Consider the following 70,312-nt stretch of genomic DNA (forward strand, 5'->3'; position numbering starts at 1 on the left):
GTACTAGACATGACATCAGGCAGCTGACCCACCAGGGCCCCCAAAACACACAAAGCCCAGCTCTCCCGCCCTTCTATTCCCTTCATGTCCTCCAAGGCCTTGCAACAGGCACTGCCTGTGAACAGCCAGCCACAGCCCTGCGCCTGCTCCTTTCCCACCTCCAGGAAGCAGAGAGCAAGTGCTCTCCTGGGGGCTCACCACACCAGCTCTCGTCTCTCTCTTTTGCCCCACGTGCCCTCACAAGTGCACACTCCCAGCAGTTGCCTGCTGCTGGTCTCGGGGCTTCCGAGTCATCGGTTTCCTTAAGATAACTTCCCCAGCCATTTGCTACTGCTGGCCTGACAGGTCCTCTGACAGAAGAGACCTCCCAGTCAACATCCACGTCTGTCTGCCTGCTGCTGGCCTCTCAGGGACCCACAAGGAGATGACCTCACTGTCACCACCACAGCCATGTCTCTGTCACTGGTCAATAAGCCTCTCAGCTGAAGGTGCATCAGGCACCTCACGATAACTTTCCCAGCCATGAGACAAATGCTGACCTCTCAGCTGCTCACACACAAGTGGGCTCCAAAGCACATAGCCCAGCCATGGACCTGCTTATGCCACATCTGCTGCTCAGCTGCAAGTTACCTCACAGTCCCCTCTCCAGGCACAGCTCTGTGATCCAGTCAGTTCAGCAGTCACAAATGACCTCACCATCACCAGCCAAGCCATCTTCCTGCAGTTAGCCTATGCGGTACTCAGGCAGAAGTGACCTCATCATCAAGAGTGGAGCCATGTGTCCCCAGCTGGCCTGCCAGCTCCTGCCAAAGAACTGATTTGACCCTGGTCATTTTCTGGCATAACTCTCAGAGAGCCATGGCCTCCCTGGCCACATAGCTATTGCCACCTACAGCTCCTCCTGCCTCCGCTGTGGCTAAGCCAGATCCTAAACGGCCTCCTTGACTCACCTCATGTCCTCACAATGTTCATAGTGCAGCTAAGCACACTTTAGATACCAGTTATTATTGCAAAAAGAAAAAAAATACATAGTTTCTGCCTAGGCTCTTGAGAGCCCCATGGGAGCTGCAGGACAGCCCAGCTCCAGGACACAGGACCCCTTTCCTGCCAGAGCCAGATCCCAAAGGGGAACCTACTTTCAGGGAAACCTGGCCATAGATTGCCCCTACCCTCCACAAGGAGAAGGAGCTGGTCCCACAGGAGCCCTAGCACTCAGGGCAGCCCCAGCTACAGGACCTGGCTGCCACTTTGTCCCCTGAGCCAGGTGAGACTCTCAGGCAGGGCTCTTGTGGCAGCCCGCACCCTTTCCAGCAACCCTTACAGCCCAAGATCCAAAGCCATCTTTTGCAGTTAATAGTCTCTGTGTGATACCTCAGGAAGGAGCTCCCAGATCCCTTAACCTTGGCACAGAGCCCCAGGAGCACTGGGATCAAGGAACGGTCATCTGGACTGATGGTCTGGGTCCTCCATCTCATTTGCCCCTTTGTCTTTGGCTCACCTGTCCAGCTGGGAAGGAGGGACGCCCTTCCCGTCTCATACCCCAAACTCCTCTCCAATGTGTCCCTGCTCCTCTGCCTGTGAATAAGCAGCCCAATGTGCTCCTGCGACCTCCCGTCCCCACTCCTCACCCTGGACCAGCTTCGAAGGGCAGCAGTGAGGAGCACATGAGCAGTGCCCACCTGCTCCCAGTGTACTCTCAGCGAGGTGATGGCACTGCCGTGTCACTGGGGAGACCTCCCTGTGGTGCGGCACATCCAACTGTGACTTCAGCTTGCATCATCAGGGGGCTCCATAGGTCACTGCCATGGAAATGGCACAGCCAGGGAGAGAGCTGGGACATTTCCCCTCTCCTCATCCCAATTATGTTCCAAAAATTTCTGATAAATTCTTCAGAAATGTCTAAAGACAGTGGCAAAGGCTCTGAAATCTCTCCGAAGGGGCACTGGAGAGGTCACTTCTGTGGCCCTACACCGACAAGTGTCTGCACAGGGGAGGCCTGTGCAGTCATCTAGGGTTTTGGGGATTAGTTTGGGGTTTGGCATTTTCCAAGGACAGGATCAAAATCATGTGTTTCTGCTGTGGGTTGCTGTCCTCGTAGAAGCAGGAGGTAGGACAATATGGAGCAGGACGCAGCCTTCCTCCGCTGGCATCAAAGCAGGCTCGTTCATTTCAGAAGTCCTCAGCTGGGTCTGGGGTCCTTAAAATAGTGATCATAAGTCAGAAAACAGTAAATCTGTCCTTATCACACATCCATTGGAAGGCTTTCTTGAGGACCCTGGTGCGTGCTATGCTCCAAAGCCATGGATGAGGCCAAGTAGCAAACCTGGGGGAGATTTCCCAATTCCCATAAATTTTGTCCAGCTTTCCTTCTGGCTGGGCCTGCGGAAAGCTATTTTCACTCTTCAGTTGGGCTTTTCAGCATTGCCTCAGGGCAGTGCTTCTCCCCTGGGTACAGTCCATGGTACCCACAAGCATCCTGGTTCTCTCAAGGGACTGTACAGTCCTGGTTCCCTGCATCTCCCACATTTTTGACCCTGGGCTTCTCAGGACATGCCCACACGCTGCAGTGTTGCTGCCCAGGCTCCAGTGCAGAGCCTGTAAGGCAGTGCAGTGCCTCAGGACCTGCATTTTGGCTCATTCAGAAATCTGGGAGGTGACCAGCTCCCAGCTCTGCAGCTGCTGGAGCTTGGGAACATCCCTACCACCAACCTTCCTGCTCCTCCTTGTCTCGGCACAGGCTTTTGTAGAGCAGTGCAGCGCAGTCAGAGATCCCCAAGAGCAGCACGCCCCCCAGCATGGCCCAGGACCCCCAGGCGCTGCATGACTCTCTCTTCTATTTCCAAATGGCCTGATTAAATGGACAATTTCGAACATCACCTTTACAGCACTCTGGCTGGACATTGTAACTTCCCATTGCTTCCAGTTTTCCTCCTCCCCATACTCTTGGTTCATTCTGATACTGAGCTACTGATTTGCACTTCAGGGAGTTTCAAGCTTGCTCCATCTTTCACTAGTCTTTCCCTTTAGCTGCGTCCTTAATTGTGATCATATCTATCATTTCTTATCTCTCCAAACGGTTTCTAGTAAGGCTGTCCCTTGTGGAATGTGGACCTCATTGGAGGCAGCTCAGACTTAGCACAGTGTGGAGGAGTGTATTTTTTTTATGAAACTCTATCATGCTTTATTCTTTGTTTGTTTGCGATTAAACAAAATGTAAAACCTCTACATCTGTCTGCAACTAGTTGTTTAAGGAAAGCAAGTGGGAATTGGGGCATATGAGCTGTACAGCTGAGTTGGAAAACTTTGGTGGGAAAAATTTGGCTTTAGCAAGAGTGATGGAAGTCCCAGGTGGCTGATGAGAGCAACAGTAGGGTTGGGGAGATGGAGAAGAAGACTGTGTGAACGATGCCTGACCACTGGGACACTGCTTTTCCTACATGTCTGGACTTCATTAGGGGACACTCTGGATCAGTATCGACTGGAGAATGTTGCTATCACTTAGTCTTTAACTTGAAAAATAATAATGATAATGATAATAATAAAATTTTTAAAGCAGAAATACTTCCATGCTGTTAAAGTCTCCTTTCCTGAAACCTCTACAATTAACCATACAAGACTAGAAGAAAATTCCAGAGAGAGACGAGGTTCCCCAGGGCTTTTTTGCATTTTAATGAGCTGCATGGTGTATTTGGTGCTGAGTCCACCAACCTCAGCTACTGAGAGGAGACTGAACAAAACATTCAAGTCAAAGTCAGAAGCAGAGCCCAAAGTTATACACAGCATTAATGGGTCCCACTGAGGGCCGTTAGCAAGAAAGACTCCCCATGGGCTGATTAGAGCAGAAAGTTGGAAGCACTGATTACAGGTAGGCGAAGGCAACGTGCAGGTGACTCTGATGCCGAATCTCCCCTTGATGTGTTTTATCAAGCAAAATGGCCGATCACAGACACCCTGCTCCTGAGAAGGGAGATTCTTTCCCCTATAACTTGCCCAGGGGTGCTCCCGGGGCACTGTGCAGGTGGAGATGTGCAAGCTCAAGTGCAGGATCATGACACAACACCTCCTGGGGTCCTCTGGTGGGCAAGGGGACAGTGAGGTCATGAAGTCTCCTGGTACACCCCAGTGACAGAGACTACAGCCATATAACAAAGACCTCTGCTCTTTCAGGCTCTTCAGCATGCCAGTGCCCTCCACTGTCTCCACCACACTGTCCTACACTGTCCCACACCTCCTGCTGGGTGCCTGCAGACTGTAGATATCCAAGATGCTTCCCCACCTTGCTCCCACCTCAAGATCTCCCTCCCGTTACTTATGTCTCCCTGTCTTCACTGGCTGTTCCTTGAAACACAGAGCTGGGGCAGATCACAGACTCCCTCTGGGTGAGCTTTTCCACCACAGCACAACTCTTCGAGTGACTTTGGTTCCTGTTAATGTCTGGTTTGAACCTCCCAAGCTGCAGATTGTGACTTTTTCCCTTTCTTGTGCTGCTTCTCACTACCAAGAAAAAGTGCCTGGGAGACCCATTCAGGGACACACTACTCCAGGTGTCATCAACCCAGGGCTGAGCTGAGGGGGAATAATGGCTCCCCTTGTGTGGATGGCCACACTCCTCCTCATGCAGCTCACGGTCATTTGGCCTTATTCACAATGACTGTGACTCACTGGCTCATGTAGCATTTCTCATAACACCCAGGCCCTTCTCCTCAGGGGCAGTTCTCAGCTGATAAAGTCCCAACCTGCCCTGAAGCATGGAGTTACCCTGCCCCAGGTGCAGGACTTGACCCTTCTCCTTGTAAAACTTCATGAGGTTTGTGTTGACCGAGTACACAGGTTTCTCAAGGTCCTCCAGAATGTAGCTCTCGTGTGCCAGCTTGTAATGTGCATGTGCAGAGGGCTCAGGCTGACCTGCGGTGCCTCTAAGAAGGTAGCAACAAATAGAATTGCAGGGCAGCACAAGTAATAAAAGGAGGTTCTAGTTTAATGGAATTCCTGCCTCAAATAGGACTTACCAGGGCAATAATCTCAGAAATACCAAGCGAGGATGCAAAACAAGCAAAACCAGGGTCAATGGGGACGAATAAACATGGGTGGGATGTTTATATGGGAAGGTATTGCCTCTTGTCCTTGCAGCATGGACCATGATAAATAGCCTTGCTTCATCTTCTTCAGGGCCTCCTCTTAGGTACTGGAAGGCTTCTATTAGGTCCCTCCAGAGGCATCTCTTCTCCACGCTGAACAAGCCCTGCTCACTCACAGATCTAGTGCTCCAGCTCTGAGACCACCTTCGGGGTCTTCTGCTGATCTTGCACCCATTTATCACCATCTTTCTAGGTCCAGGGAGCCCCAAAGTGGATGCAGAAGTGTACATTTGCTCTAAAGGAGTGAGTAGTAGAGAGGGGTCACCGCTTCCACCAATCTCCTGTCTGTGCTCCTGTTCACACAGACCAGGACACCCTCGGCCTTCCTTGCTACCTGGGCACATGAATGTCTCATATTTTGCCTTCTGCCCACCAGGATCCCCAGGTCCTTTTCAGCAGAGCTGCTCCATGACAGCCTAGTCTCCAGCCTGTGCCTTTGCAATGTCTTGGTCTGTCCCAGGTGCAAGAACCTGGTATTTATACTTGCTGAATTTCATGAGATTCCTGGCAACTCCTTCCTCCTGCCTGTCCAGGGCCCTCTGTCCCATGCAGACAGGCATTTTAGTGCACACTACAACTTGCGCAAGGGGAATCCCATGTCCCGTGAGTCTGTGGACTGCATGGGAGCGACCTGAATGACACTCTATCCTTGGGACTTCTCAATGGGCATTAGATTAGAATATTGATTAACTCCTGTAAATCAGTCCCTGAAGCACAAGGAAATGAACTCCCTTCTTGTCCCTGAGTAAATGTCCTATCTTCTTATGAGATGGGAGCAGGGCCTCATAGAAAGAGGGACATTTCCACCTCTCTTGGAAAACTGTTCTGTATGAGACAAACTGCAGTGTTCAACTTAGTTTCTCCCCATGGTTTAGAGAGGGACCATTGGTGATTACTTTAGTCTACTTCAGTGGACATTTCTCAGGGGTGACCTCTTGACCTTTCAGGAACTGCCAGCCCTGGAGCCCAAGGAACATCTTGAGGGTGAACAGCAGACAGGGAAAGTCACGTTTTCAGCTGATCTTCTGCTCCTAAGCTGGGTCTGGCTCCTGGGACCACGGGACCCATGGCAACCTGGCGGGTGTTGCAGAGAGACAGCTGTGTCCAGGAGCAGCTCCTCTTAAAGGAGCAGCAAGACTGAGGGCACTGCTTGCAGCATGAGATGAGCGACTCAGAAACTAAAGAGAATTGGGAAAGGGAGGACAGCTGAGAGCTCCCTGCAGGGAGGAATCTTCACAGTCATTGACACAGTAAGTCTCTGACTGCAGGGCCACATTGCTGCTGTGGTTCCTACTGAGTTCTTCTGGAGCTGACACCTTCCACAGCTGAAAGGGTCTCTCAGGGCAGCTCTCCCAGCTTCTGCTGTTTGGAGCAGGTGGTGCTTTAGAGCAGGCATTCATTGCTAAGTGATCAGAGGGACAGGACATCACAGCTACTTCCTTCCAGGGCTGCTGCAGGGATGTGAAGCTAGAGAGTGCGTCCAGCTCTACCCAGGGACGTAATTCAGAGCAATATCCCTGCGCCTCAGTCTGCTGTGTGTCCGGTACAGTGACTCTGCTGCCCTTGAGGGTCAGCGCTCAGCCTGTCCAGGAGAATCCCAACAGCAGTGCAGGGAGAAGCTCTGCATGGGAGGAGTGACCCCTGGCAGGTTTGTTCTCCTGCTGCGAGGGTGCTGCGTGGGTCAGGGCTGCTCTCAGCTCCAGCTGACCTCCAGGGTATTTCTGAAAGGCCTTTTCTAGAGAACAATCAAGACAGGGACAGGGGTTACCTTAAAAATAAGTGCTTTCCTGGTCTTGCATTTTCCTACTGTTTGCTAAGTGCTGGCTGGGAAAAGACCTAGGAGAGAAAAAAACAGCTCCCAGGAGGAAAAGCTCCAAGCAGTTAAGAGATGATCAGTGAATAAGAGGAAACAAGAAGCAGAAATGTGTGTGTTGGGGGTGGGGGGAGAGGAATTTGGAGACCTCCCTGTCATCCCCTGCACAGCAGACATCTTCCTCTAATAAGCTCCCTGTATCTTCTCTCCCACCAGCAGAGCCTCTGCCCTCAGGGCCAGGGGTGCAGGGAATGAGCACCCTCCTCAGCAGCCTGAGCTCCAGCAGAGGAGAGGTGCACTTCTCCTGTGATGTGCCTATTTCCCACTATGCAACAGAGGAGTGGGAGCAACTGTCCTGTGATGTTGCCATCTGGGAGGTCATGTGCTCAGCTGGGTGAGGGGAAGGCTTTCCAGACTGCTTGTCTGTCTCTCACTGCTTTCCCTTTGGTAGGAGGGTAACAGTATTCCTTGCTTCTCTACCTCTCTGTGCTGCTCTGGTTCTTGCTCTCATGCTCTATGGGCTGCAGGAGGGAGTTCAGCTGTATTTAGGGCATTGACCCTATGGGTCCTGTGTGGAGCTGTCTTCACAGCAGCTTCATAGCAGGGACATGTGTCCAAGCCCTCTTCCACCTTTCTAGGAAGCAAGCCATCTCGTCTGGTGGGGGAATGATCTGACTCTCCTGTAAGGAGAAGCCCCATCGTTAGCACTCTTGACTGTCTCTCCTGGGTGTCCTGCCAGGCTGCAAACTGCCCTCCAGAAGACCACAGCTCTCCTGTATCATACGAGCGAGAGCTGAGAGTCCTTGTGCCCTTCATGTGAGTCAGAAACCTCATCAAATGCTCTGAAGAGCACTCTCTCCATATGTGGGCAGAGAGGGAGGACTTGGAAATCTTCACTTTGAAACTGAACTCCTCCAGTCTCAACTCAATTTCATTTCTTTCTTAGAGTAATTTGGGTGTGACTGTCCTTTAGCTGAGAGAGGTGCAAACACTGAGCAGTGAGGGGCAAGACTCATGCACAGACGAGACATACAAAGTCCTCATGAGCCCTTTTTTTCCCCTTGGGATACACGAGAGATCATGCTGAGAGTACCTGTAATGCCAAAGACTTCTACTGCATCAAAAAATGTTCCCATGGTTTGATGGAGGCATCTGAAAACTCTGCACTCCACTGCAGCCCATTTTCTGGAGAAAATCAGTGTTTAAATGCTCACAGTCTTTCTACAGAACAAGTGGAGGTAATTGCTGCAGGATGTGTACCCCAGAGTGACTCACTTCCACTGCTGCTCCAGGGCCTGGAGAAAGAGTGAAGGAGGTAAACTGACATGAGAGCAGGGACCATCTCACTGGGACAAAGACATCTGGAAAGTGTTTGGTCAGCCTCTGCCTTTGCTGCACTGTTTCTCTCCCTTGGCAGAGTGAGATGAAGGGACAGAATGCCTCCTCAGCAAGTTTACTGATGATACCAAGTGGGAGGAGTGGCTGACACACCCAAGGGCTGTGCTAGCCTTCAGAGAGACCTGGACAGGCTGGAGAGCTGGGCAGAGGGGAACTTCCTGAGGTTCAACAAGCGCAAGTGCAGGGTTCCGCACCTAGGGAAAAGTAACCCTAGGCACGAGTACAGGCTGGGGGCTGACCTTCTGGAGAGCAGCTCTGCAGAGAAGGACCTGAGAGTGCTGGTGGATGACAAGTTAACTATGAGCCAGCAATGTGCCCTTGTGGCCAGGAAGGCCAATGGTATCCTGGGGTGCACTAGGAAGAGTGTTGTCAGCAGTTCAAAGGAGGTGATCCTGTCCCTCTATTCAGCCCTGCTGAGGCCTCATCTTGAGTCCTGGGTACAGTTCCAGGCTCCACAGTACAAGGCAGACATGGAGCTTCTGGAGAGAGTCCAGCGTAGGGCTAAAAAGATGACCAGAGGGCTGGAGCATCTGCCCTATGAGGAAAGGCTGCGAGAGCTGGGCCTCTCTAGCCTGGGGAAGAGAAGACTGAGGGACTGCTTATCAATGTGTATAAGCATCTGAAGGGACGGTGTGAAGGGGATGGGGATAAACTCTTTTCAGTTGTCCCATGTGACAGGACAGGAGGCAATGGGCAGAAATTGAACCACAGGAAGTTCTGCCTGAACGTGAGGGGAAATTTCTTTACTGTGAGAGTGACAGAGCACTGGAACAGGTTGCCTGGAGACGTTGTGCAGTCTCTTTCTCTGGAGATCTTCAAGGCCAACCTGGATGCAACCCTGTCTAACATGCTGTAGGTGACCCTGCTTGAGCAGGGGTGTTGGACTAGATGATCTCCAGAGTTCCCTTCCAACCTTACCTGTTCTGTGATTCTATGATTCTATGAGAGTTGTTGTGATTGACAGCTACAGAAACCCCTGTTCCAGAGGCCACGTCTAGAGAGACGAATCCCTCACAGGGATCTCTTATTTCAAAATCAACTACCATGTATTTGTCTCTCACAGAGAAAAAAAGACAACATTCCCACTGAGTCATTGGACATAATCCTCTTCACTCAGCTCATGGTGCCCATTCCCAGGTATCCCCAGCAAATACACAAAGCAGTCTGACATCTTCTTTTGCACCTCTTAAGAGAGCAGAGCTGACTACTAAGGAGCGTATGGACAGAGGCCCTGGCACTGCATGCTCAGCATGAAACAGTGAGCAGGAAAGGGCAGTGAAGGAAGGCAGAGGGGAGAGAAAGTTTGAGGGGGGGGTACTCTGAGAAGTGACATGGATTTTGCTCAGAGAAGCCTGTTCTAACTTATCAACATCTTTTCCTCCTTGGACAGTGTCCTGAACCAAGGCCGAGCAAATGTCCAACAGCAGCTCCCTCAACAAGTTCCTCCTCCTGGCATTTGCAGACACACGGGAGCTGCAGCTCTTGCACTTCTCCCTCTTCCTGGGCATCTACCTGGCTGCCCTCCTGGGCAACGGCCTCGTCATCACAGCCGTAGCCTGTGACCACTGCCTCCACACCCCCATGTACTTCTTCCTCCTCAATCTCTCTGTTCTGGACCTTGGCTCCATCTCCACCACTGTCCCCAAATCTATGGTCAATTCCCTGTGGAACACCAGGGCCATTTCCTACTCAGGATGTGCTGCCCAGGTCTTCCTGTTTTTCTTTTCAGTTGGAGTGGAGTGTTCTCTCCTTACTGTTATGGCCTATGACCGCTATGTTGCCATCTGCAAACCCCTGCAATACCGGACCATCATGGACAGCAGAATTTGTGTCAAAATGGCAGCAGCTGCCTGGGCCAGTGGGTTTCTGAATGCTCTCCTGCACACTGGAAATACATTTTCAATACCACTCTGCCAAGGCAACACAGTGGACCAGTTCTTCTGTGAAATCCCCCAGATCCTAAAGCTCTCCTGCTCAGAATTCTACTTAAGGGAATTTGCGCTTATTGTGGCTAGTGCCTGTTCATTCTTTGGGTGCTTTGTTTTCATTGTGCTGTCCTATGTGCAGATCTTCAGGGTTGTGCTGAGGATCCCTTCTGAGCAGGGCCGGCACAAAGCCTTTTCCATGTGCCTCCCGCACCTGGCTGTGGTCTCCCTGTACATCAGCACTGGCATCTTTGCCTATCTGAAGCCCCCCTCTATCTCCTCCTCAACTCTGGATCTGGTGGTGGCTGTTCTGTACTCGGTGGTGCCTCCAGCACTGAACCCCCTCATCTACAGCATGAGGAACAAGGAGCTCAAAGATGCACTGAAGAAACTGATTCAGCTGGTCCTAGTTCAGAAGAAGTAAGCTGCCATCCCCCTTCACAGTTGGCTTCTAATTTTTCTGAAACAGCTCCTGTGCTTTGGGCATTCTCTCTGTGAAAAATCATCTTTATGCAGAAGTGTTTGAATTCATCCCTTCTCCAGTGGCACGAACTCAATCTGTCTGACTGAAATGCCTGCTGTAAATGTGCCTGTCACTGTGTCAGACTTGGCTTCACTCAAATAAAAGAGAATTTCCTCATTTCAGTGCTTGAAGATTGGGTTCCCCTTCCAAAGCTGCAGTCTAAAATGTGCTCAAGGACATTCACCTTGAAGAGACTTGTTGCTGTTTCGGGGCTCCCCAGGGTGATGAGCTTATCTCAAGGTGATGAGCTTATCGGTGATGTGTTAGGCATGAGGACTGGATTCAGCTCTCATTTGTGGTTGCCAGGTGCTCCTGGAGGTGATGAATGGTCAGGCCGTATCTCCAATATGACAGGGCTGGAGACAGAGGCCTATCCTTCCTGAAGAGAGCATGCAGCCCCCAGGAAAGCACAGGGCATCTCCAGGAGCACCATGTGCCTTGGGGTGAGCAGTGAATGGAGCTTCACAAAATCAAGGGCAGTCATCCAAAGGTGAAGGGTAAAACCAAGGCTAGTGAGAGCTCTGCAATCTGATGGGGGGCAGTGTGGACCCTGCAGGAACAGGGAAGAGAGCCTGGACAGTGGTTCTTGTCACCTTCAATGAAATTTGTGTGTTACATTAAACCACACACCTGAACACAGCCTGAGCCATTTGAAATGGCCAGTGATTACTCAGAGCATCATCCACAGCCTCAGACTCCTTGGTAGGGGCTGTATGGTGCAATGATGCCTATCCGGCTGGGTCTGCTTCCCATTATGACCACCATGGCCAGTGTGGAGGCAACCTGTGGCCCTGTTGCCCCGCAGTCACTTGTTCTACAGAGCAGCACTGGCAGAGCAGCTCAGAGCCTCATGGGGAGGATGGGGGAGGGTCTAGGAATGACCAGGCAGGCCAGTACCAATGCACCCCCCTGGGAAAGGGCTCTTTGGGGAGCAGGGATGTCTCCGGAGAAGAGGAAAGGAGCTGTTGTGTGCCCGGAGGCTGATGGGGCAGCTGACAAACATCCCTCACCCACCGGAGCTGCTGCACCCACCTCCTGCTCTGCAGCCCCCTGCTGGGACCATTGCTGTGGGTCCACCCTCAGCCTGGGCTTCTCTGCTGGGTGGGCTGATGAGAGGGCGGAGGAAGTGAGGAGAGGCGGGGAGAGGCTGGGCTGGGCTGGAGAGGGCCTGGGAGAGGAAAGCACCAACGTCAGCTCAGCTGTGTGAGTGGGAAAGATGAGGACACAGGTCGGGGGGGGGGGGTTGTGGTACAGAGCCAGATCTCGTGGAGGGGAACCAAGACATGCTGGGCGCAGAAGAGAGGAACAAGCAGCCCTGGCTGGCCTTCCTCCCAGCCAGACCCCGGAGGATGACGGTGTGCTATCCCCAACGTGGGACACGGCCGGGGCTGGGCAGGGGCCAGGTGCTGGGGGAGGCACCAGGGAAATGGCCTGGTCCTGCCTGGGCTCAGTGCAGGACTTTGGCATGTTGGATGGATGTGACAGCCACCGCGCTGCAGAAACACCAGCCCCGACCCCTCGCCGCAGTCCCCACTGTCCCCTGCCCCGCTGCCACCCCCATGCTGCCCCATCTCCCATCTCTTCTCCCCACACTGCAAGGACCAGCAGTGCAGTAAGAGCTGGCACAGCCCTGCAGCCACTGCCTGGTCCCCGGCCCTTCGCACTCCTCCACCAAACATTGCATCCGTCTTCAGGAAGGACAAGAAGGAGGATCTGGGGAAGGTTGTGGTGGATATGAAGGTGACCAGCAGTCAGCAGGGTGCTCCTGTAGCAAAGACAACCACTGTTACACCGGGTTGTGCTAGCAAGAGTGCAGGCAGCAGGGCAAGTGCAGTGGGACACAAAAAAATCCTGGCAGCTCTGTCAGAAAAAGAGGAGCAAAAAAAAAAGGAAGAGCAGAACTGTCAGACTGCCCATGCTGGAGAGAGTGGTGTGGCCAACAGAGCGCCCAGGTGCTGCAAACACCACGAGGAAAACGGCATTTCTGCCCGTTGCCAAGTGGCTGGAGCCAGGTGGGTCCAGGCTTGCTCATGGGAGGTGACTATGAGCTACTTGATGCTTTCTGCGCTCTTCAGTGATACTTCCTGTGGTCCCACCTCAGTCTACCCTGAACTCCATGTTTTCCCTTTGTGTAACACATAGATCGAGACTGTGGAGAAAGCGCTGAGTGCAGGGAAATGCCACGGTGATAATCTGGGCAGCCGGGGGAGAGCACTGAGAAAGCAAACGTGTGCACGAGGCCTCACAGCAAAGGCCTGGAGAAACCAAGGGACAGGGACCCTCCTGAGCTGCCAAGGATCCCAGCCCTGAGCCGTGGGGATGGATGTGGCTCCCTCTGCTCATGACATGGACTCATGGCACATCCCACACAGTAAGATAAATCTCTGCGGGAGAGGTGAAGGAAGAAAGTAGAAATGAATCAAAAGAGGGGGGATTCAGGCCAAGAGTCCCTCCACTAAACATCTGCAAATAGGGGTGGATTTGCTCCCTCTCTGGTAAAGCCATTTCTTCCATGACCGGCAGAACCTGGGGGAAGGAGAGTCTTCTCCTGACACTCCTTCAGAGATGGAAGGTAGCAGGATTTGAGGGATCCCTTGCAGACAAGGGGGAGTTTCTGGGTGTTGAAAGAAAGATTTCCATCTGAGACCTTAAAATCCTGGGTGGCTGAAGCCTACAAGATGCCTCCAACGTGTGGCTCACAAGGGATCTGAGTGACACCACAGCCACCCCTGAAACACCCTCAGAAGCAGATCCCGTAACATCTGGCCTCAGTGAGACCTGCAGTATTTCCCTACTTTTCTCTGTGCACCAGATTTTCCTTTTTAGCTCCTCAGCACTGGGGAGCAGTCTCGACTCCAGAAGTCATGGGGAAGGCACCAGCGAATGCCAGCCCAACTGCTGCACCCAGAATGTCCTTGTGTTGAAGGAAACCAAGTCCCCAAGGTGCTCCCTCAGCCATCTGGATGGGCACACGTGGGACGTGGCCCTTCCTGGTCCTCCCAAGCCTGTTGTCTGAGGCACACGTGGGACGTGGCCCTTCCTGGTCCTCCCAAGCCTGTTGTCTGAGGAAGTGCTGGAAGAACAGGCTGGGCAGGATCCTCATGGCACTGCAACGGCTGTGGCTGTGACAGTGCCCCTGCACACACTTCCTGGGCCAGGTGCTTGGGGGCCAGCAGTGCTTTGGGGAGTCCCTGAGGAGCATGTCCTCAGGATGGTCAAGGAGACCTCAGGCTCTTGTCACCCTCTTCAAGACCAGTTGACTGGTCAAAGGTCTGGCAGGAGGAAGGACCGGCCCCACAGCTCACGAGGGGAAGGTGCTGACACGTGGCTGGGGCCAAGGCCCTGCTACCTCCTGGGGCCTCTCCCAGCTCTGAGAAGCCACTGCAGAAGCAAGGAAATCCCAGGAAAAAACCTTCCCCACGTCCCTGGGGGTCAATGACATGGTCACTTCTGTGTGAGGAGAAGCCAGACCAGGCCAGGGATGTGACTGGAGTTTGTGCTTGCAGCATCACTGCTGCCTGCGCACCTGATAGGCCAATATGTATCGGGGTCTGGTTCTCATTGGAGGTCACATGTTTCTCTGGAGCTGATAGGCCAGAAGGAGGATCCTGTTTCAGGGAGGTCCTTGTGATGTCACCTCAGTCTCTGCTGCTGATTGGACAGGAACAGGCCTAATGCTTGGATGCAGATTGTGAGGTCACGGCTGCCTGAGTGCCTGATAGGCCAAAAGAGGGGACACGGCCATGCTGCCGATTGTGAGGTCACTTCCTGCTCTGGAGGTTCTGTGCCACCAGCAGCCTCCTGGTTCATGGATGTTCTTGTTGTGTCTCTGCTGCTGCTGGGCCAGGAGCAGGTTCATGGCCTCGGTGTAGGCTGCGAGGTCACTTCTGCCCGAGCACCGGAGAGGCCAGCAGCAGGAACAGCATCAGCAGAGCAGCTGTGAGGCCACTTCAGCCCGAGCAGCTGAGCAGCAGCCACGGGGCTGTGAAATGGCTTGGGAGGACACTCCTGTCCCTGAAGACGACAGGCCAGAAATGCGGTGGCCTTGCAGGGCTGCTCCCTGCTGGGCTGGGGCTCTCCAGGGAGGCCTGAGCCACCCCCAGGCTGTGCTGGACAGAGGGGCTTGTTCTGGGCTCCTGCTGCTGTGGATCTAGGAGGTGCCAGGAGTCCACTGCACAGACTCATCACTGAGTTCATGCAGGTAGGGATTTGGTTGGCTTCTCTGGGACTTTCTGGATCCTGAAAGAAAGAGGCTGCTGTTGCACATAGAAACACTGATCAGCTGGCAGGAATGAACCACACACAGCACAGAGCTACCAAAACCCAGTTCCTGCACTTGTGTGGGGACTCTGTTACTCTACACAAGTGCCCTGTCAGGAAATACACATATACACACACATATGTGTGTGTGTGTGTATGTATACACATGCACACACACATATTTGTATACACATATATACAATATATGTATTGTTCAGCTATCTCTGCACTGCAGAAGGCATTCCTGATCATCATCTGTATTTATTCTTAGAATAATAGGCATTTTCACCACAGGAGAGATACACTCAGCCAAATCAGGATATTCAGGAGAGCTTTGTAGACACTCGTTCACTCTGCTGTGCTGTGTGGTGAGGTCAAGACAAGAATATAGTGTGTTCCCATTAAATCACAAAATGCAAGGGAATGTTTTTCAGCTCAGATTTGGAGGCTGTGCTAGTGCAAGTACCTTCAACATGGACTATGCAGGGAAGTTAGCAAACAACTCTTGTCTTTCAGATGGCATTAACCACATTTTAAATGAGGGTGCAATATATAAAGATGAGTAATTACGTTCAGGGTTCTGAGGATGAACTGCCTCATCAAATGCCTACTAGACAAGAAGAAACTTTTCTTAACTGCAACAGGTAAATGTCTGTGTCCTTTGGATTCAAGTTGCTGAGTCCTTGTAAACAGCCTTGACTGTTTTAAGAATGAGGGCTGGGATAGAAGACGGTAGAGAAACATTTCTTCATGGAGGGAAGGTTATATCAGTACATGGAAGAAGTAACTACAAAGCTGAAACTCAGTACTAGAGTTCCAGTAAAGTGCATTGTTATTACTGGTCAAATGGAAGGACTGAGCCTCCACCAGAAAGATCCAACAAGACTCTTAGTCATGTTGATTTAAAAGTATTCCTTAAGGGACTCAAAATCAAGGAAATGTGTTGTCCATCCTTTTAGGTAAAACAAACAAAAAACACTCTTATGGGTTTGTCTAGCCTGCAGCTGGAGAGCCAGGGTACGGGCAAAGGTCTCTCCTGGACCTTGCAGGAACACATGCTCTGGAGAAGTTGGCAGCTCCTTCCCTGGGCCTGTCGGCTCTGTCTGGTAGCACCACGTCCCCTGGAGAAGGATGCACACAGGCACCTTTTCACTTCTTTAATCGTCCAGGCTTCATTGACTCACGTGTGCGTGTTGGGGGTGGGGGGAGGACCAGAACTACCTGAGTGTTGATCATCTGATCAGACACACAGAGAAATGCATCCTGGGAAAGGATTCTTGGACCTGGTTTCAACATGCATCCATGTCTCTTTTAGAATGAATGACATCAAATGATGATGTTGTGCATGGCCATAGCTTCCATTCCACAGTCAACACAACGTTCCTGGCAGCCCGTTCCTCTCCCCTGCTGAGGTCCATCTGGATGGCAGCCCTCAGCCTTATGACCGTTTTCCTGATTAGGTGCCATCTGCAAACGTGATGAGAGTTGTGTCCTCGAGGTCACTGATGAAGTTGTTAAACAGGACAAGTCCCAGTATGGACACTTGCATACTTCACTCGTCACTGGCCTCCAGGTAAAGCCAAACCCATTCACAAAAGCCCTCTGAGCTTGATCATCCAACCAGCTTTTTACCCATCCGGCTGTCTACCCAGTGGAGTGTAATGCCTTACTTGTATGCAAGAAAATAGTGTGAGATACCATCAGACACCTAGTTAAATCACAGCAAATAACATCCACTCCTCTCCTCTCCTCCACAAGTACAGAGCTTTTCTCATGAAAGCAACCAGGCTGCTCAGGAATGATTTATCTTCAGTAAATCCATTACCTCCTCCTCCTCCTCCTCCTCCTTCACATGCCCAGGAATGTGATGCAAGAGGACTCACTCCATGAAACACTCTTCACCAAAATGAGACTGAAGGGCCTGCAGCTCCCCAAGCGGTCCTCGTGGCCTTTTTGGAAGATGGGCACAGCATATTCCTTCTTCTAGTCGTTGGGACCTCCCTTGATCTCCACAGCCTTCCAAAGAGGATAACAACTGGCCTTGTTGTGATATTGGCCAGCCCTCTCAGTGTCCTCTGATGCAGCCCATCCAGCTCATGAGACTTGCAGGGGTTGAGATCTTGCCAATAATACCTCACTGAACCCTCTTCCACCTGTGGCTCTTTTTTCCCTCTGAAGTCCTGACTCCAGGCAAAACAGCCCAGGAGACCTTGTTGGTGGAGAGTGGGGCCAAGAAGGCACAAAGCTCCTCAGACCTACCTGCATCTTCTGTTACTAGATTCCCTGCCCGAACCAGCAGTGAGCCCACATTTTCCTTTTCCCTCTTTTGCTGTAACTGAAGAGGTAGCAGCTCTTCTTCATGCCATTGATGTACCCTGCAAGTCCAATCCTAGCAGAGCTTTGGCTTCCCTAAGACCATCCCTGCTTTGCTAGACAATTTTTCTGATTTCTTCTTTTTTTTTAGCTTCTCCCTCCTTCCAATTCTTACGTGTGGCCTTTTTGCCTGGAGCTCAATCCTTATTTCCCAGCGTAGCCAAGCCAATCTCCCAAGATTTCTAGTAGTTTTACTGAGTATTGCTATGGCCCATTCTTGTGCTTGGCAGGTGCTGTCCTTACAGACCTGCTGGCTTTCCTGAGCTCCTGGCCCCCCACCAGTCCCCTGAGCAGGCCCAAGTCTACTTCTCTGAAGTCCGGGGTCTGAGCTCCACAACTATCCTTCCTCATTCTGCTCAGGACATAGAACTCTGCTTTTTCATGGTCACTCTAGGAAAGTATGGCACTGACTGTCCCATCCTTGATCAGTTCCTCCCTGTTGGAATTGCAGACAGAGGGAAGTACGAGTACCGGCCCACTGTGCAACTATGCAAAGAAGCTGTCCCTGGTGCCCTCCAGAACCCTCCCAGCCTGCCTCCATTCTGCTGTTCAACTTTCCAGGGAATGTCTGTGAGACTGAAGTCCATCCCCCTCCCTGCCCCACAAGATCACTTGGGCCTGTGATCCACAGATTTGCTCACATTACATTGACTTCGTCACCCTGACTAGGTGGTCCAGCTCCCGTCACAATGTCACCCTGACTCTGGTGCTTACCGAAACACTTGCCTCTCCCATGGAAGAGCTCCACACATGTGAACTGCCCCTTCGCACAAAGGACATCCCCCTTCCTCATCTTCTCCCTTGTTCTCTCCTGAAGAGCTTCTACCCTACGATTGCTTCCTTTCAGTCATGTGGGTGATCTCACCACACCTTAGTCATTCTAGCAATGTTTCAGTCAGACTTGTGATGGTGAAACCTGTTATCAAGGGCCAAGGACACAGTGTACGTGATGGTCTCACTTCAGAGCAGGGACATGCTGGCATACAAAGCAGGTGGCAATGTTATGGTGAAAGGATGTTCCCACTAAGAGAGCAAACCCTGCAGTGCCAGGGAGAAACACAGCTGGGCTGTGCAGGAATGGGTTTGCTGCCTGAGCTGACTCTGCAGCATCTTGGGGCCTGTGTCAGAGGTGAACTGATCTCCAGGAAGGACAAGGTGCTACTGAGCAATTCCCAGGCCCTGGAAAGCCCGTGATCCAGCCACTTTGTGGAGATCATTAGCCCAGTCCCTGTTCATATCATCTGGGCAGGTGAGAAGAGGCTCAGGGACAGGAGAGCTAGAAGGGTGTGAGAGTGCCGAGAATGGAGTGGAGACCCCGGTGTGATGTGCCTCCCATTTACACAGCACGCTTGGACGTGGACGATACTGACTGTGCCTGAAGGCAGAGGTAGGATTCATTTATTTGGGCACAATTTGGAAACCCAAGATGCCCTGGGGCACTTGCCCAGCACGCGTGCCCAAGGGGCATGATTTTCCTGTAGGTGCCACGCTGTATCTGCGAGAAATACACAGTGGTGCTGGACAACCCAGGCATCCGGTATGGACCTGCCAGCCTATTTTACGTCATTAAATCAAGAGTCTGCACTGAATCACATCAGGATTTTGCACTGTAGGGATCGGCTTGTGTCTCAGCTTCGTAGTGAGTGGGGCTCCAGCAGTGTTAGACATCTAGTGTCATGGCCAAGGAAATTCCCCACCCGGCCCCCACCTCATGCTCCAGAAGGATGTGATTCTCATAGTTCCTCCATCACAGCAAACATCAACTGTCTCCTTAACTCTTAGCTGTCTCTTTAACTCTGTCTCTTTAATTAACACCAGAGGTTTGTGGGTGAGGGACTGACTCCCACCCGCCATCTCCAGTGATTGTAACGGCAGTTCAGACAAGGAGTTCACAGGCAAACATCTCTGTTGTGCACACTTCTGCTCGGGCAAGGGGAATCCCACCTTCTCTGTGCCTGTGGAGGTCATGGGAGGGATCTGAGTCCCACTGCAGCTCAGGGGCTTCTAAACAGACATGCGATGCCCTGAAAGACTCATCAGAACCAATACCTGAACCATGGCTAAACGAGCTCCCTTCCTGCCCCTTTCTAGGTGTCCTGCCTAGTTAAGAGATGGAACAGGGGCTTCCCGAGTGGGGGATTTCCATCTCCTGCAGATAACCATTCTCTGATGAAATAAATTGTTATGCTGGAATCATTCTTCCTTTAGGGCTTAGAGAGGGACCATCGGTGATTACTTCAGTCTACTTCAGGGACGATTTCCCAAGAGAATGGAGCACAAGGCACAGAGAAATTCATGTCTTCAGCTGCCCCCTGCTCCTGAGCGGGGCCGGGCTCCTGGGACAGAGGGAGCCCATGGCAACCTGGAAGCATTACTGAGAGACAGCGGTGTCCAGGAGCAGCTCCTCTGCCAAGAGCAGCAGGGCTCCAGGCTCTAGGCACTGACTGTGGACATGAGATGAGAAGTGAAAGGCGGTGTGGAGTGGGAGGCCAGAGGAGAGCTCACTGTGGGAAAATCTTCACAGCCTTTGCCACGGTAAGTCTCTGGCTGCAGGACAACACCACTGAGATTCCTGGAGGGGTCTTCTGAACCCAGCCCATCCCGGGCCTGGAAGGCTTTTTACGGATCACTCTCCTGGTTTATAGCATGCATGGCAGGCTTGCCTGAAAGGGAAGGCACTCTCCTGAGGCTCTGATTTTGTTTTATATCTTTGGCAGGGTGCAAACTGAAAGGGACGGTTTAGGCTTAGGTGACTGGAGGAGAGTTCTGCAGTGTTCCTGTAAGGGACCAATAGGTCTGCAAGGACCCCAGAAAGCTCCTTCAGCCACCTTTTCACCTGTCAGCAGCAGCAATATCTCCTTTGCAGCCCTCACCAGTCTCATCATGCTTCGTCTCACCTGCTCCTTAGGTCTTGCACACACAGATGCCCCTGGGCTGGGCCCTTTGGCCAGAAGGAGTCTGTAGGGCAGAGCCAAATGCCCCGTGGGTGGCATGGGGTCAGGGAGCACTGACAGGGGACAGACGTGGGGACAGAGAAAGAGCACCCAGTGGAGACAGCTCCAGGCGGCTGAGAGATGCTCAGGGAATGTGAGGAAAGTGCCCACAGAAACACTGTGGCAGGCTGGACTCAGGCAACTCTCCCGTGGTCCTCCCTCTCCCTTTCTGCTCTTGTACTTGCTGTCAGCTGGAGGTTCAGCTACAAATTCAGACACCCACCCTGAGGTCCTCCCATGGAGGTGTCTGCAGAGGGCTGAGGTGCCCACGGCCTGTTCTCATCCCAGGGTGCTGGGAAATGTGATTTGAGGGTCTGGGGAATGAATGGAGTCTCCCTTTTGGAGATCTCCTTTTCAGGACATGTGAGCGAGTCCTTATGGTGTGCTGCTGGGTTTGGAAGCTGCCCTCCAGAAGGACACAGCTCTCCCACTGGATCTTAGCAATACTGGAGATCCCTTTCAAGTAGTTCAGGAGGTACTAACACCAAAAAATGCTCCTGAGCACCTTCGTATGTGTGCAGCTGAAGTGAACCCAGCGTTTCCTCGGCTAGAATGGAAGTGTTGAGAGTTTCCTCCACTCTCGGCAGTCAGCTCACAGAGTCCTTGGTCGAATCATGTATGTCAGGAGCAACGTTCTGTTCTCTCCATCACATCTCCACCTCGGGCTGCGAAAGAGAGCAGAGTTAGATCTGTGCTTTGAAACCAGCCTCCCTTGATCTCATCGGAGTTCAATGTCTTTTTATAGAGTAACTTGTGGGTGAAATAATCCTTTGGGTAGTGCAAGTGCGAGCACAGGGCAGCTGGGAGCAAGGCAGGAGGACTCAACAGCACTCCTGACCCAGCATTTACTACAATCCACTTTCCCGTCTCTCTCTTTTTTTTTCCATCCTTGCAGAAATGAAATCATCTATCCTTAAAAAGACCACTCACCAGATGTGACGGAAGAATCTAAAAATCTACAAACAAATAACTGTTAAAAAATGCCACTCTATATGCAGCACAAATTCTGTAGAACTGTGTGTAAAGATATTAACAGATCTTTTCCTTTAAAGGGGGGCACATCAATTGTGAAAATCAGAGGTATCACAAACCGGCCCCACATACCACCTGCTGTAAAGTAGGACAGGCCTCTGCTCCTTCCAAAACACTTAGATGGAGCTGAAGCTGAGGAGCTGAACGAAGGTCTTCCTGAGAAGGAGAAAAGAAATTTGTCTATACTGTGGGGTAGGTGTCTATGGGGGTAGTATTTCTAAGAAAAATTGAAAGTTTTTCTCAGAGAAAATAAGTGGTCACTGTCTTTTCCCCCTTGGACAGCTGCCCTGTGCCCCAAAACAGCAAATGTCCAACAGCAGCTCCCTCAATGAGTTCCTCCTCCTGGCATTTGCAGACACACGAGAGCTGCAGTTCTTGCACTTCTCCCTCTTCCTGGGCATCTACTTGGCTGCTTTCCTGGGCAACGGCCTCGTCATCACAGCTGCAGCATGTGACCACCGTCTCCACACTCCCATGTACTTCTTCCTGCTCAACCTCTCATTCCTCGACCTTGGCTCCATCTCCACCATTGTCCCCAAATTCATGGCTAATTCCCTGAGGAACACCAGGGCCATTTCCTACTCAGGATGTGCTGCCCAGGTCTTCCTGCTTGTCTTCTTTTTTTCAGCAGAGCATTCTCTCCTCACTGTCATGGCCTATGACCGCTACGTTGCCATCTGCAAACCCCTGCACTATGGCACAGTCATGGACAGCAGAGCTTGTGTCAGAATGGCAGCAGCTGCCTGGGCCAGTGGTTTTATCTATGCTGTGCTGCATACTGGGAACACATTTTCAATACCACTCTGCCAAGGCAATGCTGTGGACCAGTTCTGTGAAATCCCCCAGATCTTCAAGCTCTCCTGCACAGACTCCTACCTCAGGAAATTGGGCTTATTGCAGTTAGTGTTTTTTTAGTCTTTGGGTGTTTTGTTTTCATTGTGCTGTCCTATGTGCAGATCTTCAGGGCTGTGCTGAGGATCCCCTCCGAGCAGGGCCGGCACAAAGCCTTTTCCATGTGCCTCCCTCACCTGGCCGTGGTCTCCCTGTTTGTTGTGACTCTCACGTTTGCCTACCTGAAGCCCCCCCATTTTTCCTCCCCAACTCTGGATCTGGTGCTGGCTGTTCTGTACTCCATGGTCCCTCCAACACTGAACCCCCTCATCTACAGCGTGAGGAACAAGGAGCTCCAGGAGACAGTGAGGAAACTGTTCCAGCTGGTACAAGTACAGCAGCCATAGGCTGCTGTACGTGTCTCCTCACAAGCGATTCCCAGTTTATCTCACAGAACAGTTGTGCTGCGGGAATTCTCTCTGTAATAGTCCTATTTGTGCACAAATGTTTGAATTCATTCTGCTCCTGTAGGAACACAAATCCCATCTCTGTGATCCAGAGGCCTCCTTAAAATTGACTTGCTGCTGTGTCAGAGCTGGCCTCCCAAGTAGCCTCTCTGTAATAAAAGGGGATCTCCCTAGTACTGTGCCTGAAGGCTGGGCTCTTCTTCCCGAGCAGGAGCAAAGAATGTGCTCAGGGAATTGCACCCATAAAGGCCCTGTTGTTGTGCCTGGGATTCCCATGGACAAAGGGGCATCAACTCTTTCGAGTGATACATGAGGGAATGGGGACTGGATTTAGCCGTCACTTGTGGGTGCCCAGTGTCCCTGGAGTGGATGAGTGCTCAAAGAAGTCTCTATTGGGGACTGTCTCGCATATTAGAGGGCTGGCGACAGATGGCCATTCTTCTGGAAGGGAATATGGAGTCACCTGGCAAACAGAGGGGAACTCCAGGGGCAGCGTGTGCCTGGGCTGGCACTCTCCGGAGTGGAGACCCTCAAAACCAAAAGGAAAGGGACAAACCAAGGAATGCACCAAATCAGGGCTCTTCATTCTCAGGAGGGGGAGTGGGCTGGGTCTCATGACACCTCTGAACACATCCTGAGCAATGTGAAATTCTCCACCTGAACATAAGGAAGATCTTCTTTGCTGTGAGAGTGGTAGAGCACCAGAAGAGGTTTTCCAGAGAGGCTGTGGAGTCTCCCTCTCTGGAGATATTCAAGACCTGCCTGAATGCAATCCTGTATAACGTGCTCTAGATGACCCTGCTTGAGCAGGGTGGGGGTGGACTAGATGATCTCCAGAGGTCCCTTCCAACCTCAGCCACTCTGTGTGATTCTGAGAAATGCCCTGTCATTGCTCCGTCCATCCTCCACTGTCACAAATCCTGGGCAGGGGAGAGGTTGTCAGGTGCAATGATGCTGGTCCAGCTGGCTCTGCCTTGACCAGCATGGCCAGTGCTGAGTCACCCAATGGCCCCATAGCCCACTCACCCTGCAGAGCAGCACTGCGATCCTGCAGCTCTGTGGGGAGCCTAGAGGAGCGGTGCAGGAACGGCCAGCCAGGCCAGCACAGACACACTGACCTTGGGAAAGGCTCTCTGGGGAGCAAGGATGTCTGCAGAGAAGAGCAAAGGAGCAATTTTGTGCTTGTAGTGGGGAATAAATGAAAACCTATTGCTATGTTTGTCAGTTCAGGGCAAGCTGCTCTGTCACTGGAGCTGCCTGAGGAGCTCCAGGGCCAGGACTCTTGTGCTGTCCTGGGGAGAGGGGCTGCCCAAAGGAGCTGCAGGCAGCCAGAGTTAAGGACCTCTGCTCATAGGAGCAGTGGAGACATGAAGCCATCAGCCTCCATTTGTTGTGCCACTGCCCAGGTGCTGATGGAGAGGCTCTCACCCCTCTCCACCCCACAGGAGCTGCTGTGTCCTTCAGAGGGGCTGGAGCTGTGGTGTGAGTGTCCAGAGCTCTGCAGCCTCCTACAGTGGGTGCTGCTGTAAGGCATCCTATCTGGGGCTGCTCTGCTGGGTGGGCAGTGGAGAGAGCAGCAGAAACGAGGCGAGCCAGGGAGGGGCTGGAAAGGGTCTGGGAGAGGAAAAATGCCATGTGCTTGCAGGACAAATGGAGGTCTCCTGAGAAAGGCAGCAGGACATGGAGGGCACAGGAAGGAAGAGCTAAGGTTGTTCCCTGTGTTGCAGGGACACACTGGGGAAGCTGCCCCAGGGCCTTTGTCCCACACTGGCACCTCACATCGCTCCTTCACAGCACTGCCTGCTCACCCCAGCTGTGGGGTGGTCCATGGCCAGCTCTGTTCTCCTGCAGGTCTCTGAATCCCAAGAGAGAGGAAAAGGGCAGCCTTGCAGGGCCTCTGCTCTGCACTAGAGCCCAGCAGATCATGGAGCATGGCTGCCTGCTATCACTAACATGGGGCACAGCATGGGCTGGGCAGTGGGTGGGGGATCAGTTAATTTAATAATACCATTTAATAATACCATTTAATAATACCACAGCCCTTTCCATTTCTAAGATCTCTGGTTGCAGCTCCAGCTGAGCTCTGACTTTCCTCACTCCATCCCTGAATGCGTGGACAAGGTCTTGATGCTCCTCCTGGGCAGCTCCTCCTCCTTTTCCTACCTGTGCATATCCTGCCTGGTACCCTGAGCACTGGTGCTGCTGCCAGGCAGAGGTGGAGGATCTCCTTGAGCAACTTCTCTGGGAGGTCCCCAGGGGAACTCTGTGCTGAGACTCCGACCCTGCCCCAGCATGGCAGAGGGGAGCTGCCCCCTCTTTTGACCCACCCTGGCAGTGCCAGCACCACTTCAGCTCACTCCTGAAAGGCTCCAGTGCAGCCCTGGAGGGAGCTGGAGCCATCTTGGGCCCCAGGGCAGCCTGGTGCCGGGAGGTTTTAACATGGGCACAGCAGCACCAGTGCCAGGAGCAGGGTGAGAAGAAGGGAAATTGGGGTGAAGAGCCCTGCCCTCGGCTGCATGGCCAAGGCACTGGCCAGGCTTCAGGTCTGGAGTGGATGCCAGTGTGAGGGCAGGAGCACATGGACTTGGCTTCCCATGCACAGTGAGCTTGCAGTGCTTCTGAAGCAGAGGCTGAAGAGCAAGAGTTCATGGAGTCACAGAGGAGTTTCAGTGGGAAGGGGCCTCTGGAGGTCTCCTGTCCAGCCTCCCACACAAAGTAGGGCCGACTGGAGTCCTCCAGTCCTGTCTTGCTGTTATTGGACTGTGCCTGGCCGCAGTTATCATCTCCCAGCCTGCTCTGCTCCTCTTGTCCAGGCACTGCGGGATGGCACCTCCCATGGGTGGGTCCCTGCCCTGCCTGCCTTGCTGGTGCCCTCTGCTCCTGGCTCTGCTTCCCTTCCTATACGGAGCAGCCCCATTCTTGCTGCTCCCGACCACATCCTCTTTGTAGCAGGAACCCTATCACAAATGATGCTTAAGTAGTAGAGCTGTGGCACAGAAGAACCTGCCTGCCCAACTATGTGTCATAAAATCAGCCCAAGCAGCTGCCCTTGCTTTGTCATGCAGCTAAACTTCTGCATGCAGTGTGACCTGTGTAGGAGTCCCAGATCTGAAGCTCTCCTTACACCTTGAAATTGGCTGTCAAGCAAGAGTGGCTGTTATGGATATCGGGTGGACTGTTATGGATATATGGACCTTTTGCAGTTACAACCTTCTCTGGGATCTGCTCATGTCCCAGCTTCCCTTGCCAAGCCTTTCCTGACTGTAGTGAGGAGACAAATGCATGGTAGAGATGGGGAGTCAGGTGAGCAGGAGGAGGATAGGATCAGGTCAGCATTCGAGAGGTGCAAGGCTGGGCACAGCCATGTTGACAGCATTCATGTCCACACAAGGTTCATGGCCCAAGGACAAGGACAGCAGCTTCCCGGTAAGGGGGACGAGGCCCCACAGTCAGGCCAGTCACTCTCTGCCTCTCCTGCTCTTGTACCCAGGAGACCCCCTTCCCTATCTGCCTGCAGCCCCTCCATGCCCACCCCACTGCTCAGCACAGCACAGGAGCCCTGGCCCTGCGGCTCCTGCTACCCCAGGGGCAGAGCCATCTGTCCCGAGCTGGAGTACAGAGAAACCTGGTTCTTCTCCTTTTCTATCTCTGTGTATCGCCTGGCTTTTCTCCTGGGAGGTCCCTGCTCTCCAGAAAGCCCTTCCCCAGGTCAGTGTGTCCATGCTGGCCAGGCTGACTGTTCCTGAACCCCTGCCCTGTGCTCCCCGCAGGACCCCGGGCTGGCAGGGCTTCTCTGCAGAGTGAGCGGCTGTGGAGCCAAGGGGTCACATGGTGACTCCTGACTCTGTCCTGGCCATGCTGGCCAGGGTGAGAAGCAGACCTCATCAGACAGGAATGACCACTGCTGATACTGCTGGCGCGTGTCTGTGCTCAGGGACCATGTTCAGAGTGACCCCAGGCCATCTGCAATGGCAGGAGATGTGTTAGGTGGGCACTAACTCCAGCCGGTGGTGTTTCACTGAGGGTGCAGGAATCACTCTCCAGTGCCCTTTCCCTGGGCCTCCTGGGTCCCCACTGCCTCTCCAGGCATTGCAGAGCCCTTGTTTTCCCAGGAATATCTGGATGAAGTGCTTTACTTTCTGGTTACTCCACTGTGGACCATCCCTCACTTTGTGAGGCTCCATTCCCTGCCCACCCGAGGCACACACTCTGCCTGGAGCTCCCCTGAGCTCTCCTCATGGCTCTGATTCCCCTCCAGGAGGATGGGCATCTGTCATCAGCACTGTCACCTGCGGGACAGCTGAGGGCAGGTAATTCAGAGACCATCTACACTGGTCACTGACAGATGTGCCGTGAATCCAGACCTCAGTCCCTAGCAGATCAGCCAGAGACTCTGAGCTCATCCCCTGGATCCCATGGAGCTCACAAGAAAAAGAGCATTCCCTTTTGTGGTGCAATCCCTTGAGGTTAATTTTGACTCCACCTTCTGCAGAAAGGCCAGATCTCAGGCACATCACAGAGGAGATCCGCTTTCATTATGGAAATGTTACTCTGGAGGCCAGGTCTGGCATAAAGGTGCCCAGTGCCTGGTCCTGCCTGAGCTCACAGAAATCCGCAAGGAAGCACCACATTACCAGGGCACTTAGGCCATACACACACATGAGAACACAGCAGGACAGTGTGGAACTTAGGAGAACAGCTCTGAAAAGGGAAAGTCTTGCTGCTCTTGGTGAATGATTCTCCAGGAAATCTGCAGCCCCCTAATCGAAGGCTGCGGCAAGGAAATGCCTGCTGTGGCTGTGTGGGGATGGTGCTGAGGAGCAGAGGACCTGTTCCACAGGCTGCCTCCAGACTCTCCTCCTCCCCACTCCTGCTCTGCTGTGAGCGTTGGAGCACTGCAGTGGGAAGGGACCAGCCACAGTGACAGCTGGCTGCCACCTTCCCCAAAGAGGGATGGCAGATCACACCCTGACTGTGGCCAGGGGTGCTGAGCTCTCCTAGTGGACACAGGACCATGGTATCACCCGGTCTGTACTCGTCTGAGTCCAACTCTGTCCCCCTGAGCTTCCTTGGTATCAGTGCTGGAAAAGACATTGCAAAGGGAAGCTACCCGTGTTGCCCAGAGGGCATCTGAGGGGGTTCAGACTAGTGGGCTCTGAGGTTCCCCCATGTCTGCTGATGAAGCGGGAAGCCTGGGTCAGATTGAAATGAGAGATTCCTGAGAAGCGATACAAACCAAAACAACGCATTTTTTTTTCATTTTAGAAGAATATATTGGAGAAAAAAAATAAGAAAGAAATGCATAACATGGAGCCTTGATGCCAAATGCCCTGTGAATGAGGCGTGGGCCCACATGGGATAGTTACTGGTGCTGACATTGTACCTATATAAGCAGTTTCCTCAGGGCATCCTTGAGCTCCTTGTTCCTCATGCTGTAGATGAGGGGGTTCACTGCTGGAGGCACCACTGCATACAGAACACCCACCACTAGATCCAGAAATGGGGAGGAGATGGAGGAGGGCTTCAAGTAGGCAAAAAATGAGGTGCAGATAAAGAGAGAGACCACGGCCAGGTGCGGGAGGCACATGGAGAAGGCTTTGTGCCGGCCCTGCTCAGAGGGGATCCTCAGCACAGCAGTGAAGATCTGCACGTAAGTCAGCACAATGAAAACGAAACACCCAAAGAATAAACAGGCACCAACTACAAGAGCCCCAACTTCCCTGAAGTAGGAGTCTGTGCAGGAGAGCTTGAGGATCTGGGGGATTTCACAGAAGAACTGGTCAAGGACATTGCCTTGGCAGAGGGGTATTGAGAATGTATTTCCAGTGTGCAGCACCGCATAGAGAAAGCCACTGGCCCAGGCAGCTGCTGCGTTTTTGACACAAGCTCTGCTGTCCATGAGGGTCCTGTAGTGCAGGGGTCTGCAGATGGCAAGGTAGCGATCATAGGCCATGACAGTGAGGAGAGAATACTCAGCTGAAATGAAGATGATAAGGAAGAAGATCTGGGCAGCACATCCTGAATAGGAAATGGCCCTCGTGTTCCAGAGGGAATTGGCCATGGATTTGGGGACAGTGGTGGAGATGGAGCCAAGGTCGAGGAGGGAGAGGTTGAGGAGCAAGAAGTACATGGGGGTGTGGAGATGGTGGTCACAGGCTATGGCTGTGATGATGAGGCCATTGCCCAGGAGAGCAGCCAGGTAGATGCCCAGGAACAGCACAAAGTGCCAGAGTTGCAACTGCCGTGTATCCGCAAATGCCAGGAGGAGGAACTCGTTGAGGGAGCTACTGTTGGACATTTTGCTCCCTCTGGACGTGGCAGACTGCAAAAGCAAGAAAAGACAGTAGAAGTCAGGAAATCTTTCTGATCAAAACTCTTTGCCTTTCTCACAGCCACCCACATCAACACACACATACACACACACAGACACACAGACACAGACACACACACAGACACACACACACACAGTGCTTTACTCCTTCGCAGCAGGACCTTCATTCAGCTCCCTGTCTGGAGCTCCAGTTTGTGCTAGCTGAGTGTGCCAGGAGGAGCAGGGACCTCTGCCCATGGGCTCCCGAAGGATCAGTCCTGCTATAGTGTAGAGGGGCAGTTTAACATCTTCACATCCAATTCTGAGGCATTTTGACCACAAAAGCAACAGCTTCATGTTGGGGGTCCTGTTTGTTTGTTTGTCTGATCTGCAGGGCAGGAATATGCAACCTTTCCACTGCTCTCAGTGTGAAGACTGGTGAGTCCTGGGAGGCAAAAGCTCTCCCTGTGCCCTAGGACAGAGCTAGCACAGCTGCTCTCCAGCTCAGTCTCCACATCAGTCCCTTTCCCAGCTGCCTTGGGCATGCAGCTCTCTCAGCTAGGGGACAGTCTTGACTGCAAGTTACCCTGTAGGAAACTGGCCTGTGCTGACAGTGGTGTCCACTTGCGAAGCGGAAATCTCCAAACTCCCCTCCCTTTCTCAGCTCTGCTGATCTGAGAGGGATGGAGAGAGTGTGCCATAGCACATGGCTCTGATGCTCAGAATAAGGACTCTGTGATGTGGCTCTGGTACAGAGAGAGAACTCAACACCCCATTTCTAGCCAAAGACGCACAGTGCTTATTTCAGCTGCCCACATGCAGCCACTGCCAGCAGCATTTCCATTTCCTGAGCCCCTCTGTGGCTTCTGCACAGTACATTCAGTTGTCATGAGTGTCCTACAGAAGAGCTATGCCCTTCTGGAGGGCAGAACACAGCCCGGTAGCACACCCCAGGGAGCGGAACATGTCTTAAAGGCATGGTCTCCTGCAGGACTGTCATCTCATTCTCCATTCCTCTGCTGGGAGGGAGAGGAAAGATGAAGGAGGTTTACTCAGGGGAAAGCATCTGCACTGCAGGGGCTGGCAGAGAATTTTCTGCATCCCAACCACAGTTTTCTCTTGCTCTCTGAGCATATCTGTGCTGCTTGGAGATGTCATTGCTGGGAGCTGTTCATTTGCCCACACCAGACGCCATCCCCCCCCACTGTGATCTCAGCTCTGCCCTACAGAAACCTCCAAGCAACAGGAAACTGCCCAGGGGCATCTCTCTGTTTGTAGAGGCTAAAGAGCAGACGAGAAAATCTCCAACGAGACTGACAAGTTGATGTTAGTGCTGCCTGTAGGCTGAGGAGTGGTGAAGGCGTGTGCAAGCCTATTCATCGTTCAGTGGCAGTGAAGGGGCTTAGTCCCTTGTTTAAACCTGACTGCTGCATTACCATTCCCACCATGCAGAGACAAGTCCTCTTGAAAACTCCACTCTCAGAATGTCCTCATGGTGAGCTAGAGCTGTGAGCAGTCTTGACCCATGCAGCACCCTCTCAGCAGGAGAATGAGCCTGCTCTGCCAGAGGTCATGCCTCTCACCCATAGCTTTTCCCCACAGCACTGCAGGGAGCTCCCCAGGCAGGCTGAGTGCTGATACTTGCAGGCGGCAGAGCCGCTACCCCAGGCATGCAGGACCCTAAGATGCAGGGACACTGCTCTGAATTACAGTCCATGGAGACATGTGTGCACACACTGCCTTCACACCCCTGCAGCCATCCGTGGGAGAAGGTAGCAGGGCACCCTGTCCCTCTGAGGCTGTGGCAGGGAGTCCCTGCCCTGAAGCATCTTCCCCTCCACCTACGCGCTGGAAGAACCAGGAGAGAGATTCAAGGGCTGGGCTGGGTTCAGAAGACGCTCCCAGGAACCTCAGTAGCATTGCCCTGCAGCCAGGGACTTACCATGTCAAAGGCTGTGAAGGTTTCTCCCACAGTGAGCTCTCCTCTGGCCTCCCACTCCACACTGCCTTTCACTTCGCTCTGCCTTCTCTCATCTCGTGTCAGCCACAGCAAGCGGTGCCCAGAGCTCTGCTACTCTTTGCAGAGCTGCTCCTGCACACAGCTGTCTCTCAGCAGTGCCTCCAGGTTGCCATGAGCTCCCTCTGTCCCAGAAGCTGGAGCTGAGCCCTTGCTCAGAACTAGGGGCCCAGCTGAAGGCATGACTTTCTCTGTCCCTTGTGCTCCCTCCTCCTGGGAAATGTTCCCCAAAGTAGTCTAAAATAATCACCTACTGTCCTTTTCTAAAAAGCAGAGAGAAACTGATTACAACATTGCAGTTTAGTTTCTCAGAGCATGACTATCTATGATAAGTGGAAATGTTCTGCTGTGGAAGCCCCTACTCTTATCCCTTAACTTGGCAGGACACCTAGATGGGAACAAGAAGGGAGCCCGTTTAGCCATGGTTCAGGTATTGATTCTGATGAGTCAATGTGGGCATCACATGCCTGTTGAGAAGCCCCTGGGCTGCAGTGGGATTCAACAAACTCCCATGAACTCCACAAATACATATGAGGGGTGATTCCCCTTCCCCATACTGAAGTGAGCACCACAGAGGTATCTCCATGAGAGCTCCTTGTCTACGCTCCCTTTGCAATCAGTGGAGATGGAGGGGGGGGATCAGCTGCTCATACACAAACACTTGGTGACAGTTGAAGACAAAAAATTGGTGCAAGGCATGTACCAATGACGACTTGCTTTGGTGAAGCAACTGAGAGACCCACATTCTCCTGGAGCATCGGATGGGGACAGGTGAGGAATTTCTTTGGCCATCTGAAATGACACTAGATGCCTGCTACAACTAGAGCTCCACTCACTGTGAAGCTGAGACACACGCAGAGTCCAATGTTACGAACAGCTGTCTGCCAGTTCAGGGCAGATACTTCATTTAATGACACAGAAATGGGCTGGCAGGGTCCCGTCAGATGCCTGGGGTGTCCAGCACAGCCACCTGTCTCTAGCACATATAGCATGGCACTTAAAGGGAAACCATGTCTCAAACACTTCTTGCTCTCCTCCCACTGAACCTCTTCTAACCCACTAGATGGTACAAACAGGGACTGGACTAATGAAGATCTCCAGATAGCTGGATTGCAGGCTGCCCAGGCCCAGGGATTTCTTCAGTGGCACCTTGTCCTTCCTGGAGACTGGTTCAAGAAATCTGTCAAATGCCCAACAGTGTCACAGAGCCAGCTCACGCAGTCAGTCCCTTTCCTGGCATTCCTGCACAGCCCAGCTTTTTCTCTGTTGCCTTGGGCACTGCAGGGTTTGCTGTCTCAGTGGGAACCTCCTTTCACAATTCCATTACCACCTGCTGTCCATGCCAGCATGTCAGCACTTGAAACCAAACCCTTTGCGTAAATGAGGTCCTTGGTAAAATGTTTCCTCGTGACAAATCTTTGGTTAGTGACACAGCTGAGGTGCTGAAGCAGACAAACATGCAAATTGCAGACTGGATGAGTGGACTGTGAGTTGGATTGAGAACTGGCTGAAAGGCAGAGCTCAGAGGGTTATCACCAGTGGGACAGAGTCTAGTTGGAGGCCTGTGGCTAGTGGAGTTCCCCAGGGCTCAGTACTGGGTCCCATCCTGTTCGACTTCTTCATCAATGACCTGGATGAGGGGACGGAGTGCCTCCTGAGCAAGTTTGCTGATGATACCAAGCTGGGAGGAGTGGCTGATACAGCTGAGGGCTGTGCTGCCATTCAGAGAGACCTGGACAGGCTGGAGAGCTGGGCAGAGAGGAACTTCATAAAGGTCAATGAGGGCGAGGGCAAGTGCAAGGTCCTGCACCTAGGGAGAAATAACTTCATGCACCAGTACAAGCTGGGGGCTGAGCTGCTGGAGAGCAGCTCTGCAGAGAAGGACCTGGGCGTTCTGGCAGACAACAAGCTGACCACGAGCCAGCGATGTGCCCTTGTGGCCAGGATGGCCATTGGTCTCCTGAGGGGCATTAGGAAGAATGTTGCCAGCAGGTCGAGGGAGGTAATTCTGCCACTCTGCTCAGCCCTACTGAGGCCACACCTGGAGTACTGTGTCCAGTTCTGGGCTCCCCAGTACGAGAGAGATGTGGAACATGTGGAGAAAGGCCAGGGTAGGGCTATGAGGATGATCAGAGGGCTGGAGCATCTGCCCTACGAGGGACGGCTGCGAGAGCTGGGCCTGGTTAGCCTGGAGAAGACTGAGGGGGGATCTGATCAATGTGTCTAAGTATCCGAAGGGAGGGTGTCAAGGGGATGAGGCCAAACTCTTTTCAGTTGCCCCATGCAAAAGGACAAGAGGCAACAGGCAGAAATTGAAGCATAGGAAGTCCTGCCTGATTATGAGCAGGCATTTCTTTCCTGTGAGAGTGACAGAGCACTGGAGGAGATTGCCCGGAGAGGCTGTGGAGTCTCCTTCTCTGGAGATACTCAAAGCCCACCTAGATGCAATCCTGTCTAACATGCTCTAGGTGACCCTTCTTGAGCAGGGGCTTGGACTAGATCATCTCCAGAGGTCCCTTCCAACCTTACCCATTCTGTGATTCTGTGTCTTCAACAAGGCTTTTTACACTGTCTCCTGTCGGAGGCGGGCTTGCGGAATCATACGACGACCCAATATGAGCTAGCAATATGATCCGTTTATTTCAGCAACTTAACCTGCTTATATACCATCGTATGCTGTTCACACGCTCAAGCATCCAGCTGGCTATATCTAATTGGCTTACTACTATAGTTCACGCCGCAAAGCTCTGTGCTATTGGCTATCCACATATTCACTGTCCCGTCTCGCCAACCCCTTCATCCTGTTTTTACACAGCATTCATTCTTACTCCCTCATTACTTGTCCTTCAAGGTGTCTCCAAGGTTACTCCATATCAGCAAGTCAGGGTTGCTCATTTGCACGGCCTGATATCCATGCTCAGGCAGCCAATTCTCTACAATTCCCCTGTTTTTCTTTTGAGCAACCCAGGCTGGTTGAAGAGCCTGGGAGAGCATCTGCTTAACACAACTAAAAGTAATACAGAGGAATACACCCACTAAACACAGCACAACTGCTATCTGCAATAGTTCTTTGATCAAACTTAACAACCATTGAGGCAAAGGGCCAAACAAACCCTGTAGCCACTCGTCCAAAAGTCCATGCTCTTGTTGTATTTTCTTCGTATGATCTTGTAGCCACCGAATCTTCTTGTGGATAGAGTCACTGTGATCTGACAGGTTCAAGCAACACATTCCCTCAAAGTCCTCACATCCATGTCCTTGCGCCAATAGTAAAAAATCAATTGCTGCACAATGGCTTACGTTTAGGGATTGACTACAATTGTGAACGCTAAATGGCTTAAAATACTAGATCCTAAAAGTGGGAACTCCTACCAGACATGTTCTAAAGGGATCTGTAGCAGACGCCATGGAAAGGCAAAAGGTGGACTGTCCAGTACGATTAGCCCAAGTAACGCACAGATTCTGTCTCACATCAACGTTTGTTAGTGCCTCAACAAGCAGCGTCTGGGCCTCCAAGCAGATGAGCCAGAGTATCAACGGATTGACCCAGCCCATCGTGGTCGGAGATGTCCGCTTGATGCCTTTCAGTGGTGGAGGCCTTAGTCCATTTGCTGGGCACCCATAGTGGGCCTGAGGGGGTAGAAACACACACGTAACCTCTTCCAACATACACAACCTCTGCAGGTCCTTCCCAAATTCCAGTTCGTGGATTCCGATACAATACCTTGGCCACCCGTGGTGTCACCGCTTGTTGTACATGCTGATTGTGAACCATCACAGGAGGAACCTCGGAATCCCCGAAAACGCACAAGTGATTCAACACAAACAAGGTCTTATCCAACCGCTCTTTAGCGTCTGTTATGTCAGAATACTTTTGCAGATAGGTTTTCAGGGTTCTATTAGCCCGTTCAACGATAGCTTGGCCTGTTGGTGAATTTGGTAGCCCTGTCGTATGCCTAATTCCCCAGTGCATCATAAATTGACGCGTGCTATTACTAGTGTAGGCAGGGCCATTATCAGTCTTTATATGTTGTGGGACCCCCATGATCGCCATGCACTGTGTCAGGTGTTTACGGACATGTAAGGTTTTTTCTCCCGGCTGTGCTGTGGCCCAAATGAATCTCGAAAATGTATCTACCGTAACACACGCATATTTCAATCTCCCAAAGCTAACAATATGGGTAATATCCATTTGCCAAAGCTCCAGGGCTTTCAAACCTCTCGGATTGATGCCTACCCCTAACCCTGGTCCATGATGGCTGCATTGTGGACAGGTACGCACAATGCCCTGTGCCTCGGTAATCGTGAGAGAAAATTGTCTACTAAGGCCTTTGGCATTCTGATGAAACTGATTGTGTGAGGCCCGCGCCGCCTCAAACTGATTTAGGGGTTGAATAGCCATGCTAACCAATTGATCTGCCAGGTGATTACCTAACCCTAAACCTTCCATCGTTTGATGACTCCGTACACGAATAATACAATACGGTTACGATCTTTGCCGTAAGGCTTGTTGCAACTGCATAAATAGGGCAAGCAACCTAGCATTATGTACCTGCCTGAGCACAGCATCTTCAATCCACTGAACAACACCAGCTACGTGCAATGAATCCGTAACCACGTTCAGTGGTACATGCATCCAGTGAGTCACTGCCCAACAAACTGCTGCTAACTCCAATGTCTGCAGACTGTCTCCCGCCACTGCTGGGAGGACCTGATGCTGCCAACGCCCCTTGTCCTGCCACACAACGGCAGCCTTTCTGCTGGCTTTTCCTGTGTCTGTGAAGGCGGTAACGGCATTTTGAAGTGGCCGCTCTGGAAAGAGCGGCTTGCCCGCCCATGTTTGTGACTGTAAAAATCCGCTATCCTTCCCATTAGGCACATGGGTAGACAGTAATCCTGGCCAGCCTAGGAGTGACAGTTGCAGCACCGTGGAGTGGCGTAGCGCCCATTCCAAATCTCCTTGTGCCATTGGTATGTGAATTGTATCGGGCTCCTGTCCAGTGATGGCCACCAGCCTATCCCGTCCTTTTCTAATCACTTCCCCTACTTGCTCCAGGCGCGTAACAATATTATGCTTTGGTTGGAGAGGGAGAAATACCCATTCCAAAACCACTATCACATCTCCCCCCCCCCTTTTTTTCTTTTTCTTTTTTTTTTTTTTTGGGGGGGGGCCACTGCATGATGACTGCACACACTGAGGTCGCAGATAACAATACGGCTATATGGCTCATCTTCAAACCGACGAGATGCCCATCGTGATGTGACTAAATCCATTAAGTGCTGTAAACAAACCTGTTGTGCCATAGACAAACGGACAGGGGTAGCTGGATCCGAGCCCTTTAATAAGGGGCGAAGAGGCTCCAGCTCCTTGTTTCGAATGCCTGCTATGGCCCTGACCCATTGTAAATCTCCCATAAGTTTCTGTGCATCCCGTAGGGTGTGGACGGCAGTCGTCAGTGTAACCTTTTGTGGTCTGACCATAGTATCACTAATGTGCCATCCCAAATATTTCCATGGGCTGGTAACCTGTATCTTTTCTGGAGCAACCTGTAATCCTCTGGCCAGTAACGTATCATGCAAATATTTGCTTTGATGGTGTGAAAAGGGAGCAGCCTGGGCTACTAAAATGTCATCCATATGCAATTGCATCCGGAGACAGACAAAATGGCCAGAGTCTGGGCCAAACCGTGGCCGACATGATCGTAACATCAGCTCCTGTGTCCAACAGCAGGCAAAAGTACCACTGCTCACCGGCATAATTTACCTGCACCGAGACCGTCGGTCTACGGTTCATGTTTAGAGTTAGACAAGCTAGTGCGTCAGTACTTCCAAACCCAGCATTTCCCCGCTGGGGCAACTCTCGAAGTTGAGCAGGATTGGTCAATTCTGCTAATAACTGCGGAAATGGGACTATTTGGGCAATTTTACTTCCCCTTGGTATAAAAATGGGAGGAGTTAGAGTGTATGCTACTATCCAAACCTGACCCATATAATCAGCATCAAGAACCCCAGGGCATACAGTGATGCCCTTCAAGCAGGCCGAGGAGCGGCCTAACAAAAGGCCCCCCACTCGATCGGGCGGCTTGTGCCACCCTGCTGGAATTTTCTGTGGCCTGGTGTCAATCAGGGTGATTTCTACTGCTGTTGCCAGGTCGCACCCCAAGCTCCCGGCAGTGGCTGGAGTCCCCCAACCACTGGAGCCAGAGGAGGGGTTATTGTTGTCTGCGCGCGACCCCCCTTCATGCTCCGCAAGCCGTTTCCCAGCCGCCGACACGCAGCAGAGGCGTGAGTGTCGCTGTGACAGTCCTCACACCACACTGTGCCTCCCTGCACTGTTTCCGGGTGTGGCCCGGTTTCCCACAGCAGAAGCAAGCCCCTAAGTTCGGAGGCCTCTGCTGCTGGGTCGGGCCCTGTAAGGCAGCAGCAAGCGCCCATGTCTGCTGTGCCACTGCTTCCACAAGCCATTTGCTCTGCTGTTTAACAGCAGCGGCGACCGCCTCAGACACAAACGCAGCTTGCTGCTGGAGGCCAGAATCAGCTACTCTCTCCAGCATCTCAGAGAGCGTGGCACTCCTAGGCAAGGTGCTTAGCAACATTTTCGTTTTCGCATTCGCATTCTCAAACGCAAAAGCACGCAACAACTGTTCCTTGACCCCCTCCCCGATCTCGTGAGATGCCTCAATAGATGCCACGAGCTTGTTGATAAAGGAGTCAAAGGGCTCCTGGACTCCTTGACGCAATGTAGCCCAACTGGGTGGCTTCTTTTCCATCGTCACTCTCCACAGCGTGTTTTTAGCTGCTTCGGCAGAGGCGTTGTGGAAAACCGCCGGAAACTGCAGTTGTTGAGCAGCGGCAGCATAAATTCCTCTGCCCATCAGCATATCCAAGGTGACATCTTGCAGGGGATCAGTTTGTGGCCTCGGCGTGTTGACCACCTTGCGACAGCCCTCCTCCCAATATCGTTCCCACAGGAGAAACTGCGCCGGGGTCAACACCAGTTTTGCCACCGAAACACAGTCATCCGGTGTCATGACATTTGATGCAAACAAATACGTAATCATTTGTCGTGATGGCTCTCCGTGTAATCCATAGGTAGCGACTGTATTGCGAATTTGCTGCATCAACTTCCACTCGAAGGGGTGATATCTAGCAGTGGCTTGACCACCTGCATTCGTAACAGTCACAGGGAAGGCGGAGGGAGGACAGGCAGTGGCGGCCTGCCACTCACCCTCCAAAAGGGCATCGCAGATCACCCCTGACCACCGATGTTGTGTATTCAAGGGCTTTAATTGCACTCCGCCAGAAGAGATAACAAGCACATCACCCACTTCTCCGGCTCGCAAATTGCTCATGCGCCGAGTAACTTCCTCCAACAGATGGTCTGAAGGCCGAGGCCCTGAGCGGCGCGACTGCGGCGAAGGAGGGGGGTCAAGGAAGCGGTCCTCCTCCTCAGTTTCCGCATGCGCACTCCTTGCCCCAGCTTTTTTCCCTTCATTATCACTATTCTCGTTCTCTAGCAGAGGCGGTGCAGAGGGACGGCAACAAGGGCCCCCTTGGCCTTCATCCAAATGAGAAGTCTGCCCCTCCTGCTCTGCCTGGCTCTGAGCCGCTTTTGCCCTTATCTCCGCTGCGCTCTCAGCCACAGGAACCTCCATTCCTCCTGCGGAGGACGGGCTCGCAAAAAGCCGTGAGGGAGTAACTGCGGGAGAGGTTTCCGAGAGGCAATCCCCCAGCATTGCCGATGCGGCACATGCGACCCTTTTTTCTGCCTGATATTTCTGCAGGGCATTGATCACCTCCCGCCATTCACCAACACTAAATACCAAGGTGGGGTCACTTAAATGTCCATGCCCCCTAGCCCACTCACAGAGGGCAAGTAACTTCTTAGTAGAGATGGGCGCCTCTCGCTTAGCGAGGAATTCCGTCAATAACTGTATTGCTGCTTCTCGTTCCATCTCTATGGCAAGGATCAGCGGTCTTACCGGCACTCGGAGGGCAGCTGCATGAATTCCCCTTTAGTGCGCACACGGCCTTTCCTCCAGCTCTCATAGAAAGCAGGTTCACTTATATCTTCGGGGTCCCTGTTCGGGCGCCACTTGTCGGAGGCGGGCTTGCGGAATCATACGACGACCCAATATGAGCTAGCAATATGATCCGTTTATTTCAGCAACTTAACCTGCTTATATACCATCGTATGCTGTTCACACGCTCAAGCATCCAGCTGGCTGTATCTAATTGGCTTACTACTATAGTTCACGCCGCAAAGCTCTGTGCTATTGGCTATCCACATATTCACTGTCCCGTCTCGCCAACCCCTTCATCCTGTTTTTACACAGCATTCATTCTTACTCCCTCATTACTTGTCCTTCAAGGTGTCTCCAAGGTTACTCCGTATCAGCAAGTCAGGGTTGCTCATTTGCACGGCCTGATATCCATGCTCAGGCAGCCAATTCTCTACAGTCTCCCTCAATGTATTTACATAGAAGCTCGGACATTAAGGACTACATGGGTAGGCAACTAGAAGGCTGAAAACTGGTTGGATGATTGGGCTCAGAGGGCTGTTTTGAATAGAGTAATTCTTTGCCTGCAGGCCAGAGAGAAAGGGAGCAGCACAGGGTCTCTCCTGGGACCTGTCCTGTTTAACACTTTGAGGAGTAGCCTGGAGGAGGTAACAGTCATCACATTTGTAGATGACTCCAAAGTGGGTGAGAGGCCCCATCCTTGTGGCTGAGGGCTGCCACTGAGAGGGCCCTGGACAGGTTGGAGGAATGGGCTGCCAGGAATCTCCTGAAAGTCAGCGTGGACAAATGCCATATTCTTGCACCTGGGACACAGACCAATACCCTGCAAAGACACAGGCCATGGACTCAGTTGTCATGGAGCAGCTCTGGTGAGAAGGACCTGTGTGTCTTCGTGGGCAGAAGGCAAAATACGAGACAGCCATGTGCTGAAGCAGCATGGAAGGCTAACCGCATCCTGGGCTCTGTGAACAGTAGTACAGACGGGAGATTGATGGAAGTGATGTCCCCCCCTCTACTACCCACTCTTTAGACCCAATGTATGCTACTGCATCCTGATTTGGGCTCTCCAATATGAGAAAGATGTTGACAGCCAGGAGTAAGTTCAGCAGACAGCCCCTAACATGGTCGTAGAGCTGGAGCACTAACTTTGTGAGTGATCGGGGCTTGTTCAGCCTGGAGAAGAGATGGCTTTGGAGGGACCTAATAGCAGCTTTCCAACACCTCTCAGGAGGCCCTCATGAATATGACGAAAGGCTCTTTATGCCGAGAAGACAAGAGGCAATACCTTCTCATACAAACATCCCATCTCTGTGCATTCTTTCCCCGTTGGCCCTGTTTTTGCTTGCTTTGTACCCCCACCTGGTATTTCTGAGATTATTGTCCTGTAAGTCCTATTTCAGACAGGAATTACATTACACTAGAATCTCCTATTTTTAACTTTGTGCTGTCCTCCAGTTGCACTTGCTGTTCTCTTCTTAGAAGCACCACAAGTCTGTGTGAGCACCACACATATTAACAGGTGACACAAGAGAGTTTCAGTCTGGAGGACCTTGAGAAACTTGGTGATTCAGCCAACAGAAACCTTGTGAAGTTTTACAAGAAGAAGAGGCAAGTCCTGCACCTGGGGCAGGATAACTCCATGCTTCAGGGCAGGTTGGGACCTTATCAGCTGAGAAGTGCCCCTGAGGGGAGGGGCCTGGGTGTTATGAGAAATGCTACATGAGCCAGTGAGGCACAGTCATTGCAAATAAGGCCAAGTGACCATGAGCTACATGAGGAGGAGTGTGGCCACCCACACAAGGGGAGTCATTATTCCCCCTCAGCTCAGCCCTGGGTTGATGATAGCCGGAGTAGTGTGTCCCAGGGTGGGTCTCCCAGGCACTTTTTTTGGTAGTGAGAAGCTGCACAAGAAAGGAAAAGCGTCATAATCTGCAGCTTGGGAAGATCAAACCAGACATTAACAGGAATCAGTGTCACTCGAAGAGCAGTGCTGTGGTGCTACAGGTCACCCAGAGGTAGTCTGTGATCAGCCCCTGGCTCTGTGTTTCAAGGAACAGCCAGTGAGAATGGAGAGACATAAATAAAGGGAGGGAGATCCCGAGGTGGGAGCAAGGTGGGGAAGCAGGTTGGGTGTCTACAGTCTGCAGGCACCCAGCAGCTGGCATGGGACAGTGTAGGACAGTGTGGTGGAGACAGTGGAGGGCACTGGCATGCTGAAGAGCCTGAAAGAGCAGAGGTCTTTGTTCTGCGGCTGTTCTCTCTGTCACTGAGGCCTACCGGGAGACTTCATGACCTCACTGTCCCCTTCATGGTCAGGTTCTTAAGCTTGCACCCCCTCCTCCCCCCACCCCCCCACCACTGCCCCCAGGAGCAGCCCTGGGCAACATATTGGGGAAAGGATCTCCCTTCTCAGGAGCTGGTGTCTGCGATCGGCCATTTTGCTTGATAAAACATGTCAAGGGGAGATTCGGCATCAGAGTCACCTGCACGTTGCCTTCGCCTACCTGTAATCAGTGCTTCCAACTTCCTGCTCTAATCAGCCCCCAGGGAGTCTGTCTTGCTAACAGCCCTCAGTGGGACCTATTAATGCTGTGTGTAACTTTGGGCTCTGCTTCTGACTTTGACTTCTTGAAAGTTTTATTCGGTCTCCTCTCAGTAGCTGAGGCTGGTGGACTCAGCACCAAATACACCACGGGGCTCATTAAAATGAAAAACTTCCTGATGAATCTCATCTCTCCTCATAATCTTCTTCAACTCTTGTAAGGCTAATTGCAGAGGTTTCAGAAATGTAGCTGAAAGATGGGAAAGACGGAGATCTTCATAATATGAAATTATTTCTGCTTCTAAATTTTATTTTTATTATTATTATTTCCCACTTACAGACTAAGTGGCAGGAGCATTCTCCAGGTGATATTGATCCACAGTGTCCCTCAGTGAAGTCAGGACATGCAGGAAAAGCAGTGTCCCAGGGGTCAGGCATTGTTCACAGTCTTCCTCTCAATCTCCTCAACTCTGCCATTGCTCTCATCAGCCACCTGGGACTTCCAGCACTCTTGGTAAAGCTAAACCGCTTTCACTAAAGTCTGTAACTGATGTGTACAGCTCATATGCCTCAATTCCCACCTGCTTTCCTTAGACAACTAGCTACAAATAGACACAGTGGTTTGGAGTTTTTCTTTTTTTTTTCTTCTTTTGATTGTAAACAAAAAAAGATAAAACATGTTATAGTTTCATAAAAAATAATTAAAATCCTCCACAGTATGCTAAGTCTGAGCTGTCTCCAAAGAGGTCCACTTCCCACAATGAAAGCTTTACTAGAAATGTTGGGGATAGAAAGGAAATGATAGATAGAAACACAATTAATGACTTGGCTAAAGGGAGACTAGTAAAACTTGGAGCAAGCTCGAAACTCCTGAAGTGCAAATCAGTAGCTTCACATCTGAATGAACCAAGAGTAATGGGAGGAGGAAAACTAGAAACAATGGAAAGTTACAACGCCCAGCTAATGTGCTATAAAGGTGATGTTAGAAATTGTCCATTTAATCAGGGCATGTGGAAACAGGAGAGAGAGGCATGCAGCTCCTGGGGGTCCTGGGCCTTGCTGGGGGCTGTACTGCTCTTGGGGGTCCCTGATCCCTGGTTGTGCTGCTGTAAAAAAGTCTGTGCTGAGACAAGGAGGAGCAGGAAGGTTGATTGTAGGGACGTTCCCAAACTCCAGCAGCTGCAGAGGTGAGAACAGGTCACCTCCCAGATTTCTGAATGAGCCAAATTGCAGGCCCTGAGGTATTGCACAGCCTTACAGGCTCTGTATTGGCCTCTGGGCAGCAGCCCTGCACTGTGTGGACGTGTCCTAAGAAGCTCAGAGTCAAAAATGTGGGAGATCCAGGGAGCCAGGGCTGTACAGTCCCTCAAGAGAGCCAGGATGCTTGGGGGGATCTAGAGTAGCAGAGACTGTACCCAGGGGAGATGCACCGTCCTGAAGTGATACTGAAAAGCCCAAGAATGAGCTGTGGTCAGGAGATGAAGAACACTTTTTCCTAGGCTCAAGCAGAAGGAAATCTGGCCAGAACTAATGGGAAATGGGAAATCTTCCCTAGGTTGGGTACCTGGTGTCTCCCATGGCTTTGGAGCATAGCAAGCCCTCTGGAGTACGTATGTTAAAGACATATTTGCTCTTTTCTGGTGTATCATCTCTAATTGAAGCTCCTCAGACCGAGCTGAGGACTCCTAAAACCAAAGAGCCTGCTTTGGTGCCTAATGGAAGAAGGCTGCATGCTGTTCTATACTAGCCTATACTCTGCTTCTGCAGAAAGAGTGACCCTTGGCAGAAACACATGACTTTGATCCTGTCTTTGAAAATTGCCAAACCCCAAACGGACTCCCACACTCCAGGGAACTGCACAAGTTTCCCCTGTGCAGATACTTACACAGGCAGGGTCACAGAAGTGGCCTCTCCAGTACCTGATTTGAGAGATTTCAGAGCCTTTGGCACTGTCTGGAGACATTCATAACTGGTCTGAGGAGCAGTGACTACTCTAGGACATGAGGGGAAATCTCTGAGCTCTCTTGCTGGCTGTGCCATCTCCATGGCAGTGACTTACTGAGCCCCCTGATGACACAAGCTGAGGTGGGATGTGCCACATCACAGGAAGGTCTCCCCAGTGACACAGCGGTGCCCTCACTTCCCTGCGAGACCTGGGTGTTGCTGGGCACTGCTCATGTGCTCCCCACTGCTGCCCTTTGGAGCTCATCTGGGGTAAGGAGTGGGCACAGGAGGCAGCAGGGCCACTTTGGGCCACTTGTTGATAGGTAGAGAAGCAGGGGAACATTTGGATGACAAGATTGGAGGAGCATCCTTTTTTGGCAGTTGGATAGGTGAGGCAAGGCCAAAGGGGCAAGCGAGATGGACAACCCAGACCACCTGACCAGACCACAATTTGTTGTTCCTGGTGCTCCTGGAGCTCTCCACCAAGTGTAAGGGCTTCAGGAGCTCCTTCCCAAGGTGTCGGAGAAAGATTATTAACAGCAAAAATGGATGTGGATCCTGGGCTGTGGAGGTGGCTGGAAAAGGTGGGGGCTGCCACAAGAGCCCTGCCTGAGGGTCTCATCTGCCTCAGGAGACAATGTGGCAGCTGGGTCCTGTAGTTGGGTCTGCCCTGAGCCCCAGGGCTCCTGTGGGGCTGGCTCCATCCTCTTGTGGAAGTTGGGGGGAAAGATATGGTCAGGTTTCCCAGGGAGTGGGTCCTCCTCTGGGATGGGGCATCCTGCAGCTGCCGCGAGGCTCTAAACGGCATAGGCAGAAACTTTTTTTTTTTTTTTTTTTTTTTTTTTAGCAACTGGTATCTAAAGGGTGTTTTGCTGCACTAGGAGCATTGTTAGGCCACGAGGTGAGTTGAGGGGCTGTTCAGGAGCTGGCTCAGCTCTGGAGGAGGTAGGAGGGGCTGCAATTGGCAATGGGCATGTGGTCTGGATGTGGGCAGGGAGGTCACAGCTCTCTGTGACCTATACCAAAAAATCATCCATGTCAGATCAGTTCTTTGGCAGTAGCTGACAGGCAGGCAGGAGGCACATGGCTCCACTCTTGATGACGAGGTCACTTATGCTAACGAGGCAGCAGCAGGTCCATGTCTGGGCTATATGCTTTGGAGCTCACTTCTGCCTGAGCAGCTGAGAGGTCAGCATTTGTGTCATGGCTGGGGAAGTTATGGTGAAGTGATGGCTGTCTCAGAGTGACCTGATAGGCCAGCAGTGACAAATGGCTGGGGAAGTTATCTTGAGGAAACCTTTGCCATGAAAGCCCCTAGAGCAGCAGCAGGCACCTGCTGGGGGTATGTGCTTGTGAGGGCATGGGAGGCAAAAGAGAGAGATGAGAGCTGGCATGGTGAGCCCCGGGGAGAGCACTTGCTCTCTGCTTCCTGGAGGTGGGAAGTGCCTGGCTGTTCACAGGCAGTGCCTGTTGCAAAGCCTTGGAGGACTAGAAGGGAATGGGAGGGCAGGAGAGTTGGGTTTCATGTGGTTTGGGGCCCCTGGTGGGTTGTCTGCCTGCTGACATGCCTGGTCCTGTCCCTGGTATGTCCCTGCTACAGAGGCACATGTTTGATGGCCACCCTCCTTGATGCCTCTGGGGGGGGAGGTTGCAGCATCTCACAGTGGCTTCATTGCCTGTGGTGGAAATGAGGGTGTCCCCAGTGCTGTGCTGCTCTGACGGGGAGCAGGTGTCTGGAGAGACCCGGGCTGTGCATGGGGAGCCCTGCCAAGATGGGGAGGAAAGGGTTAGACAGGGGGATTGGTGCTGGGGCAGTGGCAGTGGGCACAGGAGGCAGCGGTAGGCAGTGTTCGAGAGCAGAGCAGCAGGCACAGGCCCTTGATGAACAGGCACAGCACTGCAGGAAGTGGTCTCAGCACCAAGGCAGGACAGAGGAGGTGCAAAGCAAGGTCAGCAAGTAAGGCCAGAGGAAGGCCAGGAAGAGAGCTGCGTACCAAATGGAGGTACAGCTGCTGAGTGCTTCCGTCAGTGGGTGTCCTGAGATGTAGACTCCACTGCCCCCGGATGTCCTGCAATAACGTCCTGCTCGATAGCCATCGACAGTCCTGCTGCCCACGCAGGGGTGTGTTTGTGGCCAAGGATGGCCTCCAGGGAGCCTGCAGAGAGCTCTTGGCTGCAGCCATCTGTGAAGCCTGGCAGACTGGCACGGGCCCGGGAGCCTCTGCCTCTTCTGCTGCCTTTGGGCATTGTGACTGCGTTGTTGGGTGACAGCATGGTGATATCAGGAACCTGGGGCCACACCGCAGCCTCTCTGGCCAGGGGTCTTCTGGCCCAGCATCAGCAGGAGGTACAAGGCCCCTGGGGTGCCAGCCCTCATGCAGCCCCTGTCACCAGGACACCAGGGCAGCGGAGTCTCTCCATGTGTGGCTGTGCATCTCCTGTGGGTGGCCAGCAAAGCCTGCTGGGCTCCTTCCTGTGTGTTCCTGTGCACCAGGGTGGCCCTGTAACCACAGAAAGGGCAGGAGTCCAGCCACATCCTGGCATGGTGAAGTGCCTTCTACCACAGCTCCACAAGCAGCCACATAGATGAGCAGAGCTGGACAGTGTACCAGCAGCTGGGCAGGTGGAATCTGCTGGCAGAGGTGGGTGTGCTGGAGGTAAAGGGCAAGCTAAGTTCTTCTAGGCACCACAGCATGGCCTCAGGTGCCATGGGTGCGGGTTCCTCTGCCTACCTGCCTGCCTCACAGCAGCAGTGCCAGGGCCCGAGCCAGCACGGTTCTCTGTCTTCAGGACAGAAGAGCAGCAGGTCCAGGAAAGCAGTGCTCCCTCTTCTAAACACGTGTTTCTGATGGGCTCAACCTCTCGAAGATTGCACGGTGGTTACTGTAGCTGTCAGCACAAATACCATGCCCTGAGATTGCTGCTGCCAGGCCTCCCAGCTACTGCTGTATGTGTTATGAATCGCTGGTGCATAGGATTCTCCAAAATATCGGGACCTAAGCCACATCTCTGCAGTAGACTCATGAAGCAAGCACTTTCTGACTGACCAGCTGCCATCAAGTCTGTTGAAGACAGTCAACTCATGGAGCTAGGGAAGAGTCACAGGTGTGCTTAGCTGTCTGGGTGAGGTGGAACTCAAGTCAGCTTTCACATTAAACTCTCTTACATTGATGTAGGTGACCAGAGATTGAGAAGCTTCTGCCCCAGCCAAGCTGGCCAAGCACACATGAAGAGATTTATCTGGTTAATGGATAAAGCCTTTTGTGAACAACATTGTCCTGGCTTCTCTCTTCCCTTGATAGTATCAATGAAAGGAAATGGCAGTGAGCAAGGCTCTGGAGGCACAGAAGATTGAGCCCTTTCTGGAGTTGGAGCCTGCAGGAAAGTTCTGATTTTCCAAGTATCGTGGGCAGTGCTGGGAGTGGTTGGCATAGGAGGTATTTCCTGCAGTCAGCCTCTCTACTAAAGCTACCACTCAGCCCCCTCACAGCTCGGCAGGAGGTTCCTGGGGCCTTGCACGTGCACCACTGCCTTCTTGTGTGCATGCCACTGTGTTGCGGAGCTAGTTGCACAACTCTCCAAGAGCTGGCCAAGACCTCTTTTGGGGCATGCCTGGTCTTTTTGGAGGAGACTCATCTGGATATGTGCGGGCCCATTTTCTCATTGTAGCTCTGCTATTGTCCAAGCGCAGCAAGGGCCCGCTTCTCCCTCTGAGACTGGGAGGTGGGAGCCAAAGACAGACACATGACTGGCATGGGAAGGACATCAGCAGCCAGGGCCCCATCCCACAGTACCCACCTGAGGCGAGCGAGCCCAGCCCAGAGACGAAAGTCAGGTTCAAGCATGTATCCAGATCATCTGTCATGGTCATGGTGATGGGACAGGCAGTGAGACACAGAGTACCTTTTTTGGTACCTTACCACCTGGCCTGTAGTGCCTGACCACCTCACCTAGCCCTTGCCCAGCCCAGGCTGTGCCCTACGCAGGCTTCTGCAGACACCATGCTCTGGGATCTGCCGGAGGTATCGTGTAGAAGAGAAGCCATGCAAGGCTGGCCTTTTCGCCTCCACCAGGATATGGAGACATGCAGAAGGATGGAGCTGGCCATGGACCACCCCACAGGTGGGGTGTGCTATCAACCCTGGCAGGGCTAGTCTGGAAGAATGGCTTTGGGGAACTTCCCCACTGTGTGTATATGCAGGGAGAAGATCTGTGGGAGATCTGGCAGTGAGTCCGGGGACTGGCAGAGTGCGTGATCGCAACCCCAGAGTGTGTTCTCTGCACACTGACCAAACTCCTGTCAAGGTCAGACGTGCATATTCCCTCTTGTCAACAATGTTGAGCTGCTTCACAGCCAGTGGCTGCTCAAGCTGAGCACAGGTAAGATAAGGAAAGAGTTCTGGTAGATTTAAGGGGTCCCTAGGGCACATGCTATTAGTACATGTCCCTAGGTGATGCTATTGGACCAGCATCTGTGCATCCGACAACCTCCCACCCAGAATCTCCAGCTGTGGAGGATGGATGGAGCAATCATGGGGCATGGCACATTGCTCAGGATGTATTCAGAGTTGTCATTAGACCGAGCCCATTTCCTCTCCTGAGGGACATGTGGGGCATTCCTTGTTTTGGCCCTTTACATTTACTCTCCTTGGTTTTGAGAATCTCCACTAACCGCCCATTCCAGGCACAGGCTGCCCCTGGAGATGCCTTGTGCTCTCTGGGTGGCTCCATATTCCCTTCCAGAAGGATGTCCATCTGTCACCAGCCCTCCAATATGTGGGACAGTCCCCAGCATACAACTCTTGACCACTCACCCTCTCCAGGCACCCTGGGCACTCACAAGCGACAGCTAAATCCAGCCCTCATTCCCACACACATCAGCCAAAAGAGATGATGCCCCTTAGCCCATGGAAAATGTAAGCACAACAACAGGGCCTTTTTGGGTGTAACTCCCTGATCAGATTCTTTGCTCCAGCTTTGGAAAAAGACCCCAGCAATCAGGCACAGTAGTAAGGAGATCTGCTTTTATTACAGAGATGCTACTAGGGAGGTCAGCTCTGACACAGTGATAGGAAGATTTACAGAAGGCCTCTGGGTGAGAAAGACAAGGTTTCTGCCTCCAGAAATGTGGGAAGAATTCAGACATTTCTGCACAAACATGACTATCAGACAGAACTCCAAAAACACAAGAGCTGTTGGAAGTAAACTGAGAATCAGTTATGAGGAGAGATGGGCAGCTCATTGCTGCTGAACTAGTACCAGCTGAAACAGTTTCCTCAGTGCCTGCTGGAGCTCCTTGTTCCTCATGCTGTAGATGAGAGGATTCAGTGTTGGAGGCACCACTGCGTACAGAACAGCCAGCACCAGATCCAGAACTGGGGAGGAGATGGAGGTGGGCTTCAGGCAGACAAAGATGACAGTGCTGACAGAGAGACCACAGCAAGGTGTGGGAGGCACATAGAAAAGGTTTTGCGTCAGACCTGCTCAGAGGGGATCCTCAGCACAGCAGTGAAGATCTGTATGTAGGACAGCACAATGAAAACAAAGCACCCAAAGACTAAACAAAGATTAACCACAAGAGCCATAGCTTCCCTAAAGTAGGAGTCTGCGCAGGAGAGCTGGAGGATCTGGGAAATTTCACAGAAGAACTGGTCTACTGTGTTGCCTTGGCAGAGCGGTATTGAGAATGTGTTCCCAGTGTGCAGCACAGCATGGAGAAACCCACTGGCCCAGGAAGCTGCTGCCATTCTGAAACAAGCTCTGCTGTCCATGATTGTGCCATAGTGCAGGGGTTTGCAGATGGCAACGTAGCGGTCATAGGCCATGACAGTGAGGAGAGAATACTCTGCTGAAAGCAGCAAGACAAGCAGGAAGACCTGGGCAGCACATCCCAAGTAGGAAATGGCCCTGGTGTTCCAGAGGGAATTGGCCATGGATTTGGGGACAGAGGTGGAAATGGAGCCAAGGTCGAGGACGGCGAGATTAAGGAGAAAGAAGTACATGGGGGTGTGGAGGTGGTGGTCACAGGCTATGGCTGTGATGATGAGGCCGTTGCCCAGGAGAGCAGCCAGGTAGATGCCCAGGAAGAGGGAGAAGTGCAAGAGCTGCAGCTCCCGGGTGTCAGCGTTCAGCAGGAGGAGGAAATCACTGAGGGAGCTGCTGTTTGCCATTTTATTCCTTCTGATCTTAGGGCACTGTCCAAGAAGAACAGATAGACACAAATTAGGACACACTTCTCTGAGCAAAGCTGTCTCATAACCCCCCCCCCACCCCGATCACACACACACATTAGCACTCCCCATCTCAGCAGCACCATCACTGAGCTCCACGCTTAAACTCTGGTTGTGCTGGCTGAGTTTGTCATGAGGAGCAATCGACTCTGCCCGTGGGCTCCTGAGGAGTCAGCTGTGACCTACAGCACAGCGTATGTGGGAAAAGATGTGACTAAGATTTATATTCCCAGTTCCATTCAGATTTAATCCACTCATAACATTGAAAGGATTTCAGCTTCTTCACTCCCAGTTCCCAATAATGTGGGTTCGTGAATAGTTTTAACACTTTTTGGGGGTTTTCTTCTGCTCACCCTCTCACACCGGAGGAAGCTTCTTGGAGGTAGAAATCCTCAGCATTGCTGCTGCACTCAGCGTGACCAGCTGTCATTCCGGAGAGGCCAAGAGATTCACTCTGGCTCTGGAGAGGAGCGCTGTCCTGTCGATCTGCCTTGTTCCCAGGTGCCGCGTGGTCCCATCTCAGAGGTGGACAGTTGCAAAAAGTTTCTTTTTCATGTTACCAAAAAAGGAATGGCACTGTGGAGAGCGGAGGAACCCACTTCCAAAGTGCCCATCAGCACTCTTTCTGAGGGTATGTGAGGGGGATCTCAGCCCTCCCCTTCTGTCCAGGAACACACTGGGCTCCTTCCAGCTGCCCACATCCAGCCATAAAATAGCATTGCCATGTTCTTAGTATCTAGATGGCTTCTCCCTGGGGCACCTAGGTTATACCCAGCTGCAGTGGGAGAGCTCTGCCCTTCAGGAGCGGCACAAGTTGCAGCCCAGCCAGACACCCCAGGAAAATGGCTGAATGTCCTAAGGATGTTAAGGGTGCTTTGAAAATTGAGTTGGCTCATTTCTGGCCCCTTCCACTGCACTGTCCACAGCCCCACAGGTTAGAGGGGCACTTGGGTACCTCACTGTCAAAGACACATCTTCATGACAGGACCCACATGGTTGGTGTCTGAACTGCATCAGAAACCCCTCTGTCCAGAGCACCCAAGGGGAAGGACAAGGGAAGCATGGGCAGGTAGGAAAGAAACAGGGAGCAATGTCATGGTATTTGTGCCAAGGGAAGCAGGGACAGGGAGGAACAGAGAGACACTCCAGAGTGTCTCCTCTCCTGGATGTCTGGCTGCTGAGGAAATGACTCCTGTCCTGTACCCCACAGACTTGAGAGAAGAGTTCTGTATTGGGCGGGAGAGGAGAGGCGGCATTGGAGTGGACAGTTTCCTCTCACACTTTGACCATGGCTCCGCTGCCTAATGCCGTCCCTGCAGGGAGCTGTGTCTCTGTCCCCACGTCTCTCCCCGCTCAATGATCACAGACCCCATCCCACCTGCTGAGCATTCAGGTCTGCCCTGCAGAAATCTCCCAGAGGCAGGACACTGTCCAGGGGCAACTCCAGGTCTGTAGGTGCTAAAGTGCAGGTGAGACAAACCTGGCTGAGGCTCGAAAGGAGATGCTGACTCTGTAGGCTGAGGGCGGATGAAGGCATTTGCATTGACTCATGCAGCAGCTTCTCCATGGAAGAAAGTACCTGCCCTGCCAGGGGTCTCTCCTTCCACCCAGAACTTCCACCCTGCAGCATTGTCTGCAGCTCCCCAGGAAGGCTGAATGCTCTGGGGTTCAGAGACTCTGCTCTGGAGTACAGTCCATACCCATTTGGGTACACAACCCAGGTTGCTTCACACCCCTGCAGCCATCCCTCCAAGAAAGGAGCAGGATGACATGTCCCTCTGACCATGTTGCACAGAATCCTTGCTCTGAAGTTTCTCACTATTCTCCACAGTCATGGGATGGGATGGGCTTAGAAGACTCCTCCAGGAAACACAGCAGCATTGCCCTGGAGCCAGAGACTTACCATGCAAAAGGCTGTGAAGATTTCTCCCACATGATCTCCTCTGGCCTCTCACTCTACACTGCCTTTTACTCCTGTCTTCTCTCATCTCATCTCCTCAGCAGCAACAGGCAGTGCCCAGAGTCCTGCTGCTCTTTGCAGAGGAGCTGCCTCGGGACATAGCCATCTCTCAGCAGTGCTGCCAGGTTGCCATGAGCAACCTCTGTCCCCAAAACTGGCCTCAGCTCAGGAGCACAGGACCAGCTGAACGAGTCAGTTGTTCTGTCCCTTGTGCTCCGTCCTCCTGGGAGATGTTCCCTCAGGTAGGCTAAAATAATCACCTGTTTTCCCTTTCTAAAGAGGGCAGAGAGACTGATTCCAACATTGCCATCTATTTCGTCAGAGGATGGCAGTCTATGATAAGTGGAAATGTCCTCAGCTGGAAGCTCCTAGTCCCATCTCTTAACTAGGCAGGACACCCAGAGAGGACAAGAAGGGAGTTCACTGACATGTGGTTCAGTCAATCTTGGCATCACATCCTGGTTTTGAAGACCCTGCGTTGCATTTAGATTCAGATCCCCTATCCCTACCGTTAACTCCACAAACACACAGGAGGTAGGATTCCCCCTGCCAAAACTGAAGGGAGCACAGCACAGAGGTCTGCATGCGAGCTCCTTGTCTAAGCTCCCGTTCTAATCACTGGAGATGGAGGCTGGGAGTCAGTTGCTCACACACAAATACTTGGTGACAGTGGAGGAGACAGAGGTCATCCCAGGCATGTACCAGTGTCTGCTTGCTCTGATGGAGTGACTGGGAGCCCTGAATCCTCCTAGAACATCAGGTGGGGGGCAGGTGGTGAATTTTCTTGGTCATCTGCAATGATGCTATGAAGCTGAGACTAATGAAAATTCCCGTGTTACAAACAGCAGTTCTAGTTCAGTGCAGACACATGATTTAATGACACAGAAATAGGCTGGCAGGGCTATTTCAAATGCCAGGGGTGTCCAGCACAACCACCTGTCTCTAGCAGATATAGCTGGGACCTAAAGGAAACCCATGCCCCTTTGGAGTGATTGCTGGGCAAGTGCCCCAGGGCATCTCGGGTTTCCTACATGTGCCCAAACAAATGAATTCCAACACTGCCTTTAGGCAAAGCCCCTCCTGTCTCCACCCGTGTGCTGTATACATGGGAGGCACATCACACCAGGGCCTCTGCTCTAGGCCCTGTACTCACAAACCCTTCGAGCTCTCTGCCCACTGAACACTTTTTCACCCTGCTATATAAAGTGAGCAGGGATTGGGCTAATGAGGACCTTAGAGTGGTGGTATCACAAGTTGCCCAGTTCCACAGACTTCTTCAGTGACACTTTTCCTACCTGGAGATTGGTTCAAGTCTGTCACCGGCCCCAAGGTGTCACACAGTCAGCTCGGGCAGCCCATCCAACACCTACGATTCCTGCATAGCCCAGCTGATTTTCTCCCTGGCCTTGGGCACTGCAGGGTTTGCTCTCTTAATGGGAACCTCCTTTCACCATTACATTGCCACCTGCTATCCATGCCAGTAAGCCACCACTTGCACTCAAAGCCTTTGCATACAAAATGTCTTTGGTAATACGTGACAAATCTTTGGTCACCTACTGAGGTGCTGAAGCCAGAATGTATGCAAACACACACAGCCTGGGGTGCAGGCAGGAGCAATGCACAAGCTGTCACAAGATCATCACCTGGCTGGAATAAGAGAGATGTGGTGGGATCGCTCACATGACTGGAGTCCTTCAATGGCAGGTACAAGTTCTTCAGGAGGGACCACCAGGGAAGATGAGGAGGGGGATGCCCTATGTGTGAAGGGGTAGCTTGGATGTAGGGAGCTCTTCTATGGAATGGACCAAGGGAGGCAATTCTGAAGGGCAGAGGAGCTCAGGAAAACCAGCAGATCATTAGGGAACACATCTGTCAAGAACAGGAATGCTCCTTAAAGAAGAGTTTGTAAAATTGGTGGACATCTCTGGACCCCAGTTTGGCAAAAGAGGGAGCTCACACGTGAGCTCCAGGGATATAGGGCAGCATATGGAAAGGGGAAGAAGGCAGAGGCTGCAAAGGAGGAATTTAGAAACATTGTCCAGCAAAGGACACTTCCTGGGCACTAAGGAAGCCAAAGCTCCTCCGGGATAGAGACATCCGCAGGGGACGTGAAGGACAGGAAGAAGAGCTGCTACTGCTGCAATCATAGCAGAAAGATAAAAAAGGAAATGTTGGCCCACTGCCGAATGGGGCAGAGATTTCCAGTAAAAGCAGATGTAGATTGGCCTAGGGAAGTCAGGTCCTTCCTGGCTTCAGCCTTCACCAACAACACCTTCTGAGCTGTTGTGCCCAGAGTCAGGACTCCTGAGGAGAAAACCAACCCACAGGGCCTAAGTCTCTAGAACTCAGCATACAGAGATCTGTGGCATTGGATGGTTGGCATGGAGAGAGTCGACTGCGAGGACAGCAAGGCTGCTCTCTATCCTCTTGTAAAGGTCGTGGGGATCAGGGGAGGTCCCAATGAGCAGAGAAAGGACTGTGTTGTGCCCATCTTCAAAAAAAAGGCCACAAGGACAAACCAGGGAGCTGCTGGCCATTCAACCTCACTCTGAAGAGTGTGTCATAGAGCCAGCCTCTCCAGTCACACTTCTGGGCAGGAGGAGAAGGTGCCTGGGAAGAGTCTGCATGGATTTACTGAATGTAAATCATTCCCGATCAACCTGATTGCCTTCTGTGATAAAAGACTCGTACATGTGGAGAACAGGAGAGTAGTGGATATCTAGAAGACATTCAGATGGGCAAAAGGCTGGTTGGATGATCGAGCTCAGAGCATTTTCAGGAATGAGTTATGCTTTACCAGGATGACAGTTAAAGGTGGGGTCTGCAGGGGTATACTCTGCACCCTGTCCTGTTTGAAAGCCTCATCAGTCAGGCAGAACAACACATGCATCAGGACAGGCAGAGACCTCACTGGCAGAGGACTGATCCTGAGGAGAAGGGCATGGACATTACAAAGGATGCCATATGAGCCTGTGGTGTATACTCACCACCAATGAGGCCGGATGCACACAGGACTGCGTTAGTAAGAGCATGGCCACCCAGAGAAGGGCAGGTCTTATCCCCCTTGACTAAGCATTGGTGTGGCCATGTCTAGAACAGTGTGTCCCAGTGAGGGCTACCCAGGGCTGGAGGAATGGGGAGTAAATGGAAAGGGTCCAGAGGAGGTCTTTCCAGATAGGCCTGGGGTCCTCAAGCACATGGCCTTTATGAAGAGGCTGAGGGACCTGGGATGCTTTAGCTTACTGAAATAGAGGCTACGGTCAGTAGAGTACTGCACTGCCCTTAGTATAGCTCACCTGACTGGAATGTCATCATAGACAGCTACCTGCTTTTTAGGAGAGACAGGCCAGGAAGGCTATGTGGTGGATTTGCTCTTTATGTGAGAGAGCAACTGGAATGTATAGGACTCCGCCTAGTGGTGGAGGAGGAGGCAGTTGAGAACTTTCGGGTGAGGATAAAATAACAGGCTAATGTGGGGGACACTGTTTTGGGTGTCTACTAAAAGCCACTTGATCAGGAAGAGGAAGTCGATGAGGTCCGCCACAGACAGCTAGAAGTAGCCTCATGATTGCAGGCCCTGGCACAAACAATCCAGAAGGCTCCTGTACAGCATCGATGATACAGCACCTTGACACAGGTGGTGGAGGAGCCACCAAGGAGGAGAGTCCTGCTGGACCTTGTCCTAACCAGCAAAGAAGTACTGGTTGCAGACATGAAGGCTGGGGGCAGCCTTGGCTGCAGTGACCACGAGATGGTGGAGTTCAGGATCCTGCATGGGGGAAGCAAGGCAATAAGCAGGATTGGAACCTTGGACTTCAGGAGAGCAGAACTGGCCTCTTCAGAGACCTACTTGGAGGAATCCCGTGGGTTAGTGCTCTAGAAGGGAGTCCAAGACAGCTGGCTAGTATTCAAGCATCACTCCCTCCTAGCTCAAGAGCGGTGCATCCCAAGGAGAAAGAGGTAGAGGAAAGGAAATGAAAGGCAGGAGACCTGCATGGATGAGCAAGGAGCTCCTGGCAAGCTGGGCATACCAAGCTGGGAGTTGTGCCTGATACACCAGAGGGCTGTGCTGCCATTCGGGGAGATCTGAACAGGCCGGAGAGCTGGTCAGAGAGGAACCTCACGAGGTTCAATATGGACAAGTACAGAGCCCTGCACTTAGGGAGGAATAACCCCACGCACCAGCACAGGCTGGGAGCTAAGCTACTGGAAAACAGCTCTGCAGAGAAGGACCTGGGAGTTTTAGTGGAAAACAAGTTGAGCATGAGCCAGCAATGTGCTTTTGTGGCCAAGAAGGCCAGTTGACTCCTGAGGTGTATTAGGAAGAGTGTTGCCAGTAGCTCAGGGTGTTGTCCGAAAATTGGATTCTTTTACCCAGTGTGCAAGCAAGCAATAGACACACTGGGTCGAGATATTTATTTCATTTCTGCACAGAGATGGGTGCTAACTGGTAGATCCACAAAGCTAGCACACCTTCTCCTTTTCTCATTCTTTAATTACACACACTCACTGTATAAATAAATGCATACAAGTATAAATAAATGTATATATAAAGGATCTCATGGCACATAGGGCAGGCATTGGTCTAGCATTGGCCAATCAGTCAAGGCCATGTAAGTAACTATACAACAAAGAAGAGCAGCCACATGACTACCATGGACCTGTCAAGCCCTGAGGCACAACTGACCCCACCAGCACAGCCCGCAGCAACGGCCATAGCACCACCCTGGGAGAAACTGAGGCAGAAGTGACCTCACAACCACACACATCAACCACATGACCAGCACTGTCCCATCAGGCACTGGGGCACAAGTCACCTCACAAGCAGAAGCAGCAGCCATGTGACCAGCACTGGCCTATGAGGCCCTCGTGCACGACTGACCTCACAGTCACAGGCACCAGCCCCATGACCAGCACTGGCCGATCAGGCAGTGAGGCACAAGTGAGCTCACAACCACTAAGAGCAGCCATGTGCCCGGCACTGGCCTATGAGACCCTGAGGCTCAAGTGACCTCACAAGCACAGGCAGAAGCCATGTGACAGTGCTGGCATATCAGACACTGATGCACAAGTGATGTCATAATACCCAAACAGCAACGACATGACCACCACTGGCCTATCAGGCACTGAGGCACACATGACCTCTCAACCACAAAGAGCAGTCACAACACCAACACCAGCGTATCAGGCACTGAGGCACAAGAGACCTCCAACCACCAACAGGAAACACATGACCAGGACTGGCCAATCAGGCAATGAGGCACAAGTGACTTCACAACAACTGACAGCAGTCACGTGATAGCACTGCCCTATCAGGCAGTGAGGTACAAGGACCTCACAACCACAAGCAGCAGCAATGTCCATATCAGTGGCAACAAGGGCCGCAGGCACAAGTGACCTCACAGCCACAGATACCAGCCAGGGGCTTAGCATGGTCCGAGGAAGGACGGAGGCAGAAGTGACCTCACCACCACAAAAAGCAGACAGGTGCCGGGCACTGGCTCATCAGGTGCTGGTGCAGAAGCCACCTCTCAACCAGAGACACCAGCCAGGGGCCTACCACTGGCCTCTGAGGGCCTCAGGCAGCAGTGACCTCGCAAACACAAACAGCACCTGTAGGCCTGGCATTGCCCTGTCAGGGACTGAGGCAGAAGCGACCTCACAAGCACAAACGCAGCCACGGGCCTAGTGCATGGCTGTAAGTCCCTGGTGCACAAGTGACCTCACAACCACAACGAGCAGCCAGGGGCCGAGCATTGCCCCGTCGGGGACTGAGGCAGAACCGACCTCAGAAATGCAAACACAACCCATGGGCCTAGCATAATCCTGCAAGTCACCAGTGCACCAGTGACCTCACTACAGTTAACATCAACCACGTGACCAGCACTGTCCTACCTAGCACTGGTGCAGGCCTGACCTCACAAACAACAGCCATATAACCATAGCTGGCCTGTGAGGCACTGAGGCACAAGTGACCTCACATCCACTAACTGTAGCCATGGCCATGACACTGGCCTATCAGAGACTCAGAGAGAACTGACCTCACAAGCACAGAAAAGCCACACCAGCAAACAGCATCCATGGGCCTGCTGCTGGCCTATCTGCTCCTCAGGCAGAAGGGACCTCCCAAGTACAAACAGCAGCTGCCTACCTGGGAGCAGCCTATCAGGCCCTGAGGCACAAGTGGCCTTACAACCACAAACAGCAGCCAGAGGCCCAGCATTGCCCTGTCAGGCAGTGGGGCACAAGGGACCTCAGAAGCACAAACAAAAGACATGTGGCTGGCATTGGGCTGTCAGGCACTGGTGCATAAGTGGTCTCAAAATCACAAACATCTACCTCATGCCTACAGCTGGCCTACCAGGCACTGCTGTACAAGTGACCTCGCAAACACAACAGCAGTAACAGTCGTAACCCTGGCAATTAGGGCCTCAGGAAGAAGTAATCTCACAACTACAACCAACAACCACATGACCAGCACTGGCCTATCAAACACTGAGGCACTAGTTAACCTCCTAGTCACAAACAGAAGCCATGGGCCTAGCAGTGTCCTCCAGTGTAAGTGGCCTCACAAGGACAAACAACAGCTGTGGGCCTGGCAGTGGCCTGACAGACACTGAGGCACAAGTGACCTCACAGCCACTAACAGCACCTGTGTACCTAGCACAGGTCTATCAAGCTCTGATGCACAAGTAACCTCACAACCATAAACAGCTGCTTTGGGCCTAGCACTGCCGCGATTGGCCCCTACCAGGTTCAGAAGCACAACTCACCTCACAAGGGCGAGTGGCATCGATATGTCTTCTGCTGGCCTTTGTGGTACCGAGTCACAACTGATGTGAGAAGAACACAGCACACACAGGAGAAGCTCACTTTGGCCACTGTCATGGCCCTTGATTTTGTTGTTATCATGCCATACAAACCAGTCCTCCATAAACAGCTTTCATCTCCTGACAAGACTCTCTCCAGGTCATGGCACATCTCTACTCTGTCACCCTGGGGAAGCATCACAAAAGACACTCTAGGCTCACAAGGCATGTGCAAATGATCAGCACAAGAGCAGGCACAGAGCTGGCTCTTTGGCCAACACTGCTGTTTTCAGAGGGAAAGATCCTGTTTTCTTTGGGCAGAGCAGACTGCTGCTTTCCACCTTCATCCCCTCAGGAACCTCCACCTCAGGATGGAGGGATGAGGATTTTGTTTAGGAATAAAAAAGTTATAGAAACAAAGTAGAAACATTGGAGTGTCTTGAAGGCCTCCTGAGCTCAAAGTAACCTCGCTTCCTTTCCTTTAGTAACTTGGACAAGGAACCCCCATGAAGCCGAAAAGGGGGGCAGAGGCTTTGAAATGAGGCCCAAGTAATGAGACAGCCTCAGGCTGGAGGTCTGCTGAAATGCCAGCTGTCTTGGCTGCACAGATTCTGCAGTATGAGATGAGGCTCCACACCTGGGTTCAGAGAGCACTGAGGGCTCAACATTGAGGAGGAATGCAAGGCCCGCCTGGATGCAACCCTGTCTCACAAACTCTAGGTGACCCTGCTTGAGCGGGGGGATGGGGGGGTGGACTAGATGATCTCCAGAGGTCCCTTCCAACCTTACCGATTCTATGATTCTATGACCATCACAGGCACAAACAGAAGTCACGTGTCTCCTTGTTGCCTGCCATTTACAGGTGCACAGGTGGCTTTACACTGTGTATCAAAGGACTTCGCTTGCTGCTTGCAGATCCTGTTCTGAGGAAGTAGTGACGTCAGAGTCTTCATCAAAGCCACGTGCCCCGTTGGCCTATCAGACCATAAGACAAGTGTGACCACACAAGCAAGAACAGAAGCCACATTCCCAAGCCTGGGAAGGAACACACACATCAATATGATGCAAGTTCAATCCAACTTTATTCGTTTGTCTATCTAACTTATATATCTTTTCTAACAAGCTCATGCATCCACACGCCTCGCAAAGCATTTCTATTGGTTGTCTAGTATTGTCCTACGCGCATCTGCTCAGTTTCTAGTTGGCTGTTGTGTTGACTCCCCTTCTGGATGCATATCCTGTGAGTAATTACAGGTGCCTGCTTATCTTATCTTCTTTATCCTCTTGCCTTCAAGGAATTCCTTCTTGGTGACCTTTGAACGGCTTGTTGCTTACTTCAGCTCTTTTTAATCCTGCAAGATAGCCAAGGCCCCGACACCTCCCCGTCTTTTTTCAAAAACAGAGTCAGCTATCCTCTGCATGGACTGCTGCAGACATTGCAATATACAAGGTAGGCGTACAAGTAACATCAGGACTACCAATCCCATAAGCATAAATTGATGAACGAGAGAAGCAAGCCAAGAGCTTAAACCTAGCGATTTTAACCAACTTTCCAAGACCCAACTCTCCTCCTTCAGTTTACTCATCCCATCCTTTAAATCCTTTATTCTGTTATGGATCGATTCCGAATGATCAGAGAAATTCATACAACACATTCCCTCAAACTCTTCACACCCATGCCCATGCACTAATAATAAAAAATCTATAGCTGCTCTATTTTGCAATACTGCATGATTTACGCTGGCTACGTCTTGAGATAATCTAGAATGTCGGAAGTCATGTTAAGTTCATTTTTCGTCCAACAAGCTAACTGCTTCAACGTTTTCATTGCCCGCACGGCTGTAGCCCCGGGGAAAACCATGCTCATTAAAAGAGTTCTCAGGTCACTCCAAAATTTTGGGTCTCCCACCTCACTACAGTCTAATTGGTGCAATTCTCTTTTCTTCTGACGACTCCTTTGGCTATCCGCCCACTGTACCACTGTCAACACGTTTGGGTGAAATAATGTTAATTTCCCCAAATAGCATGGTCCCCCTTTTGGTCCTGCTGGTACTCTATTCCATGCCCTATCTCCACAGATCAAAAAGATCCCAGGCAGCAATCGCCGCGCTGGCTTATCAGTTAGATTGCATTTGGAGTATGTTTGTCCCATTACTTTGTCTGACTTCAGTCCCGACTCGACAGACGCCCACGTTCTACTGGGCATGTCAAGTTCTGTATTTAGGGGCTCAAATTGCACCCATCCGTTTCTCGTGCCATTTGTGGCATTTACGCATCCTAATAAATCTAATTCTTCTGGGGGTGATCGCAATGTGTAGTTTAGTTGTTTTATAATCTCACACTGCCACCCACCATCTCTTTGTGCATCAGTCAAACCTGGAGTTTTCAACGTCTGGTTGACCGTAGTAAAGTTTAGACATGTTTCATTTCCAATAAACCCTTGAAATTCCCCCGGTTGCCACACGGGCACTCCCACTAGACAAGTTCGAAATGGATCTCCTGGTCTCTGTGGGCTCTAGCAAAATGATTTCTGACCTGTTGTATTAGCTACGGTTACCCATATGTTTTCTCTCTCATTAATATTCGTTAATGACCATACATGAATCACGCCAGTTAATCCCAGCCACCAAGCCCACTGCGCCTTCATGTTTCTGTAGGCAACTGGGTTTGCCTCAGCACCCTGTAATGCCTTTGCTGTTTTGGCTTTCTCCTTTGTCAGCCACAGCTGCACCCACTTGGCTGGTATCCACATAGTTCTAGCCCCTGTAACAACACAAGCATATCCCCTTCCCCAGGTTACTAATTCCCTGGGACCTTCCCATTGTTGCGTCTGCGGATTGAAAACATTGAAAACCCCCGCCGGAACCTGTTTTCACGAAAAATCAGCGGTATTTTTGGAAAAATGTGCAAAAATGGGTATTTTGTCATCTGTACGGGGGTTCAGCCAATTTAAGACATAACATGCTTTACAGGTTACATCATAGGGGCTGAGCTCCCCCTCTTTTTTCAAAACAGCCAAAAGGTGTTTTAAGTTCTGATGATGTCGGTCGATTATTGCTTGTCCGCCTGAATTGTACGGAGACGCTTCCTGGCCTTAAGCAAGATAGTTCCTATAGCTTCAAATCTTTGTGTAATGTTGTTTTTCAGATGGCTTGCTAAAAACACCCATTCTAAAATCTGTAAGCGATTCTGATTATTCACCTGCGCTATCACAGCTGCGACCTCTTTATGCTTGTTGTAAATGACTATACTCACTGGCAAATTTTCTTGGTACCGATAAGCCACAGTGCCGGCTATCTTTTCTTCTATCTTTTATATTTATTTATATATATATATATATATAAAATAAATTATAAATATATTTATAATATTATAAATATTTTCATAATAAATTATAAATTATTTATTTTTATATTTATTTATATATTATTATAAATTATAAATATATTTATAATCACAATTATAATATTATAATTATGAATATATTTATAATAAATTGTAAATTATAAATACATATTTATATATATTTATTTTTATTATTGTTATTTATCTATTGGTTCCTATGTTGGTCCATCCGCTCTTTGTGTAACTGGCATGGCCATAGGAGTAAACAGATACTCTCCTTCCAACTTGGTATTCTCTATAAGGACCCTGTAACGTGTGGTGGGGTTAAAATTCGGGTCATGAGGTGGCACCGCCTCATCTTTGCCTTCCTTCCCCACAGAGCCGAACAGTTCCCTCTCCTTGCCATGCACCACCAATTGCAACCATGACAACACCCCTTTACCATTGAATTATGGGCAGCTGCCTGTATGTCCCTTTGTCCTGATCCCCGGTCGAGGCGCTTCATCTGATCCAACAAGGCAGTCATCCTGTCGGCTTGGCCGCGGAGCTCTTGACGAATCTCTCAGCTGCTCTTGGTCCCCTGGCTCATCATCCAGCAGCGGGACCTTTACTGGATCAGAGTCCATATTGGCCGGGGGAGCGGTAGACGCTGGACGGTCCTCCCCTTCCCAGGGTGGCAAATCGTCATCTATCTCCCCCCAAGCCTCCTTTTCGGCTACAGACACAGGACAGGCATGCAGGGGACACCCGAGGTCATCATTGTCAGGTACCTCCTTGTACTGAGGTCCTGAGCCACTCACAGCTGTCCATTCTGAATCTCCTGAGCCCTCCTGCTCCTCGTTAGTACTTCGTACGGCGCTGCGAATACCAGCGGCAACAGCCACTTCCCCGTGCAACTGTTCCAGTATCTGTCGGACCGGTCAATATATCTTTGCCAACGACTGCGCCTCCTTGGATCCCACTTGCACGCTTTCCCACAGTTCCTTTCCGACTCCTTCCCATGCTTCCCACTTGTATACTTGTGGAGCTTCTACTATAAGCCCCTTTCTTCGACACCACAGTAATAAATCAGTTAAGTCCGACTTCGTTATCTGCGTGTCCGTTTTCCGAGCCAATTTCAACAGGCTCCCTATTGCCGCTTGCTCTATCACTGATGCAGCGAACCCCATCCTGCTTCCCTGACTCACCGGTCAGTTGTGGCCACAATCCGCCTTTCTTCGGGCACCCGGCTACTGTTGCTGGCTATGCAGGATCCTTGCCCGCTTATGGCTCCACTCCTACCCCAGTTGGTCTCTGAGGATCACCTCAGGGTCACCAGATGCCGTAGCCCATTATTGGCAAGATGGGAAGGAACACACACATCAATATGATGCAAGTTCAATCCAACTTTATTCGTTTGTCTATCTAGCTTATATATCTTTTCCAGCAAGCTCACGCATCCACGCGCCTCACAAAGCATTTCTATTGGTTGCCTAGCATTGTCCACACGCATCTGCTCAGTTTCTAATTGGCTGCTGTGCTGACTCCCTTTCTGGATGCACGTCCTGTAAATGATCACAGGCGTCTGCTTATCTTATCTTCTTAATCCTCTTGCCCTAAAGGAATTCCTCCTTGGTGACCTTTGAACGGCTTGTTGCTTACTTCAGTTCTTCATAATCCTGCAAGATAGCCAAGGCCCAACAGTTTTCATATTCCTAAACAAAATCCCCATCCTGAGGTGGAGGTTCCTGAGGGGATGGAGGTGGAAAGCAGCAGCCTGCTCTGCCCAAAGGAAACAGGATCTTTCCCTCTGAAAATAGTAACATTGTCCAAGGAGCCAGCTCTGTTCCTGCTCTTGTGCTGATCATTTGCACATGCCTTGTGAGCCTAGAGTGCCTTGGCCACCCTTGAGTGTGAGTGCAAGAGCTTCCCGTTTGGGCTGAGGTGGCAAGGGGAGGCAGCGAGCAGAGCAGTGGCTGGGGAGTGTGCAGGTGGTGAGTGTCCTGCACGCAATTCTCCTTGCTGGCACATGGTTGTATCTAGCCAACCAGCCAGCTGTGTGGGGCAGAGACAGTGTGTTTGTAGACTGGCTGGCATAGCAGAGGTCTGGTATGAGGTTGATGGCTGGTGCAGTGCTGAGTTGATCTGTCAGTGTCAGACACCCTTTCCAGTGAAGCTGCTCCCTCAGCCAATCTCTCTAGCCAGGCACAACACATGGAAGTGGCATCCTGCTGTCCTTGTGTAGGTGCTCCAGGGCAAAGGCTCACGGCTCTGACTTGATGGTACTAAAAGAAAGGCCGGACCAATTGTTCCTTTTTGTGGTATGTGCCCTGTGTGAGAGAGTGGAGATGTCCATGACTTGGAGAGAGTCTTGCAGGAGATGAAGGCTGTTTGCAGAAGACTGTTATGTTTGGAGTGCTAACAGCGTAATCAAGGGCCATGAGAGTTGCCCAGGTGAGCTTCTGCTCTGTGAAGGTCTGCAATTCTCAGGTAACTTATGCCTCAGTCCCAGGAAGACCAGCAGCAGGCACGTAGATGCCACTTGTGCTTGTGAGGTGAGCTGTGCCTCTGAACCTGTTAGACCAACCTGACTTGGGGAAGGTGGTGAGGTCCCTTGTATCTCAGCGTCTTGTAAACGGGGAGCAGGCCCATTGCTGCTGTTTGTGCTTTTGTGGTCAGTTGTGCATCAGTATGTGATTGGTGATCAGCATGGACATGGCTGCTGTTTGTGCCTGGTTAAGTCAATTGTGCCTGAGTCCCAAACAGGCCAGGAGCAGCTCTATGGCTTCATGGCTGCCTGTGAGGTCACTTCAGCCTCAGCAGGTGACACTCCAGCTCAATGCATATTGCTGATGGTTGTGTTTGTGAAGTTATTGGGCCTCAGTATTGACTAGGCCACCAGCAGCCACCTTGTTGTTTTTGTACTGGTGAGGTGACTTTTGCTTCAAGGAACAGCATCAAGCACATTTCTGCTTTCATGCTTGGGAGGTCCCTTGTGCCTCAGTGCCTGATCGGCCAGCAGCAAGCACATGGCTTCAATGCAGAATCTGAGCTCATTGTTACTGAAAAAACTGAGCCCTTGCTGCTGTTTCTGGTTCAGAGCTCACTTCTGCGTGAGCACCTGATGGAGCAGTAGTGTAGAGATTAGCACTGTTTGGGTTTCTGACGTTGGTGTGCCTCAGCAGCAAGCCCATGCCTTCAATGTGGAGTGTGAGGTCACCCTTGTTCCAGTATGTGAGAGGCCAATGGTAGGAACATGGCTTCTGTTTCTGCTTGTGAGGTCACACTTGCCTTACGGTCTGATAGGCCAGTGGGTGGCACATGGCTTTGATGAAGACTGTGAAGTCACTGCTTCCTCAGAACAGGATCTGCAAGCAGCAAGCGAAGTCCTTTGATACACAGTGTAAAGCCACCTGTGCACCTGTAAATGGCAGGCAGCAAGGAGACACGTGACTGCTGTTTGTGCCTGTGATGGTCATGCTGTTGCTGTGTCTGATACAGGGTCCCTTGTGCCTCAGTGCCTGATGACCCAGTGCTGGCGACAGGGCTGTTGTTAGTAGTTTTGAGGTCCCTTGTGCCTCAGTGCCTGATGGGGCAGTGCTGGTGACGTGGCTGCTGTTACTTGTTGTAAGTTGACTTCTGCCTCTGTACCTATTGGCAGGCAGTGCTAGGCCCGAGGCTGTTGTTAGTGGTTGTGAGGTCCCTTGTGCCTCAGTGCCGGACAGGACAATGCTGGTCATGTGGCTTTTTTGAGCTTGTGGGGTTGGTTCTTCATGAGTCCCTGATAGGCCAGAGTCATGGCCGTGGCTACTGTTATTGGATGTGAGGTCACTTGTGCCTCAGTGCCTCATAGACCAGCTATGGTTATGTGGCTGTTGTTTGTGAGGTCAGGCCTGCACCAGTGCTGGATAGGACAGTGCTGGTCATGTGGCTGATGTTAACTGTAGTGAGGTCACTGGTGCACTGGTGACTTGCAGGATTATGCTAGGCCCATGGGTTGTGTTTGCGGTTCTGAGGTCGGTTCTGCCTTAGTCCCTGATGGGGCAATGCTTGGCCCCTGGCTGCTCGTTGTGGTTGTGAGGTCACTTGTGCACCAGGGACTTACAGCCATGCACTAGGCCCGTGGCTGCGTTTGTGCTTGTGAGGTCGCTTCTGCCTCAGTCCCTGACAGGGCAGTGCCAGGCCTACAGGTGCTGTTTGTGTTTGCGAGGTCACTGCTGCCTGAGGCTCTCAGAGGCCAGTGGTAGGCCCCTGGATGGTGTCTCTGGTTGTGAGGTGGCTTCTGCACCAGCGCCTGATGAGCCAGTGCCCGGCACCTGTCTGCTTTTTGTGGTGGTGAGGTCACTTCTGCCTCCGTCCTTCCTCGGACCATGCTAAGCCCCTGGCTGGTATCTGTGGCTGTGAGGTCGCTTGTGCCTGCAGCCCTTGTTGCCACTATTATGGACATTGCTGCTGCTTGTGGTTGTGAGGTCCTTGTACCTCACTGCCTGATAGGGCAGTGCTATCATGTGACTGCTGTCAGTTGTTGTGAAGTCACTTGTGCCTCATTGCCTGATTGGCCAGTGGTGGTCATGTGGTTACTGTTTGGGTATTATGACATCACTTGTGCAGCAGTGTCTGATAGGCCAACACTGGTCACATGGCTTCTGCCTGTGCTTGTGAGGTCACTTGAGCCTCAGGACCTCATAGGCCAGTGCTGTGCACATGGCTGCTCTTAGTGGTTGTGAGCTCACTTGTGCCTCATGGCTGATGGGATAGTGCTGGTCATGGGGCTGGTGCCTGTGACTGTGAGGTCACTCATGCATGAGGGCCTCATAGGCCAGCACTGGTCACATGGCTGCTGCTTCTGCTTGTGAGGTGTCTGTGCCCCAGTGCCTGATGGGACAGTGCTGGTCACATGGTTGATGTGTGTGGTTGTGAGGTCACTTCTGCCTCAGTTTCTCCCAGGGCAGTGCTATGGCCATTGGTGCAGGCTGTGCTGGTGGGGTCAGTTGTGCCTCAGGGCTTGACAGGTCCACGGTAGTCATGTGGCTGCTCTTCTTTCTTGTATGGTCACTTGTGCAACCTTGACTGATTGGCCAGTGCTAGACCAATGGCTGCGCTTTGTGCTATGAGATTAATTGTATAGCAGAGTGAAAAAGTGTTCAGGGGGCAGAGAGCTGGAAGGGTTTGTGAGTACAGAGCCTAGAGCGGAGGCCCTGGTGTGATGTGCCTCCCATGTATACAGCACACTTGAATGGAGACAGGAGGGGCTTTGCCTAAAGGCAGTGTTGGAATTCATTTGTTTGGGCACATGTAGGAAACCCGAGATGCCCTGGGGCACTTGCCCAGCAATCACTCCAAAGGGGCATGGTTTTCCTTTAGGTCCCAGGGTGGATCTGGTAGAGACAGGTGGTTGTGCTGGACACCCCTGGCATTTGAAATAGCCCTGCCAGCCTATTTCTGTGTCATTAAATCAAGAGTCTGAACTGGACTAGAACTGCTGTTTGTAACACTGGAATTTCATTAGTCTCAGCTTCATAGCATCATTGCAGATGACCAAGGTATTTTGCAACCTGGCCCCCACCTGATGTTCTAGGAGGATTCAGGGCTTCCAGTTACTCCATCAGAGCAAGCAGAAACTGGTCCTGCCTGGGATGACCTCTGTCTCTTCCACTGTCACCAAGTAGTTGTGTGTGAGCAACTGACTCCCAGCCTCCATCTCCAGTGATTAGAACGGGAGCTTAGACAAGGAGCTCGCATGCGGATCTCTGTGCTGTGCTCATTTCAGTTTTGGCAGGGGGAATCCTACCTCCTGTGTGCTTATGGAGTTCACAGGGGGAATAAGGCGATCTGAATCTAAATGCAACCCAGGGTCTTCAAAACCAGGACGTGATGCCGAGATAGACCGAACCATGTGTAAATGAACTCCCTTCTTGTCCCTGTCTGGATGTCCTGCCTGGGTAAGAGATGGGACTAGGAGCTTCCAGCTGAGGACATTTCCACTTATCATAGACAGCCATCTTCTGATGAAATAAATGGCAATGTTGGAATCAGTCTCTCTGCACTCTTTGGAAAGGGAAAACAGGTGACTATTTTAGTCTGCTTGAGAGAACATCTCCCAGGAGGAGGGAGCACAAGGGACAGAACAACTGCTTCCTTCAGCTTGTCCTGTGCTCCTGAGCTGAGCCCAGTTTTGGGGACAGAGGTTGCTCATGGCAACCTGGCAGCACTGCTGAGAGATGGCTGTGTCCCAAGGCAGCTCCTCTGCAAAGAGCAGCAGGACTCTGGGCACTGCCTGTTGCTGCTGAGGAGATGAGATGAGAGAAGACAGAAGTGAAAGGCAGTGTGGAGTGAGAGTCCAGAGGAGAGCTCCTTGTGGGAGAAATCTTCACAGCCTTTTGCATGGTAAGTCTCTGGGTACAGGGCAATGCTGCTGTTTCCTGGAGGAGTCTTCTAAGCCCATCCCATCCCATGAATGTGGAGGATCAGGAGAAACTTCAGAGCAAAGATTCCCTGCCACATGATCAGAGGGACATGTCATCCTGCTCCTTTCTTGGAGGGATGGCTGTAGGGGTGTGAAGCCTGGTTGTGCACCCAGGTGGGCATGGACTACTCCAGAGCAGAGTCTCTGTGCCCCAGGGTGCTGTGTGCCTGGGGCAGGGACTCTGCTGCCTGCGAGGGTCAGCACTCAGCCTGCCTGGGAGCTCCACACAATGCTGCAGGGTGAAAGCTATGGGTGAAAGGAGGGACCCCTGGTAGGACAGGTGCTTTCTCCCATGGAGAGGCTAGTGCATGCAACAGGGCTAGGGGTCATACCCAGAGGTGACTTTTCAGCAGTAATGCCAAGGCAGGGGAGAGCTGAAAGAGAAGGTGCTTTCATGAGATGGTGCTTTCAGTTATTTTCTGTTTGGGTGGGGTGAAATGGGACTGGATGTGTCAGGTTTAAAAGAGTACTGAGGCTCCAGGACAGTGACACTGAGAGAGGGATGCCATTGCCAAACTGTGAGAGGAAACTATCAACTCCAGTGACTCCTCTCCTCTCCCACCCAATACAGCCCTCTTCTCTCAAGGTTGTGGAGTCCAGGGCATGAGTCATTTCCTCAGCAGCCAGACATTGAGGACAGGAAACACTCCTGAGAGTGTCTCTATCCCTCCCTGTCCCTGCCTCCCTTGGCACAAATATCATGACATTGTTCCATTTCCTACCTGCCCATGCTGCCCTTGTCCTTCCCCTTGGGCTCACTAGGCATGGTGGGGGGAGGGGAGGGGGAGGCGGGAGAGGGCTGATGCATGGCTGACACCAGCCATGTGGTCCTACCATGCAGACGTGTCTTTGAGAATGAGGTACCCAGGTCTCCCTCTAACCTGTGGGGCTCTGGACAATGCAGTTTCCCAGGAATGAGCCAACTCTCTCTTCCGAACAGCCTCAGCATCTGTAGGACATTGAGCCATTTCCCTGGGGTGTCTGGCTGGGCTGCAAGCTGCCTTCCAGAAGGGCACAGCTCTCTCTTTGCAGCTGGGTGTAACCCAGGTGCCCCAGGGAGAAGTCACCTAGATACTGAGAACATGGGAATGCTGCTGGGAGGCTGGCTGTGGGCAGCTGGAAGGAGCCCAATGTGTTGGTGGCCAGAAGGGAAGGGCTGGGACCCCCCCCCCCAAATACCCTCCTAAGGAGTGCTGATGGGCACTTTGGAAGTGGATTTCTCTGCTCTCCGCAGTGCCATTTCTTTTTTGGTGACATGAAATATAGAAACTTTTTGCAACTGTGCTTCACCTCGGAGAGGGGAGCACAGCACATCTGAGAATAAGGCAGGTGGACAGGCCACTGCGCCTCCCTCTGCACTAACACCAGAGCGAGTGCTTTTTCCCCTCTGGAATCACAGCTGGTCACTCTGAGTGCAGTAGTAATGTTGAGGCTTTCTATCTCCATGAAGCTTCCTCCGGTGTAACAGGGTCAGCAGAAGGAAATCAGAAAAGCCTTAAAACTATTCATGAACCCATATTGTTTAGACCTGGGAGTGAAGATGTTGAATTCCCTTCAAAATTATCATTGAATTAAATCTGACCAGACCTGGGTATATAAATCGTAGTCACATTTGTTCCCATGTACACAGTGCTGTAGGTCAGGACTGATTCCTCGAGAACCCACGGGCAGAGGCCACTTCTTTTCACAGCAAAATCAACCAGAGCTGAGTGATGGTGCTGCTGAGATGGGGAAAGGTAATGTGTGTTTGTGTTTGGGAGGTTTTATGAGAAAGCTTTGCTCAGAGAAGTCTGTCCTAAGTTCTGTTTGCCTGTTCTTCCTTGGAGTCTCCAACGCTCAGAGGAAGCAAATGCACAACAGCAGCTCCCTCAACGAGTTCCTCCTCCTGGCATTTGCGGACACACAGGAGCTGCAGCTCTTTCACTTCTCGCTCTTC

General features: G+C 51.8%; 3 protein-coding genes across 3 annotated transcripts; 2 read left to right on the forward strand and 1 right to left on the reverse strand.

Annotated features, from left to right (window-relative positions):
- The first annotated feature begins 9,762 nt into the window (after positions 1 to 9,762).
- On the forward strand, positions 9,763 to 10,698 carry LOC134154597 (olfactory receptor 14C36-like). The gene has a single exon (XM_062601273.1). The coding sequence runs from the start codon at positions 9,763 to 9,765 to the stop codon at positions 10,696 to 10,698; it is 936 nt and encodes a 311-aa protein (XP_062457257.1).
- Positions 10,699 to 18,305: 7,607 nt separating this feature from the next.
- Positions 18,306 to 29,051, reverse strand: LOC134154629 (olfactory receptor 14A16-like). Its single transcript, XM_062601305.1, has 2 exons — positions 28,147 to 29,051; positions 18,306 to 18,330 (listed from the first exon to the last, which is right to left on the reverse strand). Exons 1-2 carry the CDS (start codon positions 29,049 to 29,051, stop codon positions 18,306 to 18,308), a joined length of 930 nt encoding a protein of 309 aa, XP_062457289.1.
- Positions 19,888 to 22,693, forward strand: LOC134154490 (olfactory receptor 14C36-like). The gene is made up of 3 exons (XM_062601161.1): positions 19,888 to 19,965; positions 21,789 to 22,160; positions 22,535 to 22,693. Exons 1-3 carry the CDS (start codon positions 19,888 to 19,890, stop codon positions 22,691 to 22,693), a joined length of 609 nt encoding a protein of 202 aa, XP_062457145.1.
- Positions 29,052 to 70,312: the final 41,261 nt, after the last annotated feature.

Source organism: Rhea pennata, unplaced genomic scaffold (assembly GCF_028389875.1).
Source record: "Rhea pennata isolate bPtePen1 unplaced genomic scaffold, bPtePen1.pri scaffold_32, whole genome shotgun sequence".
Lineage (NCBI taxonomy): Eukaryota > Metazoa > Chordata > Aves > Rheiformes > Rheidae > Rhea > Rhea pennata.

What these genes read in the sequence shown, in the direction of transcription:
- LOC134154597 (XM_062601273.1), top strand. Translation starts at nt 9,763, where the DNA reads ATGTCCAACAGCAGCTCCCTCAACAAGTTCCTCCTCCTGGCATTTGCA.
- LOC134154490 (XM_062601161.1), top strand. Translation starts at nt 19,888, where the DNA reads ATGAGAAGTGAAAGGCGGTGTGGAGTGGGAGGCCAGAGGAGAGCTCAC. An exon ending in TCTTCACAGCCTTTGCCACG is followed by an intron (nt 19,966 to 21,788) that starts GTAAGTCTCTGG and finishes TCCCTCAATGAG; the next exon opens with TTCCTCCTCCTGGCATTTGC. An exon ending in CCCTGCACTATGGCACAGTC is followed by an intron (nt 22,161 to 22,534) that starts ATGGACAGCAGA and finishes GCCTACCTGAAG; the next exon opens with CCCCCCCATTTTTCCTCCCC.
- LOC134154629 (XM_062601305.1), bottom strand. Translation starts at nt 29,051, where the DNA reads ATGTCCAACAGTAGCTCCCTCAACGAGTTCCTCCTCCTGGCATTTGCG. An exon ending in AAGGATGCCCTGAGGAAACT is followed by an intron (nt 18,331 to 28,146) that starts GCTTATATAGGT and finishes CACCATCACAAG; the next exon opens with TCTGACTGAAACATTGCTAG.